Here is a 69533-nt window from a genome sequence, read left to right on the forward strand (position 1 = left end):
TTCTTAAAATTAAGCACATTAATCCGCTTTACAAGGGGTGTAGAGCCTAACTGGCATACATAAGTAGCGCATGAGTTTCAAGTTTGGGGAAGATCATTTTCACCATAAAAATGCACCTTTATAATAAAAGCATTACATGCATAATTACATTTGCGGTCAGTTTTCATAATGGTGTTTTCCGCTAATTGATCATTCGCGCTTATAGCCTACTGCCATGTGCGTATAATGTGAAGAAATAGCCTAATAGTTTATCAAAATTTTAAGCTAAATGTTCTGATCTGTTGCGTCGTACACATTGCGTAAAAAATGTTTTTTGATGCTAGTGGTTGTATTAATTTCGGATCTATCGCATCCCACAACTGTCCCAGACTATATTTGGAATATTTATTTCTGTGAGGGTCGTGCGGCCCAGACTTCTCAGAGAACACCGCCGTGTTCCGATCGACGAGCTCCCTGAGCTCTTGCTTCTGGGCCGGGTCGAGGTCCTCATTACTCGGGACCACCACTGGTACCGTTGGCGTCCTGGGTCCCAACCATAACACGGCCAAGGCTGTCCTCTCGTGCCATTTCTTCAACAGGTTCACCTGGTAAATCTGTTGGTGTTTCCGTCTTCCGGGCTGCCGTACGCGGTAATTGACAGGTCCCAGCTTCTCGATCATCTCGTAGGGCCCGTGCCATGTTGCCAGGAACTTACTTTTGGCTGTGGGGATCAAGACCAACACCCTGTCTCCCACCTGGAATTCTCAGGGCTGGGTTCCCCGATTGTAGACCTGGGCTTGGGCGCATTGGGCCTTCTCCATATGTTCCCTCACGACTGGCCATATGGCAGTCATCTGCTCCCTCAGGAAACCGGGTGGCATAGTCTACGATTACCAGGATGTACCGGTGTCCTCGTGCTGTTTTTACCAGGGATCTCACTATGTCCATGGCGATGCGTTCAAAGGGCACCCCGATGATCGGTAGGGGGACCAGTGGGTTTCGGAAGTGTGCCTTTGGGGCAGTCATTTGACACTCCGGGCAGCTGCGACAGTAGTCTTCCACGGCCCTCCTCATCCCGGACCAGTGGAACCGGGCGACGATCCATTCCCGGGTCTTCTCCATTCCCAGGTGTGCCCCCAACAGGTGGGTGTGGGCCAGCTGAAGAACAGTTCCCATGTCCTGTCTGGGCAGTAACAACACCTCTCGAAGTTCCCCCTGTTTGCGCAACACCTGATACAAAAAGTTATTCTTGATTTGGAAATGGGGGTATCGCCAGTCACTGACCCCCGGAAGTAGCTGTCCATCCACCGCTATCACTTGGGCTGCGGCAGCTTTCAAGTTAGGGTCCTCCCACTGGGCCGTCCAGAATTGTCTCCTCTGTTGGCCCCCAGGGGGTGTCTCGACTGGCCCCTCGAAATCGAGGAGGGGGAGGCTGGGCTCTTCCTCCCATGGGAGTCGGGTTTCCCGGCACCCCCTCTGACTCTGGACCCGTAGATGCAGGTTGGTCAACCGATTGCTTCTGGGCCGCACAGGCGACAGGTCGTCCTCACTCTTGTCTTCGGACGGCTCGTACCTTCTTCCTCAGCTCATGCCCCCACAGGGCCGCGAACAGTGGACAATCTCGTCCCACTAGGAGAGATACCGGCAACTCTGGTACTGCACCCACCATCATCTGGCAGTTCCCTTGTGGCGTCACAATGTTGGCCCATACGGTTGGATACCACTTTGTGGCCCCGTGAACACAGGAAATTGACATCTCCCTACCCCGTTCGGTCTCCTGGTTCAGCAGGCTCGTGGTTACGAGAGTAACCATACTTCCGGAGTCTAATAGTGCTTCCGTGTCGTGTCCGTCAACCTTCACCGGGACCATGGGTGCAGTTGATTTGTGGTGTGCCCAACAGGAGTTGACGTAGTTCACTGCATGACCCACCTCGCTTCCGGAGCTTGCTGATGGCATAGACTCCTCTCGAGCCGGGCAATTCCAGGCCATGTGCCCCCGGGCGCCACACTCAAAACACCTCCTTTGATCTCCATCAACCTGGGGTTGTCAGTGGTGGGTCGTCCCTACCCCAGCCGTCTCTCCACGGGTTTGCGGTCCTTTGGCCCTGCCTATTGTTGGTTTGGGTTACCCAGCAGTGGGGCTGTCCTTTCCGACTCCTCGAATGGGTCGTCGACTCGGCCCGGTTCCCACTCAGCAGGGCCTGAGTGTTCTGATGCATCTCCACTGCTTCCAGGAGGCCCTCCAAGGTCTGGGGCGCGCATAGACTCGCTGCCCTCTTCATGTCGTGGGGTAGTGCCAGTAGGAAGCGATCCAGGACCACTTTGTCTAGGATGGAGAGGGTGGGTATGTCGGTTAGGAGCTATCCCCTGGTGACGCGTAGTAGGTCGCTCATCTGGGCTCGGGGGGGATGCGTTGGCTACGAACCTCCAGTTGTGGATTAGTGAGCCCGATGGGCCAGGTTGTACCCGTGGCGGCTGAGTATATCCCGTTTGAGTCCGTTGTAGTTAGCCGCCTGTTCATCGTTCAGGTCCCAATACGCCTTTTGGGCATTCCCAGAGAGGAGTGGGGCCAGCAGACTGGCCCACTTCTGCCTTGGCCATCCTTCCCGTAGTGCTGTCCGTTCAAACGTACAGAGGTAGGTTTCGATGTCGTCATCTTCTGTTAGCTTGATTAAAAACTGGTTTGGATGTGATTCAGTAGACACTCCTCCTTGTAGCTTCCTGATTTCCTCAATGAGGTGGACGTTTTGTAGCCGCTGTTCCTCCAGCGTTCATTCCTGAACCGCCTGTTAGGCTTGTTGGGCCCGGATGAACTGAGCTATCAACTCGTCCATGCTGATGCTGCGTAAACGTCAACCCTGATCTGACCAAGTTGTCAGGATGCCTGCATTCTCCACCACTTGTGGCAGACCAGGAGGTTGGGTCAAAAAGTTTACACAGATCAGACATGGACAGAGTAATATTAGCTCAGTTTCAAAGGTGTTTATTAAAATAATAGTCCAAAAGAAAAGAATAGGTCTCCCCCAAGAGACCCTGTCCAGGATACCGTCGTCTGGGCTCCAGGTCTTGCTGTATCCTGTGGGGATCAAAACTGAACTCCCTCCTGTTACCTCTGGTACCGTCCCCAACTATACGGGAGTCCTTTCCTCCCCCAGTCTCTCCTGTGTGCTGCCCTTCTGGCAGCTTTATGGGACTTGTACAGCTGGTGAGCAATCAGCCCTTGATTGCTCACCAATCCCCAATCAGCCCCAATTATTCCTGGCCGGAGATCTCGTCGAGACCTGGCACATCCAGCAGCTGGAGCCTCGTGATGTATAGTCCGTCTGTCACCAGGCTTCGACGAGTCTCCCCCTGGTGGCTGACCTGCTGTACACCACAAGAGATACACAGGAACAGACACACGCATACGCACTCTACACACACGTTCACTGCAATATTGTTGTATGATGGTATTATACGTTTTGTATTGTAGATATGTAGTGGTGTAATAATGTTATATGATGTACTGTTTTGGATCCCTAAGAAACAGCTATGCAAGATTGTTTCACTTCTCAAACCCCAAACCCCAGCTTGGTCTGTTTCACAAGGATCCTGGAAGTCTCAAGATGTTGCGCCTCTGGGTTTTACGCCTCGATCGCACCAACACTGGTTTGGCATGTTGGTACACCAGAACTACATTCATTTGCAATGGAACACTGCGTTTGCCTTGCAGCATTGCAGTTGCAGTGCGTTCTGTGTGGTGCATAAGTTGGATTTATCGAACATATGCATCAAATTGTATGTGTAGATGGCTTGAAGGAAATGGTAGCAGAAGGACAAGCAAGTGTAGTGTAGAGAGTCACTGTACCATCTCAACTTCTGAAATATATTTTCTATAACCAAAAACATTGTAATTTCAGCTATTTGAAGCTGGTGTACAAAACTGAAAGTAAAATATTTGCTTTCAATGAGAATGACAGATCTATAACTAACATTTCTAAGTGAATTTGGTCGTGTCGCCCAAAAAGTTACATATCAAATCAAATGATATTTGTCACATGCGCCGAATACAAAAGCTGTAGACCTTACCATGAAATGCTTACTTACAAAATATTTACTAAATAAACTGAAGTTAAAAAAATCTATTAAAAAATAACAGGGGGTACTGGATTCTTTGACCATTTTTTGGGCATTCCTCTGACAAAAAGTTACATATTGCAGCTTTTTATTTTACCTTTATTTAACTAGGTAAGTCAGTTAAGAACAAATTCTTATTTACAATGAGGGCCTACCCTGGCCAACACTGGGCCAATTGTGCACTGCCAAATAGGACTCCCAATCACGGCTGGTTGTGATACAGCCTGGAATCGAACCAGGGTCTGTAGCGATGCCTCTAGTACTGAGATGCAGTGCCTTAGACCACTGTGCCACTCGGGAGCCCGGGTGCTTTAATTAGAAGGTACTAAAAGACAAGGCAAAGGCATGAAAAAAAAGTGGTGTTTTGTCTGGTTGGGACCCTTATTGAAACTGAGGGCAAAACCTGGTCCAGGTAATATGGTTCAAAGATCTCGTACCTTAACATAAAATATTTTGGAATATACTGATTGACAACAATGGTTTTCCATGAAATGCTCCACTACGGCAGGTGGCGCTATTGTAATGCAGTCTTTTTTCACCGATCAACTTTAGTGAAACGACAACAAGGTCGCTATCAGCCGGTACGCAGAATCAGAGAAAGGTTTCAACCAACATTTCTTTAATAAAACGAACAGCTTGACTTCCATAACCATCGCCAATATGTCGAAACTACAGTTTCTGAATGTGTTTGTCACCGAGCGTTTATCCGCGGCTGCTGTGGAGATATTCGGTGTCGTGGAGAAGACTATAGCAGAGTATCAGGAAGAAATCTGCCTTTCAGCGGAGGAGAACGAGCGTCTACGGAGGCTGTTGGACATGGCTACCAAACCAGAAATAACGTTACACAGAGCAGGTTTGTAGCGAAATGCAGTTGTTGTAACGAGATTTGACATGTAGACTAGATGTATGTGGCACGTTGTGTTATGCCAAGGGGATAAGCTATACGGACATGCCTTGTGCCCAAATTGATGACTTATGGATGCGGTTCAGTCAGTCGTCCTGGTGAGACTAGTTTATGCTGGCTAGCTGTCAACGACCGCATTTATTTCGATGGGCAAGGGAGAAATAACTTGTATTATTGGTCACCATTCTAGATATCACCGTGTCCTGCCAATTAGCCAACATAACGAATTAAAAACTCGATCCGTTGGAATACTGCGTTACAAAAATGTCAAAGAGCGCTCCGTAAGCCACGTACCAGTGGTTGAAAACGAGGTATTGTTGGGTCGCGTCAATTCAATCTGGTACTGGAATAAAACAGTTAACACAGAGTAACTTCTGATTTCTTTGTACTTTAATTCATGCAAACACATTTATGGTAAATATGATGTTCGTATATACGGGCTCACTGTGTCACCACGCAGGGCAGACAGAGAACTGAAATGACATAAGTTCTTCCTTAAATACTTCTTGACAGACGTAGTTCCCTCTCCCTGAGGGCCTGTCATAGTAGAGGCTTGGGTGTGGTTTAGACTTACTCCAGCCTATCGTTGGCGTGCAGCCTGTAGACGCATCTTTGTTGCCAAGCATAGTTGTTTTCTAGCTTATCTTCGTGTGTACCCGAGAGTCAGACACCCAAGGACAGTGCCTGTTCTTATGCCACAGCCATTCTCCCTCTCTATCAGTTCCTCACATACACCTGTCCTTGAGCGGCCCCACAACCAGGCATTGTGTGTGTGTCACGAGTCTACTCAGCCTACACTCCTACTAGCCAGCAACCCTCCAGTTAGTCATGTCTATTATATGTCGCTCAATCTATGTTAATACAATATAAACCTCTTATGTTTAGCATTAGTATTCATAAGTTATGCACCACAACTCATTTTATTATATAGGTTTAAATAGTTGTATTATATTGGTTATGCAAACAAATAGTTGGTTAAACCCTAACAGTATGTGGCACTGGGACACATAATATGAAAAAAAGCCATACATTGGGTCCGCCATTGTTCAGTGTAGCCTAGTAATGCTAATATATTTGAGACCAGTGTGTTGCAGTTAATTTCGTATTTGACTTAAGTTAAATATCTTTGACTAGTAAATGGAATATACAGTGCATTCTGAAAGTATTCAAACCCCTTCCACATTTTGTTACGTTACAGCCTTATTCTAAAATGGATCCAATTTAATTTTACCCTCAATCTACACACAATACCCCATAATGACACAGCGAAAACAGGTTATACATTTTACATTACCTTATTTACATAAGCATTCAGACCCTTTGGTATTAGACTCGAAATTGAGCTCAGGTGCATCCTGTTTCCATTGATCATCCTTGAGATGTTTCAACAACTTGATTGGAGTCTATCTGTGGTAAATTCAATTGATTGGACATGATTTGGAAAGGCACACACCTGTCTACATAAGGTCCCACAGTTGACAGTGGATATCCGAGTAAAAACCAAGCCAGGTCGAAGGAATTGTCCGTAGAGCTCCGAGACAGGATTGTGTCGAGGCACAGATCTAGGGAAGGGTACCAAAACATTTCTGCAGCATTGAAGGTCCCCTAGAACACAGTGGCCTCCATCATTCTTAAATGGAAGAAGTTTGGAACCACCAAGACTCTTCCTAGAGCTGGCCACCTGGCTGAACTGAGCAATCAGGGGAGAAGAGCCTTGGTCAGGGAGGTGCCCAAGAACCCGATGGTCACTCTGACAGAGCTCCAGAGTTCCTCTGTGGAGATGGGAGAACCTTCCAGAAGGACAACTATTCTCTGCAGCACTCCACCAATCAGGGCTTTATGGTAGAGTGGCCAGACGGAAGCCACTCCTCAGTAAAAGGCACATAACAGCCCACTTGGAGTTTGCCAAAAGGCACCTAAAGGATTCTCTCTGGCCTGAATGCCAAGCGTCACATCTGGAGGAAACCTGGCACCATCCCTATGGTGAAGCATGGTGGTGGCAGCATCATGCTGTGGGGATGTTTTTCAGCAGCAGGGACTGGGACACTAGTCAGGATCAAGGGAAATATGTATGGAGCAAAGTACAAAGAGATCCTTGATGAAAACCTGCTCCAGAGCACTCAGGACCTTAGACTGGGGCAAAGGTTCACCTTCCAACAGGACAATGACCCTAAGCAGACAGCCAAGACAATGCAGGAGTGGCTTCGGGACAATTCTCTGAATGTCCTTGAGTGGTCTGGCCAGAGCCTGGACTTGAACCCGATTTGAACATCTCTGGAGAGACCTGAGAATAGCTGTGCAGCAACGCTCCCCATCCAACCTGACAGATCTTGAGAGGATCTGCAGAGAAGAATGGGAGAAACTCCACAAATACAGGTGTGCCAAGCTTCTAGCTTCATACCCAACAAGACTCAAGGCTGTATTCGCTGCCAAAAGCGCCTCAACAAAGTACTGAGTAAAGGGTCTGAATACTTATGTAAATGTGATATTTCCTTTTTTTTTGTCATTATGGGGTATTTTGTGTAGATTGAGGGGAAAAAAACAATTGAATCCATCTTAGAATAAGGATGTAACGTGACAATGTGGAAAAAGTCAAGGGGTCTGAATACTTTCCGAATGCACTGTACTGTACCAACGTTTACTACCTGAATTATTAGGATCATCTGGTTAACACCAGTGTTTGGAATACATTGAGCTCGTTGACAAAAACAGACCATGGGACACCTTTTCACACAGAGATGTATTTGTCAAAGGCCAGAGGTGGGTTTGTGTAAACTATGCGGTTATATTGGAGAAAGGTTTATAGCAGTGAATGTCATCAAATTATTTATTGTTATAGTATTTCTAAGTAGCAGCCATATCAGCCAGGGAAACTAAGAGCACTCAGATCTTTCTGCCTGACTGTGGCACTCTACCTGAGTTAAGATTTTCTTGTGACCACAACAAAACTACTTATTTTACTAAACTAGAGATTTAAATAAATTGTGATTGTTTAAAAAGATGGGCCTGACTGAGGTGGACTGTTTCCTCACCTTATTCTCCTTGTGGTTATCCGTGGTTGTTGGTTACTCAGAAAAAAACGGAGTGAATCTGAACAATCTCACAAGTTCCAACTTTGGCAGACAAGTTTCACATTCATCACATTAAAACATCTCAGTCAGATCACGTGAAGGGGAAGGAGTTCCCATAGGTCGTTTACGAAAACAAAAGAGAGCTAGTTACGATGATTGACTGAACAGAATCCGTTTGTCTCCACTCAACTCTCGCTGCGGGACATACATCATCAATTTTGTGCACCAGGCGTGTCCGTATAGCCTCTCCCATGTCAAAGAGCTTTCTCTTCCTCGGTCGTTACTAGTTACCACAGCCACAAAGACATAAATCCCGCCTATTTCAAAAATGTATCTTAAAATGTTAAACCTAACTGTAACCACACCTTAAATTAAGATCAAGAAGCAAAACGTTTGTTTTCACAATTTAGCCAATTTCGACTTTGTGGCTGTGGTAACTAGTGGAAACCCTCTAACTCTGGCTATGCGCGCCCTTGAACGCAACTCCTGGTTCGCCAACATTGCTTTGTTAAGTCATGTGCTGAGGTACCGGCTATAAGGCACTCCTGTCCTGTAAACAAGTAACCAAAATCTAAAACTGACCCTTACCTTAACCCTAACGATAAACTTAACCTAATTTGAACTAATTCTGAAATTAAATATATTTTTGTAGGTGAGGAGTGTCAGTATAGCCTTTTCTGTGCTGTAGTGTAGACTAGTCAACAAACTAGTTTTATTTTTGAGCACAGAGGCCTTCCTAACACAATGACAGATATATTAAGTCTATATTGATTGAATATATTTTTTCCCCTCCAGACTTCCAGCTACTCTCTCCCTCTGTTCCCCCTGAGCAGCAGAACTGTGAGCAGGAGTGGAGCCCCAGTCTGGGGCAGGAGGACCCAGAACCCACACAGATTAAAGAACAACAGGAGTTCAGACTCAGTCAGGAGGACTCACCTCAGCCCTCACATCTTTACCTAAACCAAACTGTGGATGATGGAGAGAGGAACACTCTACCTATCATCATAACTGAAGAGATCAAAACAGAACCTGATGGAGAGGGCTACAGAGTACCACAACCAACCAGTGATCAGCCCCTCTCCGTTCATCCAGACTGCTCTGCTGCAGTGGAGAAACTATATCAATGTAGACATTGTGGCAACAGCTTCACACGTAAGGGACACTTGACCATCCATTCAAAGATACACACAGGAGAGAATCCCTATCAGTGTAAACAATGTGGCAAAAGCTTCATCCAAAAAGGTGACTTGGACAGACATACAAGGGTACACACGGGAGAGAATCCATATCAGTGCAAACAATGTGGAAAAAGGTTTAGCCAGAAGGGAAGCTTGACAGTCCATTCAAGGATACATACAGGGGTGAGACCATATCAGTGCAAAGACTGTGGCAAAGCCTTCAACCAGAAGATAGAACTGACATTGCATATGAGAGCTCATACAGGAGAGAGACCATATAGCTGTCCTGTATGCAAGAAAGGTTACATCGCATTAAGCTATTTAAGACGTCATCAGCGTGTTCACACAGGGGAGAAACCTTACCAGTGCAAAGAATGTTACAAATGCTTTGGTTATAAACATCGCCTAAAATCACATATGAGCACTCATACTAAAGGGCATAAATGATATTACTGCACTGCGTGCAATAATAGCCTGAAATGAAAACAATAAATGAATACTTTGTCATTGTGAATTTCTTAATATGTCCAACTTCTGAATAAAAATGTTCTGTTTTCTGGCAATTAACAACAGAACAAACTGAGTAATGTGTGTTGAGGGGAAATCACCAGTCAGTATCAGATTGGTCAACTGAATCTAGCGCTCAGTTTCAGGGACCTATCCTCCAGGACACTGCGGGCTTCAGGAAGTCCTCACCGCTGTATCTAGCAGAGCACACACTCCTGTTCTCCGTATACACAAATAACAACTTTATGCAAAAACAGTGACCTCACCTTCATCAAATACCTGTATGGGGATGACATGGCTCTGGTTGCTTGCCTGGATGGCAAATCCAGCTCAGGTGTCTCCCAGTTAATTGATGACCTCGTGACATGTTTTGACAGTAGCTTCATTGACGTTAATTTCACCAAGACTAGAGAACTATGCCTTGGTAAGATGCGGAATAATGCAAGCAAACACACACTGACTATGGTGTAAAGATCCCTGATTGAGAGTGTTCTCACCTTCATCTCCACCTGGTATGGGAATTGGGAACCTCTCGTTCAGGGACAGGAGTAAACTGGCAAAAGTTGTCAATCAGGTCAGCAAAATAATCAGCAGCAAAACAGCCACAACTGCAAGAACTGTACACACAGAACATTACAAGGAAAGCACCTCAGGTCTTCAACAACCAATCCCGCCCACTGCATGTATCCTTCCAAATGCTGCCGTCTGGTCGGAGATGAAAGGTGCCACTTGCACGGAAGAATGGCTGGAGAAATCCCCTTCGCAGTGACAATTCTAAAAAAGATGAACTGACATGTAAATACCTTATGTAATGTGTATGTTTTCATCCATTTAATGTAAGCCAGAGCGCCAAAGACACTTTTCCATTCTGTGCAAACTTAATGGACCAAAACGTTTTCTAATCTCATCTTTCTAAACAACAGGAGTTCTTATTCAGTTGTTTAACAATGACATACGGGACATTTGGGCCACTATCTTCTACCTGTACTGACAGCTGCATGTTAGAATATTGATGTAGCCTATCACATTTGTTTTGACATAATCCAGGAAATAAACTACCTTTCCAGTGTAACCCCCTAGAGTCCATTGACGAATCGGTGCGTCAATCTAAGTAACATAATAAAAATCTGTCAGGTTAAGCTAGAGATGTTTTTTTTTGTTACATTGGATGCTTCTCAATCTGCCTATGTTGCACTTCCGCATTTGTGGTAAACGGTGGCAGAGCTAGAGCGGTGTTTGTCAGACCATGTGACATCAGTCTTCTCACGAAAACGTCTATCAGTGTAAACAATGTGGCAACAGCTTCACATGTAAGGGACACTTGACCATCCATTCAAAGACACACATACGGGAGAGACCATGTCAGTGCAGACTGTGGGAAAGCCTTCAACCAGAAGATAGAATTGACATTGCATATGAGAGTTCATACCAGGGAGAGACCATATATAGTAGCTGTCCTGTGTGCAGGAAAAGTTACATCGCATTAAGGTACACTACATGACCAAACGTATGTGGACACATGCTTGTTGAACATCTCGTTCCAAAATCATGGGCATTCATTTGGAATTGGTCCCCCTTGCTGCTATAAAAGCCTCCACTCTTCTAGTAAGGCTTTCCACTAGATGTTGGAACATTGCTGTGGGGACTTGTTTCCATTCAGCCACGAGGATTAGTGTGGTCGGGCACTGATGTTGGGCGATTAGGCCTGACTCAAAGTCAGCGTTCCAATTCATCCCAAAGGTGTTCAATGAGGTTGATGTCAGGGCTCTGTGCAGGCCAGTCAAGTTCTTCCACACCGATCTTGACAAACCATTTATGTATGGACCTCACTTTGTGCACAGGGGCATTGTCATGCTCAAACAGGTAAGGGCCTTCCCCAAACTGTTGCCACAAATTTGGAAGCACAGAATCGTCTCGAATGTCATTGTATGCTGTAGCGTTAAGATTTCCCTTCACTGGAACTAAGGGGCCTAGCCCGAGCCATGAAAAACAGCCCCAGACCATTATTCCTCCACTAAACTTTACAGTTGGCACTATACATTGGGGCATCAGACTGCGAGATGGTGAAGTGTGATTCATCACTCCAGAGAATGCGTTTCCACTGGTCCAAACTCCAATGGCGGCAAGCTTTACACCACTCCAGCTGAAGCTTGGCGTTGCGCATGGTGATCTTAGGCTTGTGTGCGACTGCTCGGCCATGGAAACCCATTTCATGAAGCTCCAGAGGCAGTTTGGAGCTCGGTAGTGAGTGTTGCAACCGGGGACAGACCATTTGTATGCGTTCCGCGTTTCAGCCGTCCCGTTCTGTGAGCTTGTGTGGTCTACCACTTGGCCGCTGAGCCGTTGTTGCTCCTATATGTTCCCACTTCACAATAACGGCACTTACAATAGACCGGGGCAGCTCTAGCAGGGCAGACATTTGTTGGAAATGTGGTCTCCTATGAGCTCTTCAGTAAGGTCATTCTACTGCCAATGTGTCTCTGGAGATTGCATGGCTTTGTGCTCGATTTTTTTTACACCTGTCAGCAATGGGTGTGGCTGAAATAGTCAAATCCACTAATTTGAAGGGGTGTCTACATACTCATGTATATATAGTGTCTCTAAGATGTCATCAGCGTGTTCACATGGGAGATCTCTTACCAGTGCAAATAATGTGGCAAATACTTTAGTTTGAAAGGAAACTTGAAGTCTCATATGATCATTCACAAAAGGGGTTACATAAAAGCTTCAACACCTGAAGTGAATCTGAAGTTAAAACAATAAATTCATACTTTGTCATTGTGAATTTCTTGACACATTCAACTTGTGAATACGTTTTATATGATGTTTTCTGGCAATTGATAACAGAACAAATTGTGTAATTTGTGGAGAGGGAAAAGCATTAGTCTATCAGATCTGTAAACTGAATCTAGCTCTGACTCGGGGACCTACCCTCCAGGACACTGCTGGCTTCAGGAAGTCCGCACAGCTGTCTACAACAGAGCACACACGCCTGTTCTCCGTATAGACGACATGCTCCAGTTGCTTGCCTGGGGGGCAAATCCAGCTCAAACTTCTCCCAGTTCATTGACGGCCTCCGGACGTGGTTTGACGTGCTCCAAGACATCAGGTGGCGCTAATGTAATGCAGTCTTACACCGTCCGCGGTTGATGACAGAAAACACAGCACGTGACATTGTTGTTTACAAAGGCATCTACTCGGTAGCGTAAACCCGCTAGACTGAAGCAGACAGACGTTTCAACATTTATTTGATAAAACAAACAGCTAGACTTCCATAACCATCGCCAATATGTCCAAACTACAGTTGCTGAATGTATTCGTTACCGAGCGTTTATCGGCGGCTGCTGTGGAGATATTCGGTGTCGTGCAGAAGACCTTAGCAGAGTATCAGGAAGAAATCTTCCGTTCAGCGGAGGAGAACGACCGTCTACGGAGGGAGATGGACATGATTATCAAATCAGAGATACAGTTATACAGAACAGGTCTGTAGCGAGTTAACGTTCGAGTTATAACAATATTTTACTTGTATAATGTTACTAGACAATTTATGTGGCATGTTGTGCAATTCTCACCCTGACCGCAACTCTGGGGAGTAATCATTAGTGCAAACAGATGCAAAATGAGAATAATCTATTGAATAAATTCAGGTTTATCCCTCCGTTTCGTTCCGTTTGCTTCCGTCTAAGAAACGTTTTGCAACAGAATCGGCGTAATGAATACACCCTTTTTTTTGCCAACGTTGCTTTATTGAATCACGTGCTGTAGTGTAGACCAAGGTTGCGTTCAGTACGACAGAAAGGGGTGCAACGTTGAATTTATCGGTAACGGAACGACTAGTTGAAAAAGTTGTGATTATGGTGGCCCAGAGGGCAGTTACCATGTGGTGATGGACGACTTTTTGCGATTTCAGACTGAGGGGATTCGATTAACCTGCCCGGGTTGAACCGCTAGCCCGGGCTGGTGAGGGAGGCAGGCACGCCCTACTCAAATCGTATGGTAATCTGCGCTGCTCGGTCATATTGTCAAAAATGGAGCATCATTCAGAAACATTCAACATCTCTTCTCCATAAAATATAAAGTACCAGTCAAAAGTATTAAATTCCACAAATTAACTTTTAACAAGGCAAACCTGTTAATTGAAATACATTTCAGGTGACAACCTCATGAAGCTCGTTGAGAGAATGCCAAGAGTGTGCAAAGCTGTCATCAAGGCAAAGGGTGGCTACTTTGAATAATCTAAAATCTATTTTGATTTGTTTAACACTTTTTTTGGTAACTACATGATTCCATATGTGTTATTTCATAGTATTGATGTCTTCGCTATTATTCTACAATGTAGGCTTTATTCATCTGCCAGAACGGGGCACCTGGCTCACGACCAGGAGGCAGCCCGGTTCCAAAACAAATGCAGTCAACACTAACCCGGTACACCAGGAGCAGGCATCGAATCCCCTCATGTTCTCACCCATATGCATCAGGTAAAACCGCCTAGCGACCAGTTCAGTTCGCTTGAAAGTTTGCTATGTTGCGGAACGGTTTGTCTTGTACATTCTTTGAATCCACAACCCAACCTTCTCCGTTCAATTGAACATTATTTTAAGTTTGTATGTACTGAACGCAACCCAGGCAGATGAAGTGCCACAGGCGTTTTAAAACTAGCACAGACCTCAAACAGTCGTTTTTCTACAGATTTTGGAAAAACTCTAATTTGAGCTTCTCATATCGCCCCAAATTTAGTCCAGTTACTGTGTGTGGGGAGAATCAGTAATATTCAGTCAGATCCTATGGCTGTCTCATAGTCACCAATGTGATGTCAGCTGAACATACAGTTTATCTTTTGCATTGAAGTGTAAATCAAATCAAACGTTATTTGTCACATAGACCAAATACAACAAGTGTAGACCTTACCGTGAAATGCTTACAAGCCCTTAACCAACAGTGTGCAGTTCAAGAAGAGTTAAGAACATATTTCCCAAATAAACTAAAGTCAAAAAATAAATAACAATAAAAACAATAAGGAGGCTATATACAGGGGGTATATAGAGTCAATGTGCGGGGTACAGGTTAGTCGAGTTAATTTGTACATGTGTGTAGGGATGAAGTGACTGCATAAATGGCTACCACTCTGAGTAGACACAGTTTTAGAATTCGTGGGCACCATAGGTTTGAGAAAAAAGTCAACGCAAAACAGGCCCTATTCAATTCAAACCATCTGTTTACAGGTCCACAGCAATTTGCAATTGTTGTGTTTCATAACCTTTTTGTCTGTCCGATCCGATGGCTCTTTCATAGTCACCATTGCGATAGCAGCTGGATCTGGGGCCTCATTTATAAACCGCGGGTACGTGCAAAATATACCCCAAAATGTGTGCACCAGTTTCCACATAAAAGTTGGCATTTATAAAAACTGAAGTTGATGTGAAAATGTGCTCACATTCCCGCAAACTTTAGACCGTGCACACGCACAGTTTCTAGTGGTTGAAGTATTGCATTGCAAGTAGATTAGTATTTTGTGCAAAAGGGGCATATGATGGACGGCTTATTCATAACAAACAGGTTAATATCAAGATGCAATAATTTCCCATTAGTGAGGAGAGAAAGTCTCATTTGTTTATCTTTGCATTTTAAAATAATTAGAAATAGGTATATTTCCTAGACTATTATTTATTTAATTGCATAATAAATTCCTCTCCTTTTTGCAATGGTTTCATACTCACGAGGTAGCCAATAGGCCTACAACAGTGATACCATTCATTCCATCTCTAGTTGAATTGGACCCACTTCACAGCAGTCAATAGATAAGCTACAGTATTTGAAGTATTTTGCAGTATGCCATCTGATCTGGAGCTTAGGTTATTAAGGTGTAAGTTACTTCTATAGTTTACGTCTGAATACTGTAATTTCACATTTCTTCAGTAGACAATATTGGATTTATACACAACTTTTCATAACCATTGAAGAATAAATTCTTCACCTTTTCTGGGCATGCTGGGTTCATATTCCCGAAGTAGCCATAGCCTATATACAACAAATTACCATGCGCATCTCTCATTTAATTGGGCCTATTAGATAACGCTATTATTTCAAGTATTTTGCTCTATACATCAGAAAGGAAGCGGGGTTTCTAACAAAGTAGAATTTAACAGGTGAACAGGCAGTTGATATTTTGTATTGAAGTGTATGGATACCACTGTGAGTAGACACTGTTTCACAATTCGCGGGCAGTGCACCATAGGTTCGAGGAAAAAGTGAATGCAAAACAGGCCCTATTAAATTCAAACGATCTGTTTACAAGTCCACAGCCATTTGCAATTGTTGTATTTCCTAAGCTGTATGTCTGTCAGCCTAGGCCTACAGCAAGTTTAACATTGTGCCATCCCCTCCAAAGACATATGATCAAGTTCACTATTGCTATTTCCTTTAGAAACTTGCCTCGGCCTAATTCAAATACTTTAAAAGTATACAGCAAATAAGGGCGTTATTGTTACCATAAAAGGTGAACGATAGGCGTTTTTCAGGCGGAGTTTTAATGCTCGTTCACGAGTGCACAGTTTCAGGACGGGTCTGATTTTATAACTGTAAACATGTGCCAAGTTGATAAATCTCAATATTTTTGTATGTGCGCAAACTTTTCAGAAATGGCGCACGCATTTAATTGGTGTGAAATTTACGCAACGTTATAAATGAGGCTGGTCTACTTATGCGCCAACCAGATAATGAGCCTATGAGGTGTCTCGGTTTCTATACCTTCTCTGGTGTAGATGCTGCGTTCATAACCAAGTGGGAAAGTGTTAATTACCAGTTGTGACTACGAGTTGGATGCATTCACATGCTTTGAACTCGTTGAGAAATGCAGATTGGCCAATGGCAAACAAGCTGCTTCAACTATAAACTAAAAGTACAGTTATCCTGCTCACAAACAAATTGTGTTCAAAAACCATATTCATAGATAGTTTTTTATAAATAATGTTTTGTTGCATTTACCGGCCAAAATTGCCATTCTCGAGATAATTTTCTTAATGTGTGACGTCAGGTTTCAGCATGTGGGATAAGTCGGAGCTTGGTATGATAGATTAGTTTCCCACTAGTATTTACCAGTTGAAGGGACGTTTTTCCCTGTCGTATGTGGGAAATACCGTCTTCCCATTTGGTTATGAACAAAGCAAGACCAGTCTTCTTCTAAAGTGGGATTTTAGGGTAGACGGCTCAGTCATTCAAAATGCACTCAGAACCCTACTGGGGACCTGACAGGCCGGATCTGCTCCAGCCAGTACTCTGTGTAGCCCCTCATCCACGACATCCTTCAATCCCAAGAGGTGTTCAGCTGCAGATATGATATCAATCAATCTTGAGTTCTTATCCACTCCGGCAGTGCAGTTTATAACCATAGCGATAAATGCCAAAGTCCACCTTTTTCACGACGAGGGTATCTGGACCCTGCACCTGGCGAACGGCACCCACAGGACTAGACTACATTCACATTTACATTTACGTCATTTAGCAGACGCTCTTATCCAGAGCGACTTACAAATTGGTGCATTCAACTTATGATATCCAGTGGAACAACCACTTTACAATAGTACATCTATATCTTTTTTGGGGGGGGGTGGGGTTAGAAGGATTACTTTATCTTATCCCAGGTATTCCTTAAAGAGGTGGGGTTTCAGGTGTCTCCGGAAGGTGGTGATTGACTCCGCTGTCCTGGCGTCGTGAGGGAGCTTGTTCCACCATTAGGGTGCCAGAGCAGCGAACAGTTTTGACTGGGCTGAGCGGGAACTGTGCTTCCGCAGAGGTAGGGAGGCGAGCAGGCCAGAGGTGGATGAACGCAGTGCCCTTGTTTGGGTGTAGGGACTGATCAGAGCCTGAAGGTACGGAGGTGCCGTTCCCCTCACAGCTCCGTAGGCAAGCACCATGGTCTTGTAGCAGATGCGAGCTTCAACTGGAAGCCAGTGGAGTGTGCGGAAGAACGGGGTGACGTGAGAGAACTTGGGAAGGTTGAACACCAGACGGGCTGCGGCGTTCTGGATGAGTTGTAGGGGTTTAATGGCGCAGGCAGGAAGCCCCGCCAACAGCAAGTTGCAGTAATCCAGACGGGAGATGACAAGTGCCTGGATTAGGACCTGCGCCGCTTCCTGTGTGAGGCAGGGTCGTACTCTGCGAATGTTGTAGAGCATGAACCTACAGGATCGGGTCACCGTCTTGATGTTAGTGGAGAACGACAGGGTGTTGTCCAGGGTCACGCCAAGGCTCTTAGCACTCTGGGAGGAGGACACAATGGAGTTGTCAACCGTGATGGCGAGATCATGGAACGGGCAGTCCTTCCCCGGGACGAAGAGCAGCTCCGTCTTGCCGAGGTTCAGCTTGAGATGGTGATCCGTCATCCACACTGATATGTCTGCCAGACATGCAGAGATGCGATTTGCCACCTGGTTATCAGAAGGGGGAAAGGAGAAGATTAGTTGTGTGTTGTCTGCGTAGCAATGATAGGAGAGACCATGTGAGGATATGACAGAGCCAAGTGACTTGGTGTATAGCGAGAATAGGAGAGGGCCTAGAACTGAGCCCTGGGGGACACCAGTGGTGAGAGCACATGGTGCGGAGACGGATTCTCGCCACGCCACCTGGTAGGAGCGACCTGTCAGGTAGGACGCAATCCAAGAGTGAGCCGCGCTGGAGATGCCCAACTCGGAGAGGGTGGAGAGGAGGATCTGATGGTTCACAGTATCAAAGGCAGCAGATAGGTCTAGAAGGATGAGAGCAGAGGAGAGAGAGTTAGCTTTAGCAGTGCGGAGAGCCTCCGTGACACAGAGAAGAGCAGTCTCAGTTGAATGACCAGTCTTGAAACCTGACTGATTTGGATCAAGAAGGTCATTCTGAGAGAGATAGCAAGAGAGCTGGCCAAGGACGGCACGTTCAAGAGTTTTGGAGAGAAAAGAAAGAAGGGATACTGGTCTGTAGTTGTTGACATCGGAGGGATCGAGTGTTGTTTTTTTGAGAAGGGGTGCAACTCTCGCTCTCTTGAAGACGGAAGGGACATAGCCAGCGGTCAAGGATGAGTTGATGAGCGAGGTGAGGTAAGGGAGAAGGTCTCCGGAAATGGTCTGGAGAAGAGAGGAGGGGATAGGGTCAAGCGGGCAGGTTGTTGGGTGGCCGGCCGTCACAAGTCGCAAGATTTCATCTGGAGAGAGAGGGGAGAAAGAGGTCAAAGCATAGGGTAGGGCAATGTGAGCAGGACCAGCGGTGTTTGACTTAACAAACGAGGATCGGATGTCGTCGACCTTCTTTTCAAAATGGTTGACAAAGTCGTCCGCAGAGAGGGAGGAGGGAGGGGAGGGGGAGGAGGATTCAGGAGGGCGGAGAAGGTGGCAAAGAGCTTCCTAGGGTTAGAGGCAGATGCTTGGAATTTAGAGTGGTAGAAAGTGGCTTTAGCAGCAGAAACAGAGGAAGAAAATGTGGAGAGGAGGGAGTGAAAAGATGCCAGGTCCACAGGGAGGCTAGTTTTCCTCCATTTCCGCTCGGCTGCCCGGAGCCCTGTTCTGTGAGCTCGCAATGAATCGTCAAGCCACGGAGCAGGAGGGGAGGACCGAGCCGGCCGGGAGGATAGGGGACATAGAGAGTCAAAGGATGCAGAAAGGAAGGAGAGGAGGGTTGAGGAGGCAGAATCAGGAGATTGGTTGGAGAAGGATTTAGCAGAGGGAAGAGATGATAGGATGGAAGAGGAGAGAGTAGCAGGAGAGAGAGAGCGAAGGTTGCGACGGCGCAATACCATCTGAGTAGGGGCAGAGTGAGTAGTGTTGGAGGAGAGCGAGAGGGAAAAGGATACAAGGTAGTGGTCGGAGACTTGGAGGGGAGTTGCAGTGAGATTAGTAGAAGAACAGCATCGAGTAAAGATGAGGTCAAGCGTATTGCCTGCCGTGTGAGTGGGGGGGACGGTGAGAGGGTGAGGCCAAAAGAGGAGAGGAGTGGTGTCTCCACCATGGCAACCGACCCACTAGCACTTTCTTTCACTCTTTTGGCTGCCTCGGCATAAGAGACACTGGACAGCTCTTACCCTGGAAATCTCTGCCTCCTTCACCCTTACAGGGAATTCAAGGAGCTCATGTTCATGTTTCCCACCAGTGTAGACTAGACAACAAATCATCTTGTTTTTTTTGCACAGACAGGCCTTCCAAGTAAAAGTACAGATTTTGTATTAAGCTAAGTCAATATTGATTGAATATGTTTTTTCCCTCCAGACTTCCAGCTGCTGACTCCTGCCGTTCCCCCTGAGCAGCAGAACTGTGAGCAGGAGTGGAGCCCCAGTCTAGAGCAGGAGGACCCAGAACCCACACAAATTAAAGAGGAACATCAGGAGTTCAGACTCAGTCAGGAGGACTCACCTCAGCCCTCACATCTTTACCTAAACCAAACTGTGGATGATGGAGAGAGGAGCACTCTACCTATCATCATAACTGAAGAGATCAAAACAGAACCTGATGGAGAGGGCTACAGAGTACCACAACCAACCAGTGATCAGCCCCTCTCCGTTCATCCAGACTGCTCTGCTACACTGGAAAAACCATATTGGTGTAAACAATGTGGCAAAAGCTTTACACGTAAGGGAAACTTGACCTTGCATTTAAAGATACACACAGGAGAGAAACCTTATCTGTGCAAACAATGTGGCAAAAGGTTTAACCAGAAGAGCAACTTGACCATCCATACAAGGGTACACACAGGAGAGAATCCCTATCAGTGCAAACAATGTGGCAAAAGGTTTAACCATAAGAGCAACTTGACCAGCCATACAAGGATACACACAGGAGAGAATCCGTATCAATGGAAAGCAATTTAAGACTTCATCAGTGTGTTCACACGGGAGAAATCTTACCAGTGCAAATAATGTGGCAAAAGCTTTGGTTATAAACAGCCATACATCACATATGAGCACTCACATTAAAGGGCATACATCATATTACTGCAGTGAGCACAGCAAAAGCTTCAGCCTAGAGTGAAAGTCAAAACTACAAATGATACTTTGCATCATTGTGGATTTCTTCTCACATCCAACTTGTAAATTAATGTTATGTTCTGTTTTCTGGCACTTGACGACAAAACAAATTGAGTTGTGAAAATCATCAGTGAGTATTAGATTTCTTAGCTGAAACTCTCTCATTTTCAGAGACCTACAGTGCATTCGGAAAGTATTCAGACCACTTGACTCTTTCCATTTTGTTACGTTACAGCCTTATTCTAAAATTGATTAAATAGTTTTTTTCCCCTCATCAATCTACTCACAATACCCCATAATGACAAAGCAAAAAAAGTTTTCAAAATTTTAGCAAATGGATCTCTCTGTACTTTTCTCCGTTCAGCTTTGCCTCGATCCTGACTACCGTAATTGCTGGACTATAAGCCGCTACTTTTTTCCCACGCTTTGAATCTCGCGGCTTAAACAATGACGCGGCTAATATATGGATTTTTCCCGCTTTCAAATAAAATAAAAAAAATAAACACATTCTGTGACGTGCTTAGTTTTTTGGCGGCATGAAGCTTTCATTAGACCAATGAAATTGCCGAACGGGTTAAGGTCAAACAACTTTTTTGTTTACTGTTTATATTAAATCGAGCGCTCTCAAACTTCCCATCATTCTGATTATGGTAGTCATTTTGTCACCATCATCATGGCAAAGACACGGAGAAATGCATATGATGCAGCTTTCAAGTTGAAGGTGATTGATCTGGCTGTTGGAAAAGGAAATAGAGCTGCTGCACGGGAGCTTGGTCTTAATGAGTTGATGATAAGACGTTGGAAACAGCAGCGTGAGGAATTGACTCAGTGCAAAAAGACAACTAAAGCTTACTGCTCATTTTTTATTTTTTGTTACAAGCCGTGTTTCGTTAAAGCTTATTTATTTTTGTTACAAGCCGTGTTTCGTTAAAGCCTGTGTAAAGTTCGTTTCTTTCAATGTACCGGTAGGCACCTGCAGCTTATAGACATGTGCTGCTTATTTATGTTCAAAATAATATATATTTTTTAATTCAGTGGATGCAGCTTATATTCAGGTGCGCTCAATAGTCCGGAAATTACGGTAGTCTCCCAGTCCCTGCCACTGAAAAACATCCCCACAGCATGATGCTGCCACCACCATGGTTTACCATAGGGATGGTGCCAGGTTTCCTCCAGATGTGACGCTTGGCATTCAGGTCAAAGATTTTAATCTTGGTTTCATCAGACCAGAGAATCTTGTTTCTCATGGTCTGAGAGTCTTTAGGTGCCTTTTGGCAAACTCCAAGCGGGCTGTCATGTGCCTTTCGCTGAGGAGTGGCTTCCGTCTGGCCACTCTACCATAAAAGCCTGATTGGTGGAATGCTGCAGAGATGGTTGTCCTTCTGGAAGGTTCTCCCATCTCCACAAAGTGACTCTGGAGCTCTGTCAGAGTAACCATCAGGTTCTTGGTCGCCTCCCTGACTAAGGTCCTCCTTGCCCGATTGTTCAGTTTGGCCGTGCGGCCAGCTCTAGGAAGAGTCTTGGTGGTTCCAAAGTTCTTCCATTTAAGAATGATGGAGGCTACTGTGTTGTTGAGGACCTTCAATAGAGCAGAATTTTTTTGGTACCCTTCCCCAGATCTTTGCATCGACACAATCTTGTCTCGCTCTACGGACAATTCCTTCAACCTCATGGCTTGGTTTTTGCTTTGACATGCACTATCAACTGTGGGACCTTATATAGACAGGTGTGTGCCTTTCCAAATCATGTTCTATCAATTGAATTGTAGAAGTTGTAGAAACATCAAGGATGATCAATGGAAACAGGATGCACCTGAGCTGAATTCCCAGTCTCATAGCAAAGGGTCTGAATACTTATGTAAATACAGTATCTGTTTTATATTTTTAATACATTTGCAAACATTTTCTAAACTGTTTTCGCTTTGTCATTATGGGGTATTGAGTGTAGATTGCTGAGAATTATTTATTTTTTAATCAATTTTAGAATAAGGCTGTTTCTGTTTTGCAATGTAACAAAATGTGGAAAAAGTGGAGGACACTGCTGGCTTTAGGAAGGCCTCACCGTTTCATTTGAGGGAAAACGTCTATGTATTTGTGTTTTTTGTTTTTAATGTGTTGGTTGTTTCGTGTAAAGAAGAGAAAAATGAAATAAATTGTCTACAAATAAAGAAAAAGGAAGTCCTCACCGCTGTATCTAGCACAAAGCATACATTTGGACTTCTAAACAACAGGAGTTCCTATTCAATTGTTTAACAATGACATACAGGATATCTTCTATCTGTACTGATGGCTGCATGTTAGAATATTGAAGTATCCTATCATATCTGTATTGACAGTTAATAATGCAGCAAATAAGTTGTTTAAATAAAGTAGTTTTTTCAATGGATGTCATAGTGAAATGCTATTTTTCTCTGTTGAACATGATTTCTGTGATGGTTCATACTAGACAAGTTTAATGCATCTTCTATCAGCTCTATTTCCTGCCTCTTACCCCCAACCCTATCCTGAACCGTTTTCATAAAGTGTCTGAGATGAGGGCCGATCTAGGATCAGTTCGCCCCTGCCCATTCATTATAATTGACATAAAGGATCTCAAATGAGTGCTGATCTGGGATCAGATTGCCCCTGTCCATTCATTATAATTGACATAAAGGATCTCAAATGAGTGCTGATCTGGGATCAGATTGCCCCTGTCCATTCATTATAATTGAAAAAGCAAAACTAGATCAGCACTCCCACTCAGACGCTTTGGATCTGATTCCGATTTAGGAAATGATGCCTTTTTTACGCACTTCTCAGTAGTTGTTATTCAGACTTACCATATGAAGGTGTGTAATGGGTTGGTGACAAACATGTTCCCTACTTTCTCCCCCTTCCACTTGCCTCCTCCATTTTTGCAGTAATGCTGCAATCAGTTGATTGTAACTTTGGCTTAAGCAAACATTCCCATTTTTTTAAAATATTTGCATGTGTGATGTAACTCCACCATTCCTATTCATAATATCATTAATAAATATAAAACAAACAAAAAAAGTTCCATAAAGAATGTTTTTTAATTTTTTATCAATCAGTATATTTGAGTTGAACCATAATATTTGTTGTAATATTTGTTCTATCTTTTCTGGAGGATAAAACTGAAATTGTAACCAGCTGTGTATAACTTGTTTAAAACCTCAAGAGATGTAAAGACCCCTGTTTATGGGACCTGCGTGGTTCTGGTACTGGTTCCGACCAACATTTTCACTTAAAAATCAATCTGTGGACACTAGATCGAAATGGCTTGCATTGAGCGATAGCCCTGGTTCCCACGGACACAGTAATATATTGTCTGAGCCTGTGTGACGTAGGATGTGAACATAGAAACCCCTTGAAGCTGGGATGTCCCTCCTACCATTTCATTCACTCTTCCGACTGTCCATCAACTCCTGGCTGAACCCTACGTCACATCCACTGACAAAGCACATGCCTGCAATCATTACAGCATAACCCAACAGTGGTGGCTCATCACTGTAGCACATTCAGAGATCGATTTATAGCCATTGATCTAAAATGATTCATATATTTTAAACATAAAAATGTTTGTTAGTCATAGACGGACAAAATTCGTATGAAATGATAGGCGAGCTCCTAACAAGTTCAGGAAGCCAAGCTATAGCTCTGAGACGTTCACAGCGATGAGGGCAAACGTTTTGATCAAGAGAAACCTTTAGAAAATATACACATTTTCTCTAACACTAGACACACAAATATGTATTTTACAGTTATAACAAAGGTGACATCTTATAGTTTGATTATACTATATTTAGAAAGCACACTGTAAGTCATTTCAAGCCTTATTCATAAGGTTTTGTTGAATAGGAAATGCATCACATAAAATGTCATATTTGTACTGTGTACTTGATCTTGTGTCCTTAAAAGTGACTACACCTCAGAAATATATAACTATTTTTACCAGAATGGGGAGATTTACTTTCTTGGAGTATGCAGGATTACTATTTATAGTCTGTGGCCCTCTCATGATAAATAATTACTTTTGGGGATTATATAGATTACATTTTCGATTACATTTATTTGCATTTAACTGAAAGGGTGATACTTTGAACAAAGTTTAATTTTCAATTAATCGAAAATGAGAAGTTGTAATCTGTATAAACGCAAAAAGGTCATTTTTGAACAAAGGTTGAGCCTTTCTTAATAATCTACTGTAGAACCAGTTTGGGTTTAAGTATAATTTACGTATGAGTGAAGCTTTTAGTGAGAGGTTTAATGCTTTAATATTTAAAGGCATAGCCACGGGAAGTAGGGGTGCTGTAGGTGCTGCAGCACCCTCTGAAAATCACAATTTAAAAAAGTATTAATATAGAAAATATAAAAAAATGTATGCAGCATTTGTTTTGTTTCACCAAATTAGTGCACTAGGCCTTTATTACTCCTGTATGAGCGGAGAGGAGCAAAATATTGGTCAGCAGAGCGGGGAGAAATGCAGAATCTTCCCGCGGCCATGTTTAATCATTTCAGTTGCCCACTCATATTCATTATATGAATAGGCACCTTTAATTAGCAATATTTTTGGCTCATATGATTTAAAAAAACATATAGTCTGGAGTAGACCTGCGCCATAAGTTAGTCAGTAAAATGGAGATTGGACTAGAGTTAATCAATGTAATTTGTCCATAAATATACAGGTATACCTCTCCATGGTTGCAGAATCTTCTCTATTTTTGCTAACCTTCTATTGAAATTTCTTGTGGTAAATTAATTGATATCTTTAGGGATATGAATATCAAGTATGTCTACTTCACCATCAGGCCATTTTGTAGGTAAAGTACAAGATAATGTAAAAATGTTGTCTATTAACGATCCAATACATAAGGTACACTTAATTGGGTTTAAGTCCAAAGAGGATAGAAAAGGGATCAAGATCTTCAATGAGACTGTGCAGGGATCCAGATTTGCAGATTTAAGAGCAATTTTAGTCATTGGCATATACTGACACTTTTGTTTTCAAGCCCTGGATTTCTAACCCCCAGAATTGGGGCCTTTGTGAATACAACCCCTGGTCAACTTTGACCTCCTCCCAACTGGTGTCTCCTGGGACATGATGGTTTAAATAGAAGGCACTAAGAGACAATGCAAAGAATGAAAAAAACGGCTCGTTGTTACAGAATATACTGACTGACAACAGTTAGAAATCTAAACCAGCAATTCAGCGTATAGTCTGCTAGAAACGAAGAAGACATTTTAGCTCAATTTGGTGTTGGGTTATGATCCAGCAACTGGTTTTCCATTAAATGCTCCAAGACAGCAGGTGGCGCTATTGTAATGCAGTCTGTTTTTCACTGATCGCGTTGTGTAAGAGCACATTCCTCGTTGTTTACATATGTTCTAGTTTAGATCTGCTAGGCCAAAGCTGACAGAGAAGTTTCAACATTTCTTTGATCGCCAATATGTCAAAACTACAGTTGTTGAATGTATTCGTCACCGAGCGTTTATCCGCGGCTGCTGTAGAGATCTTCGGGGCCGTAGAGAAGACCATTGCAGAGTTTCAGGAACTAATCTTATGTTCAGCAGAGGAGAACGAGCGTCTACGGAGGCTGTTGGCCATGGTTATCAAACCAGAGATGAAGTTACACAGAGTTGGTGTGTATAGCGAGCTACAGTTGTGATACGAGATTTGTATATTTAACGTCACTAGACTAGATAATTCAGGTGGCACGTGTAGCTCAGTTGGTAGAGCATGGTGTTTGCAACGCCAGGGTTGTGGGTTCGATTTCCACGGGGGACCAGTACGATAAAAAAGTTATGAAATGTATGCATTCACTACTGTAAGTCGCTCTGGATAAGAGCGTCTGCTAAATGACGTAAATGTAAAAATGTGATATACGCACTCGTAGCCCAATGTTATACATTTGATTAAATATTTATTTAATTAACTAATAAGATGAGGTTTAATTAGCCAGCAGATGCGACCTGTTTGCTTACAGCTGCACTAGGGTCGGACAGTCTTCCCGCATAGATTAAAACCCCGTGGAGGGATGACAATTCGGAGTACAACGCATTTCTCATCTCTGGATTGAGATACATTTTCCGAGCCATATCTCGCGCCGGCTCTGTAGGAAGCCTGTCCAACCCTACTGCAGCTGTAAACAAGCGGGTTGGATATGCTGGTTGATGTCTGAAGGGCATTTCATAACGACTGCATTAGAGAACTCATGGTCCTGTACCTGTAGTAGACCCACGTCTGAAGCTATCTACATCCTAGTCTGGATTATACCCATTTGTCCCTCGTCTGAAGCTATCTACACTCTAGTCCCGATTAGCTAAACACATTTACAGTGCATTCGGAAAGTATTCAGACCCCTTGACGATTTACACATGTTGTTATGTTTCTGCCTTATTCTAAAATGGATTAAAAAAATAATAATTAAATCCTCATCGAGCTACACACAATACCCCATAATGACAAAGCGAAAAACATTGGCGTCCATATTAGATTTTGATTTTGGGGAGGGGAGTAGCATATAAAAACTGGATTTAATAGTTTGTTGTTCACTGGTCAGCGACGCAAACGGCGATTCAGTTTCTGCAATTTCTGTTATTCAATACGTTTCAATGGGCTTTAGTAGTAAATGCCAAAATCAATATTTTATCAAATAATTGTATATATTTTTTTGATACCTAAAGGGGTCCTACAATTAAAAATCAAATAGCTAAATGATCCATATAGTATGACCATCTTAAAACAATTCCATATGACAGCTTAGCACATTTTTATTCTTGAACTTATTTAGGCTTGCCATAACAAAGAGGTTGAATACTAATTGACTCAAGACATTTCAGCTTTTCATTTTTAGTTAATTTGTAAACTTTTCACAAAACATAATTCCACTTTGACATTATGGGGTATTGTGTGTAGACCAATGACACAATCTCAATTTAATCTATTTTAAATTCAGGCTGTAACGCAACAAAATCTGTCAAGGGGAGTGAATACTTTCTAAAGGCACCGTAGCTTTGGACTTGGGACACAGGCTGCTAGTGGTCATTCGACCATGAGTTATCTCCAATGCAGTCACTATGAAATGCCCAAAGACCTCGTCATTCATTATTTCATGAATTAGTAAGACATGTCAAATATTGGGATAGCACACCCTGAACATCACTTTAGTTGGCCACCATTGCTCTGTTGAACCATGCTGTAGCTAGAAATATACACACCCTGAACATCACTTTAGTTGGCCAACATTGCTCTGTTGAACCATGCTGTAGCTAGAAATATACACACCCTGAACATCACTTTAGTTGGCCACCATTGCTCTGTTGAACCATGCTGTAACTAGAAATATACACACCCTGAACATCACTTTAGTTGGCCAACATTGCTCTCTTGAACCATGCTGTAGCTAGAAATATATACACCCTGAACATCACTTTAGTTGGCCAACATTGCTCTGTTGAACCATGCTGTAGCTAGAAATATACACACCCTGAACATCACTTTAGTTGGCCAACATTGCTCTGTTGAACCATGCTGTAGCTAGAAATATACACACCCTGAACATCACTTTAGTTGGCCAACATTGCTCTGTTGAACCATGCTGTAACTAGAAATATACACACCCTGAACATCACTTTAGTTGGCCAACATTGCTCTGTTGAACCATGCTGTAGCTAGAAATATACACACCCTGAACATAACTTTAGTTGGCCAACATTGCTCTGTTGAACCATGCTGTAGCTAGTGTAGTAGACCATTCAACAAATCCTCTTGTTTTTAAGCACAAAGAGGCCTTCCAAACAAAATCACTATATTTAGTCATTCAAAATATTGATTGAATATATTTGTTTCCCTCCAGACTTCCAGGAACTCTCTCCAGACGTTCCCCCTGAGCAGCAGAACTGTGAGCAGGAGTGGAGCCCCAGTCTAGAGCAGGAGGACCCAGAACCCACACAGATTAAAGAACAACAGGAGTTCAGACTCAGTCAGGAGGACCCACCTCAGCCCTCACATCTTTACCTAAACCAAACTGTGGATGATGGAGAGAGGAACACTCTACCTATCATCATAACTGAAGAGATCAAAACAGAACCTGATGGAGAGGGCTACAGAGTAGCACAACCAACCAGTGATCAGTCCCTCTCCGTTCATCCAGACTGCTCTGCTGCAGTGGAGAAACTATATCAGTGTAAACAATGTGGCAACAGCTTCACACGTAAGGGACACTTGACCATCCATTCAAGGATACACACTGGGGAGAAACCTTATCAGTGCAAACAATGTGGTAGATGTTTCAATGTTATGAGTAACCTGAAACAGCATATGAGAATACACACAGGACAGAAATCTTATCAGTGCAAAGACTGTGGCAAATGTTTCAGTCGGAAGTGTGACTTGGACAGACATACAAGGATACACACAGGGGAGAGATCTTTTCAGTGTGAAGACTGTGGAAAAGCTTTCAACCAGAAAATAGAATTGACATTGCATATGAGAGTTCATACAGGAGAGAGACCATACAGCTGTCCTGTATGCAGGAAAAGTTACATGACATTAAGCCATTTAAGACGTCATCAGCATGTTCACACAGGGGAGAAACTTCATCAGTGCAAAGAATGTGACAAATGCTTTGGTTATAAAGGAAGCTTGAAGTTGCATATGAGCACTCACACGAAAGGGATACATAATATCACTGCAATGAGTGCAGCAAAAGCTTCAGCCTGCAGTGAATCTGAAGTGAAAACAACAAATTATACTTTATCATTGTAGATTTCTTGTTACATCCAACTTTAAATGAATGTTCTATTTTCCGGCACTAGACAAAAAAACGAATTGAGTTGTGTGTGTGTGGAGGGGGAAGCATCACTCAGTGTCAGCTTTTTAAGATGAATCTAGCTCTCACTTTCAGGGACCTACCCTCCAGGACACTGCGGGCTTCAGGAAGTCCTCACCGCTGTAGCATAGAGCACACACTTGGATTTGTAAACAACAGGAGTTCTTATTCAATTGTTTAACAATGACATACAGGATATTTGGGCCACTATCTTCTATCTGTACTGACAACTGCATGTTAGAATATTGAAGTAGCTCATCACATCTGTATTGACTCAATACAGCAAATAAACTTTGTTTTAATAAAGTTGTTTTTTTCAATGGATGTCATAGTGAAACCCTATTTTTCTCTGTTGAACATGATTTCTGTGATGGTTCATACTAGGCAGGTTTAATACATCCTTTATCAGCTCTATTTCCTGCTTTTTACCCCCACCCTGTCCTTGAACAGCATTACTAAACTCTCAGACGCTTTGTCCATACAGGCCCTGTGTCAATTTTACCTCCTGACTGGTGTCTCCTGGGACATGGCTGAAAGTAAACAGGTGCCTTTGTTTTAATTATTGGGTCACAAAGACCTTTGTTGGGTAAAGGTCAGGCTGTAAAGGACTTTGGGAACCATTACCTTATACTGACAGTGGCTTCCTGTGAATACTGTGAGTGTTTAAATGTAGGTCAGTGTGATATTTGACAGGGCACATTCCTAAGGAACACCAGCGTCATGGAGGATCCTCAACATTCCAACTGACCTGACCGCGCCCTCCACAACCGTGTCTCCTTCCCCCATCCGCGAGCCTGACCCCAGAGGGCCCTGAAGTACAGTGTTGCGAGAATCAGGACCAGCTTTAACTGAGTGTTTGGGTACATCTCAGTCGTCATAAGTCTGACCCCTCCCCTTTCCACTCCTTTGCAATTCTTCTGCAGGTCGTTGTTTTGTGAGAGAAGAGTTCTCCGTTAACTAAAGTAACTGGAGTAAAAAATCAGGTAGATGATAGCAGGATACCTATAATGATACTTTTTGCCTGTGCATACTGCTCTCTATTTGCAGTGCTCTCAACACATTTTTGGGTGGTGGTTATTCCTCCTATGGTAGTGACTGTCAGAAATTCCACTATAACGGCAAACTTGAACTGCTGCTGACCTGCCACCAAGACGACTGTCTCATCGTCTCTAATAAAATGTGGCAAAAGAATGTTGTAGGGATTTATTTGGATAGACATGACTAGATCCACAAAAATCGATAATTTACGTCTAGCATGTTTACTTTTACCCCAATTTTTGCCTGTAGGATTAGGGGGATTGCCGCTGGCGCCCGTCTTACAAAAACAATAAAGAATCAACCACAAAATTGACGAATCATGAAATATAATAAAACTATTTATGAAGATAATAAACGGGTGGTCCCACTTCTAAACTAATCCTCGGCCAGCTGTGGGGTGGTTTGATGGTTTGTGGTTGGTTTGGGGTGGTTTGCTGTGGGGTGGTTTGATGGTTTGTGGTTGGTTTGGGGTGGTTTGCTGTGGGGTGGTTTGATGGTTGTTGTTGGTTTGGGGTGGTTTGCTGTGGGGTGGTTTGATGGTTTGTGGTTGGTTTGGGGTGGTTTGCTGTGGGGTGGTTTGATGGTTTGTGGTTGGTTCGGTGTGGTTTGCTGTGGGGTGGTTTGATGGTTTGTGGTTGGTTTGGGGTGGTTTGCTGTGGGGTGGTTTGATGGTTTGTGGTTGGTTTGGGGTGGTTTGCTGTGGGGTGGTTTGATGGTTTGTGGTTGGTTTGGGGTGGTTTGCTGTGGGGTGGTTTGATGGTTTGTGGTTGGTTTGATGGTTTGTGGTTGGTTTGGGGTGGTTTGCTGTGGGGTGGTTTGATGGTTTGTGGTTGGTTTGGGGTGGTTTGATGTGGGGTGGTTTGATGGTTTGTGGTTGGTTTGGGGTGGTTTGATGGTTTGTGGTGGTTTGGGGTGGTTTGCTGTGGGGTGGTTTGATGGTTTGTGGTTGGTTTGGGGTGGTTTGCTGTGGGGTGGTTTGATGGTTTGTGGTTGGTTTGGGGTGGCTTGCTGTGGGGTGGTTTGCTGTGGGGTGGTTTGATGGTTTGTGGTTGGTTTGGGGTGGTTTGATGTGGGGTGGTTTGATGGTTTGTGGTTGGTTTGGGGTGGTTTGCTGTGGGGTGGTTTGATTTGGCCCTATTTGGTCAATGCCTCCTAATAATCTCCAGTCATTTATCAATCAATAAGAACTGAATTTGAACTAGTACTGGCCACTTAACATTTATCTGGGCGACTTTTGTCAGAACTGGTAATTTCCTCTGTTTTCAGGGCAGATCTGGGTCTGTGTTTGTTATCATAGGCTGTGATAATCGCTCCTCAGGCTCCCACCAGTACAAACTAAATGAAGGCCTCTGAAAATAAGGCCAACCGAAATGAAGTCCAAGCTGAAAGGAAGGCCTCTGAAAGTTGTGGCCAGAAACATTGTTTTAAATTAGATTCATGTAAGCCGGCATTGTTCGTGTGCCAATGGTGGAAATGCCAGATTAATTTCAGAGAGAAATGGGTCAAGAAAACAGAGAGAGGAGCTGGAGGGTATAGGACTCTTTTAGTGGTAGTTTTCAGAGTGAAAATATGTAGGATAAAAATTCCCTTATGTCTATCATCTAGTTTTCAGAGGGGCCAGAGACCGTAATAGATGACATAGGCCTGCTAGCAGAAAACAATAGACCCTAGATACGATCACTAGGAGAGTAAATACAAATATAGCTAGCAGAAAACAAAAGACCCTAGATACTATCACTAGGAGAGTAAATACAAATATAGCTAGCAGAAAACAAAAGACCCTAGATACTATCACTAGGAGAGTAAATACAAATATAGCTAGCAGAAAACAAAAGACCCTAGATACTATCAATAGGCGGGTACATACAAATATGGCTAGCAGACGTGATACCCATTACAAAGGAATAACATGTAGGCCTATCTGAAACACTACAGAAAAAAGTACTACAATTGTTGCATACAACAAACATAATCAAAAGTTGCCATAAAAAGACTTAGTACTGATGAGAATGAACCTTTGTGGATGCATTGAAAAATGATCTTGATGACAATCCAATGTTCCAGTTTTATCTGACAGTCTTTCAGCGTCAGTGGCAATTGAGGCATACTGTCAGTAGAACAATGGTCAATTGGTCGATTCAGTGTACTCCGACTATGATGGAGGGTATCCACAGATTTTTCAGGCCATTCTTGGGCAGCTATAAAGAGAGACGTGAGCCACTAGATTATTGCTATCAGGATGACGATCGCTGCCACGGGACAAACAGAGTGGATACCAAAGGACAGACTGTATGTGATCATATCTGATCACATCTGTATGAACCCACTCTAAACCAGAACCAGAACAGAGCTCGAACCGAAGTCATTCAGCTCACATCTCGGGCCCGGTCTCCAAGTCCAAAAACTTCACTCTGTATATTATCTGTACAGATGACGTATTGCCTTTACAGCACTGACACAGCAGAGGAATCTTTCCATAAACAGATGTGAGAGAGAGAGAGAGAGAGAGAGAGAGAGAGTTTGTCTACTGTTGGATTGAAGGGAGGGAATCTACACACTTCATAAATATTTATCTCACACATCAGTCTCTCATTTATTGGCAATAAACATCTCCTGCCTCTGACGTCTGCAGCTCATACAGGCTACGGAGGGCAGGAAGGAACATCCAGTGATAGGAGTAACTGTAGATGTATTCTAACCATGTCTGTGACATTGGTTTGGAAGAGCGAATATGACAATGACAATGACAATATAGTACTTCATGTAATTGGATGGCGCCAACTTTTTGCATTTGTAATATTTAGTCAATTGTAGTTGTCAGTTTTCAGTCATGGTCTACGTGACCCTGTGTTGCTAGTTGCTGTGGGTAAAGAGGAGAGGTGATGTCCTCAGGACCTTGCATAGCGAACAGACACACTCCTCTCCTCTGCCTTTTTCTGTCTGGAACATTGGCTCATTAGGGAAGCTGATTAAATCGATGGGACGAGGGTCAGGGCAGCCACTGGAGGGAGAAATGCTGTGCTGTGATGAACATGGAGATGAAGGAAGACAAAGACAGAAAGAGGTAGCGGGACGGACGGGGAAGTATAGGGTTGTTTGCAGAAGTGAGCGGGAAAGAGGCAGGGATAGAAAGAGTGGGGGGAGTTGAGGGAGAGAGGGATAGGCAGAGCGAGAGAGAAAGATAGGAATGTAGTGTTAGTGATTGTAGTTGGCGGCTCTGAGGGCTCTTCGCCACATGTTTTGGCTGTGCAGGGAGACTAGACGTTCCTTTCTGATGGAACCCTACAGAGCACAGGCGGAAAGCCACTCAAATCCTCTATCTAATGAAATAACATAACGTGTCTGTGTGTGTCTGAAAAAGAGGGGATGTCAAGAGAAGTTAGGAGGGATGTTACTTTTTCTCTTCTAAATTTCAACCAGATTTTTAATTGAGGACTAATTAGGTTCCAGGAAACCGGCCCTCAAGATTAAAGGAGAAAGTTGAAGTTTCAGAGAGACAATAATGAGGGTATGCAGTACTTTCTCTGTGTTCTGTCTGCCCAACAGCCCAAGGCATTTCATTACCAACCTCATTTATCTAATCGTCTGATTTTCTGAACCACTTTAAATGGGGCTATGATTGTGATTGGTTTGGGGAGCACACACTGTCCTGGTTCTTCTCACTTTAGCCCAGTTTGTGCTCCACTTCTGTCTGATGCTGCAGTAAAATGGATTTATTACATTCTTTCTTTTTTGAAACAGAGTTCCAAGTTCTACAAAGTTTTGGGTCCCACTTCTTATCTCCTACTCTTATTATGACTGTGGTAACACAGTGCCCTCTTGTCTATTACAGTGACCACCTGTTAATGAATGTCTATCATGTCTAATTCCTGCTGACCATGATAATAAGAATAGTGGTTTTCACTAACAAGTCTAAACTTCAAAGCTCACCTCAAGTCTTGGAGGAATACAACAAGCACATTAGATTTTTTTTAATCAAGCTTGTAATATAGTCCCGCTCTCATTTAAATGTTACCTGGTTCATTTTCCCTCAGATATTTCCCTTAAAAATAACTAACTCTTCTCTACCAGACGTGGTCTGCAGTAGGACCCAGGGGCCACCGAGGCGCCGACTCCACAGGGCTCACGAGCTCGTGTGTAAGGAATTGGCACAGCCAATTTGTTTCAGTGTGTGGAGAGCCTGAGTGAGGTGCGTGCATAGCGGACCTATAACTTGTGAAGATGTGCATGGCTTAGACAGTTCGTTTTCAACACCAGACAACTGAACTCTCATTATCAACCACGACGGGCATAATACCGTATACAGATCCTGTGCGTACTTTATATGACTTTGGTTGGACTGCAAGGTGTCGACAGGAGAATATTCCTTCCTTTCGCACATGCACAGCGACGCATTGGTGGAATGCTTCTAACGAATAAGGACTTTTATGGAGTTTCCTTCTTTACTTCGTCTTTGGATAGCTTTGGGACAGTAGAGCGCGGTTGCAGCTCCCCTTTTCCCGCGGAACTCTACCTGGATGGAAACCATGTCACCACAGCAACAGAACGAGCTGAGCCGCAGGACGTCAATCACCGGCGAGTCCAAGACCAGCACGCAACATGAACACAAGAGGGTAAATGAACGTCATAGGGAAAATCATGTGTTTTTACGGACTCATTCCCGATTAATGTGTGTGATTGTTATGCGTTTTAAAACAGAAAATACTTTTTGGGTCAAGTAGCTTATTGCAATTGTGTTGTGTTGCGCGCTCTGTGCCGCGTAGCGCACGGGCTCACACGGGGATTGCAGGTGCGATGTTCGGACTCAGCGTGTTCGCAGGAGGGAGTAAATCGCCGTTAAACCGACCCCTCCGGTTGTAGATACTAATCAGAATATCCATAGACAGATCCAGGAATTAGGCCTATGCAACTCAGTTATTTGCTGAAAACAGCACTACTTGTTGCATATCCATGCGTATATGTGAATTGGTGACATTTCAAAAGCGTTTCAATGCTCTGAAACCATAGATCTTATGCAGTATATAAAATGTGACACATTTACATAATTTAGCAGACGCTCTTATCCAGAGCGACTTACAGTAGTGAATGCATCCATTTCATAATTTTTTCCCCGTACTGATCCCCCGTGGGAATCGAACCCACAACCCTGGCGTTGCAAACACCATGCTCTACCAACTGAGCCACACACCTTCGTTTGAAACCTTAGGCTTTTATCATATAGCCAACTGTAGGTTATTATAGGACAATGATCAACAGTTGGAATGTATAGATTCCCCCTCTGCAGTCTTCTGAATCAGTAGTTGTGTTGTTTGTGTGTTTCTCTCTCTCAGCTATGGTGTTCTGTAGCCGGGTATTTCAGTCACTGGCACCACTATAGTGTCTGGCTGCGTGGGGACTGGCAGCCTTTGGAAATAGGCTTTACCCACTGCTCTGCTTTGTGTGGAAATAGCAGTATTCAGACCCTTGACTCAGTACTTTGAAGCACCTTTGGCAGCGATTACAGCCTCAAGTCTTCTTGGGTATAACGCTGCAAGCTTGGCACACCTGTATTTGGGGAGTTTCTCCCATTCTTCTCTGGGATCCTCTCAAGATCTGTCAGGTTGGATGGGGAGCGTCGCTGCACAGATATTTTCAGGTCTCTCCAGAGATGTTAGATTGGGTTCAAGTCTGGACTCTGGCTGGGCCACTCAAGGACATTCAGAGACTTGTCCCGAAGCCACCCCTGCGTTGTCTTGGCTGTGTGCTTAGGGTCGTTGTCCTGTTGGAATGTGAACCTTCACCCCAGTCTGAGGTCCTGAGCGCTCTGGAGCCGGTTTTCATCAAAGATCTCTCTGTACTTTGCTCCGTTCATCTTTCCCTCGGTCCTAACTAGTCTCCTAGTCCCTGCCGCTGAAACACATCCCCACAGCATGATGCTGCCACCCTTACGGTAGGGATGGTGCCAGGTTTCCTCCAGACGTGACGCTTGGCATTCAGGCCAAAGAGTTAAATATTGTTTTCATCAGACCAGAGAATCTTGTTTCTCATGGTCTGAGAGCCTTTAGGTGCCTTTTGGCAAACTCCAAGCGGGCTGTCATGTGCCTTTTACTGAGGAGTGGCATCCGTCTGGCCACTACCATAAAGGCCTGATTGGCTGAGTGCTGCAGAGATAGTTGTCCTTCTGGAAAGTTCTCCCATCTCCACAGAGGAGCTCTGTCAGAGTGACCATCAGGTTTTTGGTCACCTCCCTGACCAAGGCCCTTCTCCCCCGATTGCTCAGTTTGGCCGGGCGGCCATATCTAGGAAGAGTCTTGGTGGTTCCCAACTCCTTCCATTTAAGAATGATGGTGGCCACTGTGTTCTTGGGGACCTTCAAAGCTACAGAAATGTTTTGGTACCCTTCCCCAGATCTGAGCCTCGACACTATCCTGTCTCGGAGCTCTACGGACAATTCCTTCGACCTCATGGCTTGGTTTTTGCTCTGACATTCTCTGTCAACTGTGGGACCTTATATAAACAGGTGTGTGCCTTTCCAAATCATGTCCAATCAATTTAATTCACCACAGTTGGACTCTAATCAACTTGTAGAAACATCTTAAGGATGATCAATGGAAACAGAATGCATCTGAGCTCAATTTCGAGTCTCATATAAAAGGGTCTGAATACTTATGTAAATTAGGTATTTCTGTTTTTGCAAAAATTTCTAAAACCTTTTTTCGCTTTGTCATTATGGGGTATTGTGTGTAGATGAGGGGGAAAAATAATTTCATCAATTTTAGAATAAGGCTGTAACGTAACATCATGTGGAAAAGGTCAAGGGTTCTGAATACTTTCCGAATGCACTGTATATTACTGTGTCATAATAACTGTCATTACTGATGTAGTATAGATGCCTTTCTTATAACCAGTAGTGACAGCTGATGTCATCACAGGATAGGTCCTAACTGTTTAGGTCAGCAGATGTGGCTGCTGACCAGCAGGCTAGATAACCCTGATAGGCTTAACATAAATAATTGGTCCGTTGAGGAAACATAACTATGCCTAAAGTCATGACACAAACCATTATCTGTACCGTTCAGAATAACATGTTATTTAGCTGTTTACTTTGAGATGGAACAGGCAATGCTTTACATTGTTGCCCATGTGCCATGTATTAACTTAATAACCAACTACTCTGGTAACCAGGGTTGGGGAGTGACAGATTACATGTAATCTGTTACATGTAAGGGATTACAAAAAACGGTAACTGTAATCCGTTAACAGTAAAAAATATTGTAATCAGATTACAGATACTTTTGAAAAACTAGATTACTTTGAGGATTACTTTTAAATTCAGAAAGGATGTTTGCAAAACAAATCTTTGACTCTTCTCTGTTTTCTCAATGACAATCAAATCGGTATTGAAAAAAGGAGCAAATTTAAATTTGTTCCACCTGAGCGAGACTGACCACAAGTCAGAGACCACTATGATGACACACCACATGTGTTTGATGAATCACGGGACAAGAGCAGGAATAGGCTTTGGTAGGCCACAGTCCAATCTGTCTTCCAATGTTGCGACTTCTGTCGGCATTCAAAGATTATCCAACTTGAATAAACGCTTGGAGGGAAGGATGACAGCAGTGGTGTAGTCTACAGCGATACGGATATCACTTATTATTGATATTATCACGACAGTGTGTAGGAACGGACCAAGGCGCAGCGTGAATATCGTTCCACATCTTTTATTTTATTGTGAAACTTAGCCAAACAAACAATAAACTATAAACAAAACACAAACCGTGACGAAAGAGGTGCAACATGCACTAACTCAAAATAATCTCCCACAAACACAGGTGGGAAAAACAACTACTTAAATATGATCCAACGAGACAACGATGACCAGCTGCCTCTAATTGGGAATCATACAAAACCCCCAACATAGAAAAAAGAAACTAGAACACAACATAGAAAAAATAAACTAGATAAACCCCCCCAGTCACGCCCTGACCTACTCTACCATAGAAAATAAGAGCACTCAATGGTCAGGACGTGACAGAACCCCCCCCCCCCAAAGGTGCGGACTCCGGCCGCAAAACCTGAAACCAAGAGGGAGGGTCAGGGGGGGTGTCTAGTGTTGGTGGCGGCTCTGGTGCAGAACGAAGAACCTTCTCATCCTGCGGATCCACCAGCATTGGAGGCGGCTCTGGTGCAGGACGAAGAACCCTCTCATCCTGCGGATCCGCCAACATTGGAGGCGGCTCTGGTGCGGGATGCAGACCCCCCCTCCGCTTGGAGCTCCCCCCACTTTCGTGGAACCGGACCGTAGATCGTCGCCGGAGGCTCCGGACTGGGAACCCCCTCTGGAGGCTCCGAACTGCCGACCGTCGCTGGAGGCTCCGGGCCGGGGACCGTCGCTGGAGGCTCCGGGCCGGGGACCGTCGCTGGAGGCTCCGGGCCGGGGACCGTCGCTGGAGGCTCCGGGCCGGGGACCGTCGCTGGAGGCTCCGGGCCGGGGACCGTCGCTGGAGGCTTCAAATGTGGAGCCGGAACAGGTCTCGCCGGACTGAGGAGACGTACTGGCAGCCTGATGCGGGGAGCTGCCACAGGGCTTACCAGGCTGGGGAGACACACTGGAGGCCTGGTACGTGGAGCCGGAACAGGTCTCACCGGACTGGGGAGACGCACTGGAGGCCGAGTATGTGGAACAGGCACAGGGCGTACCAGGCTGGAGAGACGCACTGGAGACCGGATGCGTGGAGCAGGCACAGGATATACTGGGCCGTGGAGGTGCACTGGAGGTCTGGAGCGTAGGGCTGGCACAACCCGTCCTGGCTGGATGCTCACTTTAGCCCGGCAAGTGCGGGGCGCTGGCACAGGACGCACTGGGCTGTGAAGGCGCACTGGCGACACAGTGCGTAGAGGTGGCGCAGGATATCCTGGACCGAGGAGGCATACTGGAGACCAGGAGCGCTGAGCTGGCACAACCCGCCCTGACTGAATGCTCACTTTAGCCCGGCAAATGCGGGGAGCCGGCAACGAGCGCGCTGGGCTGTGAATGCGCACTGGAGACACAGTGCGCATCACCTCATAACACGGTGCCTGACCGGTCACACGCTCCCCACGGTAAGCACACGGAGTTGGCTCAGGTCTAAACCCTGACTCTGCCAATCTCCCTGTGTGCCCCCCCCCCCAATTTATTTTAGAGCTGCCTCTTGGGCTTCCATCGTTGCCGTGCTAATTCATCGTATCGTCGCCGTTTCTCTCTCGCTGTCTCCGCCTGCTTCCATGGCAGGGTCTTGTCCCCTGCCATTACCTCCTCCCAGGTCCAGGATGTCCTCCATTCTCTTCTCTCCCGGGCCCAGGATCCCTGCTCCTCCTGGGCACGCTGCTTGGTCCTTTGGTGGTGGGAGATTCTGTCACGACAGTGTGTAGGAACGGACCAAGGCGCAGCGTGAATATCGTTCCACATCTTTTATTTGATTGTGAAACTTAGCCAAACAAACAATAAACTATAAACAAAACACAAACCGTGACGAAAGAGGTGCAACATGCACTAACTCAAAATAATCTCCCACAAACACAGGTGGGAAAAACAACTACTTAAATATGATCCCCAATTAGAGACAACGATGACCATCTAATTGGGAATCATACAAAACCCCCAACATAGAAAAAAGAAACTAGAACACAACATAGAAAAAATAAACTAGATAAACCCCCCAAGTCACGCCCTGACCTATTCTACCAGTGAAAATAAGAGCACTCTATGGTCAGGACGTGACAGATATCGACATAGCTCATTGATGTGAATCACACTGCTGCTCTCTCATTTAGCTATTTGCACCTTACGTGTTGTGGATGGCTGTTCACAAATCTAAATGTGCATTTGAACCCAATAATGGTTGAATTCAAAAAGTTTAAGATGCCTATAAATCATTGCGTTTGAAACCAGTGGACAGCCAGTGAAAAATTTGCTGTTGCAACAGCTGCATAGTGCGGATCCAAGCCTATGGAATAAAAGTGGGGCTTTTATTGCTCAGTCTAATGCTGATAAAAAAAATCCATAGGCCTACTGGATACATGCTCAAACTTGCACACTTTTGATAGACTTAAAGGGGCAATCTGTAGTTGCTACGTACATTTTTGGACTTATTTTTCCATTAATATATATATATATAATTTAATCGTATTATTATATGTAGTAGAAAGCGATGGGTTAGAAGAAGCCTACATAACCAACCCATAAAGTAAAATGTAACATCCATATAGGGCCAGCTATGTAAACTTTAACATTGATTTATCCTGCAATAGATGTCGTTCAACTGGTAACATACATTTTTGTCTTCTTCTAATGCCTCTTAAGGGGAAGGTAATCTAAAAGTAACAATGTAATCAGATTGCGTTACTGAGTTTGGGTAATCCAAAAGTTAGGTTACTGATTACAATTTTGGACAGGTAACTAGAAACTGTAACGGATTACATTTAGAAAGTAACCTACCCAACCCTGCTGGTAGGTAACATGTTGTAATGCAATTAATCAGCTGTACATCGGTGACCTCAGATGAGGTATGACTGACCCCACAGTTGTACACAGGGTTACCTGTAGATTTCAGAGAGGGATAACCTCTGATTTTCCTATTTACGTATTCACTATATTTTTTTACCTTAAAATAAGATCATCCACCCTCCAATCCAATTTGGACTCCCAATCCAATTAATTAATGACTTTTATTGTCCCTCAAAAGGAAAGTCTCTCCAGAGCTCCCTACAGTCTACAGTACATTACAGGAGACATCCCTCACTGAGAAAAGACCACAGTCCTCTCCTGTCAGAGGGGACACCTCTGCCCTGTTATATAATTGAATCCTCCATTGTTAAATTCACTTCCCTCAAACTGTCTGCTTGGAGGCCATGCTAGCGGTGACTGCTGACACCAAAGTCGATGGCGAGTTATCGCATACATCTAGTGTAAACGTTATCTCTTTACCTCAGACCACAGTACGCTTTGTAACCATTGTTTAATCAGGATATGCTGTATGTGTCTGTCCAGCCAGCCAGCTGCTGCTGTGTACTGTAAACAAGGTAAAACCCATTAGAGAACATTAGTCAGAGTTGAAGACATATTTGGGCTGTTGGATCAGAGTCTCTGCTGTGTCTGGTGTGTCTGTACAGCTCTCTCTCTCTGTTTCCCTCCATCTCCACCCCTATCATACCTCTCTCTCTCTCTGTTTCCCTCCATCTCCTTTCCTCTTTCTCCATCTCCACCCCTATCATACCTCTCTCTCTCTCTCTCTCTCTCTCTCTCTCTCTCTCTCTCTCTCTCTCTCTCTCTGTGTGTTTCCCTCCATCTCCTCTCCTCTATCTCCACCCCTATCATACCTCTCTCTCTCTGTTTCCCTCCATCTCCTCTCCTCTTTCTCCATCTCCACCCCTATCATACCTCTCTCTCTCTGTTTCCCTCCATCTCCTCTCCTCTTTCTCCATCTCCACCCCTATCATACCTCTCTCTCTCTCTGTTTCCCTCCATCTCCTCTCCTCTTTCTCCATCTCCACCGCTATCATACCTCTCTCTCTCTCTGTTTCCCTCCATCTCCACCGCTATCATACCTCTCTCTCTCTCTGTTTCCCTCCATCTCCTCTCCTCTTTCTCCATCTCCACCCCTATCATACCTCTCTCTCTCTCTTTTTACCTCCATCTCCACCCATATCATACCCCTCTCTCTCTCTGTTTCCCTCCATCTCCACCCATATCATACCTCTCTCTCTCTCTTTTTACCTCCATCTCCACCCATATCATACCCCTCTCTCTCTCTGTTTCCCTCCATCTCCACCCATATCATACCTCTCTCTCTCTCTTTTTACCTCCATCTCCACCCATATCATACCCCTCTCTCTCTCTGTTTCCCTCCATCTCCACCCATATCATACCTCTCTCTCTCTTTTTACCTCCATCTCCACCCTATCATACCCCTCTCTCTCTCTCTCTCCCTCCATCTCCACCCTATCATACCCCTCTCTCTCTCCTCCACAGAGGATGAAGTCTCTGAGCCATCGTCGACAGTCCGCTCCCTCTTTGGTCATCAACAAAGCCCTGACCAGATCCAGAACTTTCTCCAGGTACGTTGGGGGACCAGGGACATTTCACATAAACTAGGTGTAAAGGTCAAATCCTAGCTCAACAAAAATTACACAACTCAACGTTTCCTGTAAATCTCCCATCAATATCACACTCGGAGCTTGAGTTAAGTGGGTTTTCCAGTTCGGATTCATCTCTCAAGGTAGAGCGCTAAGTCAACAGTTTCCATTCTATTTCTATGGTTCTCTCTTGGCTAGGGAAGTGGCCATGGGTTGTGATGATCATAGATCAGAGAGGTCAAGGGTCACACTGGCTGAACATGAGGAGACAGTCTGTGTGAGTTTGTGTGTGCGTGCGAGTGAGTGTCTGTGTGTGCATGTGTGTTTTTGTAAGTGTGTGTGTGTGTACGTGCATACCCTGGTCAAACAGGAGACAGCAGTGCACGCTTTACATTTTTTTTAGGGTTCTCCCCATAGGAGAACCCTTAGAACCCTCTGTGGAAAGGGTTCTACATGGAACACAAAAGGGTTCTACAAAGGGTTCTCCTATGGGGACAGCCTTTTAGGCTCTAGATAGCAGCCTTTTCTCTAAGAGTGTGTTATCAGTCTGAGTTAGCTGACTGACCCAAACAGGGAGACAGACCAGACATCCCCGTCCCATCCTGGATGTGTGTCAGGGTCATTACTGCTTAGACGACCCCTGGGACTCTGAGCTGTGATTGAGAGGAGTGGAAGGAGCTGAACCAAGTTTTTAATTGAGTGAGAGTTGCGCCTACGTCTTCCAAATACTCAGAGGGGTGATCTCATAATCTGCACCGTACTACAGATGCTTAACAGGAAGGAATGGAACGACTTCATTACTAAGAGAGGAACAGAGTTTTTCCATCTGTTTGTGTGTGTGTTCACATGCTATATGTCAAGGCAGTTGTGAAATGAATGGTTCACATTGATCTCCAGTTGTTGTTATACACACACACACACACACACACACACACACACACACACACACACACACACACACACACACACACACACACCAAGCTCCTAGTCCTAGAGTGGTTCTCCTCTCAGGCATCGCTAATCCTCTCAGATAGCTAATCCATCCCAATCAGGATCTGGGATCTATTAATATCCCTGGCTTTAACCCTCTGTCCAGGGCAGTGAATAACCATATTAAAGAGATACTGGAGGTGTGTTCATCCGCCCTGGTGACTACTAGCCTAACTGACCCCTTTCACAGCGGGGACACATTCCATTTAATTCAACACTTCAATCACAACCACATACCCCATAATGTTGATTCCCTGAACTGAAGTTCCTGCATACACTTTTTACCTTTTGTTAAGATTGTTTCGGTTGTATAACTTGGTTAGGAAAGAATATATTTATTTATTCTGGAAAACTGTGTTTAGATTCGATGTATACCTGATATTCTCTCCCCAGAGAGAGCTTCCTGGTTCCTGTGTGTCCAGAGACGTGCCCATTGGTCCAGTCGTTCCTGTGTCCTGATAGGGCGTTCCTCCTGCACGGCCACGTCACGCTGAAGACAGGGCTGCAGACGCAGGACAGAGACCTCTTCCTCTTCACCGACATCCTCATCATCGCCAAGTCCAAGTAAGAGCGAGAGAGGGAGGAGGAAGGTGGGAGATAGAGGGGGGAGGATGACAGAAGGGCAGTGAATGAACATGAAAATGAGTGTGTGAGTGAGTCTCTGACATCTGTTGTTTGTCATCCTCAGGTCTCCCACACACTTCAAGCTGAAGGCCCAGGTGTGTGTGGGTGAGATGTGGACAGCCCAGTGTATGGAGGACGTATGTGAGGGCAGCACCAACCCAGAGAGGAGCTTCGTCATGGGCTGGCCCACCTGCAACTGTGTGGTCACCTTCAGGTACACAACAGACATTCTGGGTCTGCACTCTGCACTGCATATTTCTGAGCAGTGAAGCACTGCTTATATATACACAGCAGAGGAGGCTGGTGGGAGGAGCTATTGGAGGACGGGCTCATTGTGATGGCTGGAATGGAATTAATGGAACTGAGTCAAGCCTGTGGTTTCCATGTGCTTGACGTGTTTGATACCGTTCCATTTATTCCATTCCAGCCATTACAATGAGTCTGTCCTCCTGTAGCTCCTCCGATATATATTATGACCTTTATAGGTTGTATATATTTCAACCTGGTACATTTTTACAGGTGGTTCTATAAGTTGCTGTAGAAAGTATTTAGGTTCTTATTTGACATGTTTAGGTTGCTCGTGCTGTTCTGATGTTTATGGTTTATCTTTACCAGCTCTGAGGTCCAGAAAGAGAGATGGCTCTCCATGCTCAAAAGGTGAGCAACGGATAAGCCATTATGGTTTATCTTTACCAGCTCTGAGGTCCAGAAGGAGAGATGGCTCTCCATGCTCAAAAGGTGAGCAACGGATAAGCCATTATGGTTTATCTTTACCAGCTCTGAGGTCCAGAAGGAGAGATGGCTCTCCCTGCTCAAAAGGTGAGCAACGGATAAGCCATCATGGTTTATCTTTACCAGCTCTGAGGTCCAGAAGGAGAGATGGCTCTCCATGTTCAAAAGGTGAGCAACAGATAAGCCATCATGGTTTATCTTTACCAGCTCTGAGGTCCAGAAGGAGAGATGGCTCTCCCTGCTCAAAAGGTGAGCAACAGATAAGCCATCATGGTTTATCTTTACCAGCTCTGAGGTCCAGAAGGAGAGATGGCTCTCCCTGCTCAAAAGGTGAGCAACAGATAAGCCATCATGGTTTGTCTTTACCAGCTCTGAGGTCCAGAAGGAGAGATGGCTCTCCCTGCTCAAAAGGTGAGCAACGGAGAAGCCATCATGGTTTATCTTTACCAGCTCTGAGGTCCAGAAGGAGAGATGGCTCTCCATGCTCAAAAGGTGAGCAACGGAGAAGCCATCATGGTTTATCTTTACCAGCTCTGAGGTCCAGAAGGAGAGATGGCTCTCCCTGCTCAAAAGGTGAGCAACAGATAAGCCATCATGGTTTCTTCTACTGTAAACGTATGTTGATGTGTGTCCAGTATGTGTTCTCCCTGTGGGCTGAATCCTTACTTTCCTGTTTTTCCAGTCGAATAAAAGAGGAGAAGGAAAAGGATGATCCTAAAACCATTCCACTGAAGGTGTTTGGGAAAGGCATCGGGAGTTGTGCTCAGGCCGTCAGTAAGACCTTGGGTGTCAGTAACTCTGATTCAACGAATGAGGTTGTCCGACTCGCTCTGCAACAGTTTGGTGTCACGGTGTGTATAGAATCGAGCAATACTGTTTTTTTGTGTCTTGTGTTGTTATAATCTTGACTAATGTAGTTTTTGAGTGTTTTTGTTTATCTTGGTTCTTAGAATATCTTTGTGTTCCATAGAGCTGTGTGAAGGACTACCAGCTGTGGGTAAGCTCCAAGAGGGACAACGCCCCTTACCCTCTAATTGGTGAGATTCTAACTAAGGTCTTGCATGGAACTAGCCTGGAACTAAATCCTACTGGAACCCCTGAGCTCTGACCTTTACGCCCTAACCCTCTCCCAGGTCATGAGTTCCCTTTCAGTATCCAGATGAGTCATATGCGGGAGCCCCTGTCGCAGCCGGGCCGCAGGGACACAGTTCCACCTCCAGACAGACAGAGGGCGATGCACCGCGACCAGGTACAGGTGGACAAACAGTGCCAGTTCATCCTAAAGACCCGATGCAGCTTCACAACAACATCTGTGATTGGTGAGGACTGAGGAGGCGCTTAATGTACTAATACTAGTCTATAAAAGGTTTATTAATGGTCTATTACTGGTTGTTACTGATGGTCCAGGATTGGCTTGTTTTTGCTGTCACGCCGACTCATTATTTGATTGCTTCCCTTTCTCTCCTCTCTCCTATGTTGCACTGGAAATGATTTGATCTCTCTGTTGTGACCACGTCCTGTCTGACCTGACATCTCTCTCCAGTAGACCCCGCTCAGAAGCCCTTCAAGCGAAGGCGTTCTCTCATCAACTGGGCTTTCTGGAAAGGCTCCAATCCTAACCTCCACAGTTCCTCTACAAACCTCTCCTCTCCTGCCCCCGGCTACCTGTTCGGCCAATCGCTGAGCACCATCTGTTGGGACAACTCCCTGCCCAAGCCCGTCATGGTGAGTGAGGTGATGATATCGTAGTGACATCATCACAGTGATTTGAGGAAGTCGGTTGAAAATGTATCCATCTCATCTGTGTCTCTCTCTCTCTCTCTCTAGGCCATGCTGGTGTTTCTGTACAACGAGGGTCCGTTCACGCGGGGGATATTCCGACGGTCAGCGGGGGCGAGGGCGTGTCGTGAACTCAGGGACAGACTGGACTCTGGGGCTCAGGATGTCCCGCTGACACGGGAGCACGTCTTCATCATCGCTGCTGTGTTTAAGGTGCACTCTCTAAAACACGCTAGACAACTCTGAAGACTGTGGCGGCAGAATTACATCAACTATACCAATGTTATGATGTGTTATGTAGGCCTTATGGCAGACGGAGGGTTCAAGTGAAGTGGAACCAAATGTACTTTCATCAGGAAAAACAGGTTTAACATTTGTGCTTAGTAAATCTGGTCACCTTGTAGGACCATGGCAGATGAAGCTGTAAAGAAACATGCTGCTGTCACATTGATGCTGTAGTGTTGAGGTTGGGCAACAACAAATAACTGCCTTAAACTATATAACTGATCAATGCACCATCATACCAGGTCATTTAATGCTTTAAAATGGCTGCAGAAGTGCAATTTCTTACCGATCTCTAGAGCTTCCGTCCAGTAAAATGACATCAACACATACAGGGGGAGTTACTGGCTAGCTACAGCGGCTACATTTAGCTAACAAACTGGCTACGTCAGTCGCAGCGAGCATGACCAGAAGGACACGTCGATGAACCACCAAAGGCACACTCCATTTTCTGTTTGAAAATTGAGAACGAGGCGGAGTTGGACCGTTTTTCGTGCCCAAAGTCGACCTTTAAGCCTTGTGAATGACTCATTTCAGGGAAGGACATTGTCCTTGCTTGCCAAGTGTTACATTACACCTGTGCCCTTGTGGTGTGTTGTTGTCGTCAATCCAACTATCGTCTCGTATCTCTATGGGTGACACATACGAGCATGTAGTAATGCAGCACAGGCTGTGCCAAAAACAATAGCTAAATAGAGATAAGGTTGTCAAATGTAATCTGTAGCTCATAATCTGGTAATCTGGTAGGGATCCACTGAATGAGTCTGAAGACATTAACAGTTACATCTAAAAGTCTATGACAACAAATGAAGGTGTCCACCTAAAACTTCACCTCAAAATGAACTTCAATGACATTTTACTGTTGTATATTTTTTCCACTATAAATTGTGTCAGTCTAGTGACTCTGGTCTCTGTCTCGACATTCAGGACTTCCTGCGGAACATTCCGGGCAGTCTGCTGTGTTCAGACCTCTATGAACAGTGGATGGATGTGATGGAGGAAGCAGAATCGGAGGAGGCAGAGGAGGAGGAGGAGGAGAAGGCACAGGATATAACGAGGTAGACAGACACTTTCCATCCTCGCCTGTGTCAGCAGTAGCCTACTTGGATAAGTGGCGTAATTGCCCAGTAACAGGCTGAGTAATGAACCAGGTGACTTAGTTATGAAAGGGAAACTCCTCTATAGGGTTTTAAGAGTGCCAGGATCCACTGCTTCCCTCAGCTCAGTGTTCTAATCATAGAGTTTTATCTCAATGGTTCACAGAGCTTTTCAGCTAGCTCCTCTAAACAGGCCCAGGGTTAGGGAACTGAAGAGAAGGACTGGACAGCGTCAGCACGACTGTAGGCCGCTTTAAAGTAGGAAAATATCGGGCAAACTGAGTATTCCTCCTGGGCATTCAACTATTTGTTATCGATTCGTTCCACCCAGTCACAAGGGAGCCGCGTGAGTGAGGGAGTGTGTGAACTGTTATGTTATCATTCATTTCTGTGCCGGAAAGCAAGAGTCCATGTTCAGATGGAGGTAGAGGTAGCCCTTTAAGACAGATCTAGGATCAGATTACCACTTTACTTGAATCCTAATCAAACCATCAGGCTGATGAGAAACATCTGACCACGTATCAGTCATTAGGGGCAGCTTGTACCTACACAAATCAAATCAGGTTGTATCATTTGTATTTTTGTTGTATTTTAAATGTGTGTGACTGTCCTTGTCTATCAGTGTTTTATTACTAGTCATGTTTTGTGGTTTTTGTAGTCCCAGGAAGAGTAGCTGCTGCTTCTACAAAAGCTAATAGGGATACAAATAAATAAACAAACCAGGGTCTGGAGTTTTTCCTGTCAGGGAAAACTGTAAATAATAGACATTTTGATAACCAATAATAACCTTTGACCCATCAGTGACCCTCCTTCTCTGCAGGCTGATTGGTCTACTGCCCAAAGAGAACGCCCTGTTGCTACGCCATGTGGTTGCCGTGCTGCACGGTATCCAGGAAAACGCCCATGACAACCAGATGAACGCCTTCAACCTGTCTGTGTGCATTGCTCCCAGCATGCTCTGGGCTCCGGGCCCCAGCAGCCCCGAGGTGGAGGGGGAGGGCGCCAAGAAGGTGAGGGTAGGACTGGAGGGGTAATGCACATAAGCACTTTCCCTTGACCCCTAACCTTTATCTAGGCTAGGCTCCACTTAAGCCTTTATCCTGTAACCTAGTGAATGGTCACTCAAACACTGGAAAACCACAGTAGAGTAACAGTTAACATGTAGCTGGGAACTTAACAGTAATGAGACGGTAGCTGGAAACACAACGGGCTCGCTAGGAGATATGCAACGCATTTCCTTCAGCCTGCAGGGTCAGCACTGTTCTCACACTCGTCTTGCGATGCACACACACACACATTCTACCCCTTCCCTCACAATGGGTGTTGTTTTTTCTCTGAAAGTGTAGCAGTTAATTCTAATTCTATGGCTAACAGATTTGTCAGACGGCTCTGCTAACATTGCAAAAATGTATTATGCAACAAAGTCTTAGGTTACAAGTAAGTTCATGTGTTCCATAGCCAGTTCAATAGTCCCTAGAAGCTTATCTCGCGTGCTGAGACTGAAAATACAGACAGGGCAACATCAATGTAACCATCAGAGCTATTTTGGTGATGCATTTGTGTCAGTTCATCACCATATCAACAGAATGTCCAACCCACTCGGAATAGATTGTTCTTTCTCTGAGAAGGTTATCTGGTAAATTCCCATCACTCACGTCACTCCTGCGTTCCTGTTTCATACAGTTAGAAAGCTGTGAAGCCCTTTGTCCTAAGAATAGACTCACTTCTCCATCTTGGAGACTGATTTCTCATGAGAAAAACACAATGTGTTTTAAACGCTAGTTGTTTGTTTAACTCAAGGCCTAATAAAAAGATGCATAGAGCTCAGTGTCTGTAGGAGTCCCTCCAGGTTAAAACCTGTCCCCTGTCCTGTCCCTAGGTGTGTGACCTGGTCAGGTATATGATAGAACACTGCCAGGAGGTCCTGGGAGAGGATGTCACCTCTGTGTTTGGAGGTCTACCCCGGAAACGTGCCGAATCGGGTATCACACACACTAACATCTCTGTTTATGCAAAGATTCCCCTGCTCAAAAGCACACACCATCTAATTTTCTCCTCTTTCTCTCTGTCCACCTCTCTCTCTTTCTCATTCTCTCCACAGACGTGTCTTCCTTCCACCTGACCGACTCGTCTTATGACAGCCTGGAGAACATGCTGAATGATGACAGCAGTGAGTCTCCATGCCTCCACACCTCACGGCGACACTGGAGAGCCAAGCCCCTGCAGGGCAGCCTGGACTCGGTCCTCACCCTGAGTGACTGTGACCTGGAGCAGCCCGACCTGGACACAGACCCCGACACCACAGACCCCCAATCTGGCAACCACCACCACCGTGATACGATCACACAACCTGGATCTGGCAACCTCCTCCAGCCCTCAACCCCAGCCCGAGGCAGGACCAGGAAACTCAGCCCAGCTGCGCCCCCCTCCTCCTGTCCCAGCCCCCCAGCTCCTCGGAGGGGGGGGAGGAGGTGCTCAGAGCCGGCCATAGGGTACTCTGTGGCCAGCTTTGTGGCGCGACTGGCAGGGAACGCAGACAGGCTGGGCAGCATCGATGACCTGGCTGGAGGTGGGGAGATGTTTCACAGCTTACGGAAGGATGGACAGACACACGGACCCACACACACAGGGGAGTGGAATGGCAGTAAGGGTGTGTGTGAGGGTTTGGGGTCACAAGGTGCACAGACGCGACGCCGGGACGCAAGCTACTCCAGTCTCTCTTCGCCGCCCACCTCCCCCACCCGCTCCTCAGTGGACTCCCTGGACAGCCTCCTCTCCCACTCCAGCATCCAGTCCGCTGCATTCTGGCAACCCAGGGCCGTGACCAGCGCTGCAAGATTGCCTCCCTCCCCTGCCCCTCCTGCCCCTCCTGTCCCTCCTGGTCCTCCTGCCCCTCCTGGTCCTCCTGTCCCTCTAACCCCCATATCTTCCTCTACTTCCACCCATAGTCTACCCATCCCCACCCCAGCTCCAGGCCAGGGGCTCAGTCCCAATATCTTCCCGCCGAAGGAGATCCCTTCCTGGGGTACTCTGAAGGGCTGCAGGGGGCTCCATCCCAACACCTGGTTGAAGAGAGGCCGCAGACTGTCGCTGTCGCAGCAGGAGGATGGGGGGGGTGTGGTGAGTTCCATTACATGTGGTTGTTTATTAGTACTGTTCATTCATGGAATGTCTCTCTCTCACAGACTCATCATTTATCTTTCTCTCTCACTGTAGGTGGGTTCCACTAACAAGACTCTCCCCACTAGCAAGTCATGTCAGGATAAAGGAGGGCTGAAACAGTCGTTTGAGGACCCCCCCAAGTCCAGCCTGGCCAGCTGCCCCCCAAAGGCAGGAGGGGTGCAGGATCGCGGCAGGGTGACCAAGGACCGAAGATCCAGTCAAGGCTCGGTGAGCCCACCATTGCGCCAGAGGTCCCAGGAGCATTTCCACTCTTGCCCCTCTCCCTGCTACCAACCGACAGACAGACCCTTCACTGTCAAAGAGCTGAGAGAGATACACAGCCGGGCCTGTGCAGCGAACAACACAGGATATGACCTCACAAACCAGGGAAGCCGTACCCCTCCCCAACATGTGTTCTTTGGGCAGGGTGGACCCAGCTTGTCCCTAGCCAGGCAGAAGACCCACTCGCTAGCCCAAGGCATGGAGGGTCTCTCTGAGGGCAGGGGTTCCCAGCGCCGGAGCTCCGAGCCTGGGGCAGCACATCTAGGCGAAGCCCTGGTTCTGGATAAGGCCTCACATCCGGAGAGGCTTCATAGGGAGGCCAAACTGGGTCAGAGGTCAAAGTCAGTGGACGGGTCCCAAGACCTGGGGTTGAAGGTGTCCGACACGGACCAAAGCGGGGCTCCGAAGTTTTGCCTGTCTCCCTCTGCCACCAAGGCTGTGAGGGACTATTTCTCGTCTCACACGCGCAGCAATCCCCATAGTGGTCAGCAGGTGGCGCTAGCCCTGATTCAGGGGCAGAAGGAGCGCCTCAGGAGGTGTAGTGATCCCATGCTGGAGCCTGACTTTGACCAACTGCTCTTTGCTGAAGAGTCCTACGTGTGAGACCATCACTGGTTGTGAACAGTCACACTAATGCTTCTACATTCTACATACAGCTGTGAATGTACAGGTAGAGTCATTTAGGACCATAACAGAACCAAAACATGGCGCTTATGAGATTCACATATATAACAACCTTCTGCTTATTGTGGACAAACATTCCTATACTTACAATGCACTTTGCTTTTCAGAATCAATTGGTAATAAGACTTATATATTATTATAGATTCTACTAAAAGAGCTCACTGAAGTGAATGTATCATGTACGTATTAGAACTAGCAAGGGAAGAGTAGTTTCAGATTATGTAATGTGTCGTTTTAGATCGCAGAAGTCAACAAATGTACTTTAGGGATCATGCTATTTGGTTGGATTACATGTGAGATTATTCACAGGGACCCTTGCAGTGGACTGCCTATGATAAGTATACGATTACTAAAACGTTTACCTCTAAACAAAAATTCCTTACTAAACCGTGTCATATTTAGACAGTGTATGCGAGGCTGTGATTTTGCATTGACAGTATTTTGTAAATAACAAAGACGATCTTGACTGCCAATGAATCAATGTTGACAATGACAAAGCAAAGTGCTTTAAGCTTACAGCTGTAGTGTTTCCTCAAAAGATTTCTAAAACTTTGTATTTCAATCTGTACATGTGGCAGGATGTCTGTGTCTGAGAGATGTGCTCCATTCACTCTGTATCGCTGAAGTGTTACTGATTCTGCGATAGAAATCTAAAGGTCATTTCCCAATTGAGCTGACAGAGTATGCAGCCTTTACCGTGAATGCAGTCATCGCTAAAGCGAGAACGTTGCCTTTAAATTTCAATCACGCTGTAAAGTTGAACTTCCACGATGCGGATTGAATAGAGCCCTATGTTTGTATCGATCCGTTTGTGTCTGAGAAGTATACATGAATTATACAATCTGTACGGTAAAGTTACAGCATATGCAGTATGATTGCTTGCTTATTTTCTACATTTGCAGGTATTCATTTCATACTAATTGCTGCCAATTGTGTTATGTGCATTTTCACATAGCTTTCTACACCATAAATTGTGCTTTGTATTTGTGCCCATAGGATGCTTTATAATGTTTAAAGGGTACACACTGTGCTGTATTGAGATTGTACAAGCTGGCAGATACCGCCGCTGCTTTATTAAACAGGCTACTACACTCATTTGATGTGTAATGCATAAGATAATCAGATCCAAAAATAAACCACCTTGGCAAGTAAGACTAATGGTGCCGTTGTTTCGTTTTCTCTGAAATGTTCTCTGTCCAGTAGCACCTGGGAAAATGTCTTTTGAAGTTTGTATTAAATTCAATTACACCCAAACCCCACTGAACTCAAGTTCAGCCAATCACCCACTGTCACCTCAATCAGCAGGGCTGGTGCACCCTGGGGACTCCAGAATGCCAGTTTGATGCCAAGCTGTTCTGAATGACTGATGTAAGAACTTATCTAATTAATTTTGCCATGTTGCCAACCAATTAGCCTAGCGCAGTAACTTCCAACATAGATCCAGCTAATAATATCTACAAAATGTAGATCAGGGTGACTGACAGTGACTGACATAACAAGAGGAAATATAGAATGTAGATCAGGGTGACTGTCAGTGACTGACATAACAAGAGGAAATATAGAATGTAGATCAGGGTGACTGTCAGTGACTGACATAAGAGGAAATATAAAATGTAGATCAGGGTGACTGACAGTGACTGACATAAGAGGAAATATAAAATGTAGATCAGGGTGACTGTCAGTGACTGACATAAGAGGAAATATAAAATGTAGATCAGGGTGACTGTCAGTGACTGACATAACAAGAGGAAAACTACTGATGCACAACCACATTTCTAAATTGCACCTTGTGTTTTCTACTATTCTAACTCTCAACAGTAAATTGAGCCCCTGACTTGATTCCCCACCCAAAGTGAAATAATATATATTTGTCTACAAAAGGGGGGCCACAGGCCGCCAGTTTCCCAACCCGGATGTAGATTGTATGTGGTTCCTGTTTGGAAAGAGATTAGCAGGCATACTAAATCAACAGATTCTGGTTCTATTGTTTGAAAACTGACTCTTCCCAAAGTAAAGTAAAAAAAAATAGATATAAATTCAACATGTAAAGTGTTGGTCCCATGTTTCATGAGCTGAAATAAAAGTTCCCAGACATTTTCAAATACGTACAAAAAGATTATTTCTCAAATGTGTTTACATCGCTGTTAGTGAGCATTTCTCTTTTGCCAAGATAATCCATCCACCTTCCAGGTGTGGCATATCAAGAAGCTGATTAAACAGCATGATCATTACACAGCTGCACCTTGTGTTGGGGACAATAAAAGGCCACTCTAAAAAGTGGTTTTGTCACACAAGTCTCAAGTTTGAGGGAGCTTGAAATTGGCATGCTGACTGCAGAAAGGTCCACCAGAGCTGTTGCCAGAGAATAGAATGTTAATTTCTCTACCATAAGCTGCCTCCAACATCGTTTAAGAGAATTTGGCAGAACATCCAACCCGCCTCACAACCGTAGGCCATGTGTATGGCATCATGTGGGCAAGCAGTTTGCTGATGTCAACGTTGTGAACAGAGTGCCACATGGTGGCAGTGGGGTTATGGTATGGGCAGGCATAAGCTACAGACAACAAACACAATTGCATTTTAATCGACAGCCATTTGAATGCACAGAAATACCGTAATGAGATCCCGAGGCCCATTTCTTTTAAAGTATCTGACCAACAGATGCATATCTGTATTCCCAGTCATGTGAAATCCATAGATTAGGGCCTAATTTATTTAAATTGACTGATTTCCTCATATGAACTAACTCAGTAAAATCTTTGAAATTGTTGCGTTTATATTTATACATTAAGAGGAGTGAAGCATATGAAGGACTGAAGTAATACCCCTTCCTGCTGTGTGTCATTTTCTCATTAAAGAACATGTTGGAGGATCCATTTTCTATGGTTGTGCAATACATAATGTTAGTATAATAGTATATTCCCTTGAGGGTGGTTTCTCTTCAGAGCCAACAACAGGACATGGGACAGACTAATTACAAATAGTCTATTTTTACACAGCATTTCTCTGACTATACACAGATGAGTGCTTTTTACAATCACGTGAAATATGAAATGAATATTTGGCTACACGAGTGGTAGGACAACACTAAAGACAGTAAGGGTACACAACTTGATAAAACAAAGGCTAGGGTGGCCATAGAAATGACAAGATAAGGCATCCTAACCAGTCTTGCCTCTGGCCATATTAATGGGTGTCATTCTGAAGTCTGGGTGGGTGACTTTACAATCCCGTTTCAGCTGGTATTTACTCAGAAACGACTTGGTGACAAGCTGCACTTCTTGTTGCTTATTTTAAAGAATTCAATACAATTGGTAACGTGTATTGGTAATTGGTAATAGCACAAAAAAACAACTATTTGAATGTGTTATTTCTAAGTACTCACCAGGGAGGTAATGGACTATGAAAGTGATCATCATAACCCCTTACATTCACTGGAGAACATCTACACAGAACAAAAATATAAATGCAACATGTAAAATATTGGTCCCATGATTCATAAGCTGAAAGAAAAGATCCCAGAAATGTTCCATATGCACAAAAAGGTTATTTCTCTCAAATTGTGTGCATACATTTGTTTACATCCCTGTTGGTGAGCATTTCTCCTTTGCCAAGATAATCTATCCACCTGACAGGTGTGGCATATCAAGAAACTGATTAAACAACATGATCATTACACAGGTGCACCTTGTGCTGGGGACAATAAAAGGTCACTCTACAATGTGCAGTTTCGTCACACAACACAATGTCACAGATGTCTCCAAGTTTGAAGGAGCTTGCAATTGGCAGGTTGACTGCAGGAAGGTCCATCAGAGCTGTTGCCAGATAATAGAATGTTCATCTCTCTAACATAAGCTGCCTCCAACATTGTTTTAGAGAATTTGGCAGAATGTCCAACCGGCCTCACAACCGCAGGCCATGTGTATGGCATCGTGTGGTCGAGCGGCTTGCTGATGTCAACTTTGTGAACAGAGTGCTCCATGGTGGCGGTGGGGTTATGGTATGGGCGGGCATAAGCTACAGACAACAAAAACAATTGCATTTTATCGATGGCAATTTGAAGGCACAGAAACACCGTGATGAGATCCCGAGGCCCATTTCTATTAAAATGTCTATAACTAACAGATGCGTATCTGTATTCCCAGTCATGTGAAATCCATAGATTAGGACCTAATTTATTTATTTCAATTGACAGATTTCCTCATATCAACTGTAACTCAGTAAAATCTTTGAGATTGTTGCATTAATATTTCTGTTCAGTATATACTACTTCACAACCGTTAAGGACTGGGGGGCTGACTGGAGACTTCCACCTAAACTTTCTTCTATTCTCCAGAACCTGCTTGGCACAGAGGAATTATTTCCATTATTTCCATTTCAACATTTATACCAGCATACCACTTAGAATTGGGTTTTATTTGGTCATGCTAGTGTTGAAATAAAGCATTGATTTGGGCAAATTTCAGTACATCTATTACTCTGGTCTGGGGTTGCCATTATGAGGACCCGTCTCCACTCTGTCGGATGTCTGCCACACTCTCAGGCACCCTCGCTGTCATGCCTTCCAGGGATCTGGTCAGGCAGATCTGGCAACCCAGGCGGGACCTGGCAGAAAGAGAGAGGGAAAAAAATAAAATAAAAAGAAGATTATGACAAACATATTTTAAAACGTCACAATGCTATGACCTAACCAAAATGGATCCACTTGAAACAATTGGATAATTGAAGTTGGAGAGTGAGGAGGTAAACTTATTCAAGATCTGTGTTTAGGGGGTAACGTTTTGGGACAAGAGAAGTGATGTGGGCCAGTGTCACAAGGGGTTCAGTCAACACTCAGCTAATATGATTAGTGAGGTCATGACCGTCACCCTTCTCATCTTGCTCTGTCTAAACCAGCAACACAGAACTCAAATCCCCTTCCGATTGGTTGGAAAGCAGGCTAACAACAGTACAAGGCAAGCGTGTGCCATTGTGTGTTTATCCCTCTGTTCTTGTTCCTCACAATGATTACCTCCTAATCTCATTATAAATCAACGCTGAACAGCATAACACTCTGGTTACACTGGTGGCAGTGTGTGTGTGTGTGTGTGTGTGTGTGTGTCATTTCACTTGTGCGTCCAATCAATGGGCCTCCAATTCGTGTGTGTGTCTCACGTGTCTGTGAGTCCGTAGGCCAGGTCCAGCATATCCATCTCCTCGTCAGTAATGGGGCCCAGGTTATTATACACGTCTTCCTCAAAGATCAGGTGACAGGTAGAACAGGCCAGTGTCCCCTCACATGCGCCTGACAGACAGAGAGACAAACACACAGTGAGAGAGACAGAGAGATCAAAACATCCCACAGAGTGAGAGAGCAGGCGAAACCTACAATAAAACAACCGTATTAATTCACTTAACCACATTAACATAACCCAACTCACCGAACCCATCAAAATCGAGGTCCTGGTCGATAATGACATCGAGGAGAGAGTCTCCAGGAGAGCCTTTGACAGAGATCTTCTCTCCATCTCGATTGATGAAGTGGACCGTCACCTTATTGTCAGCTCTGCACAGGAACAGACACAAGGGTGCAATTACAGACAGTAGCTGTGGTCATGCTGGGGATTGGGAATACATTGGATTAACATAACACTTTCCAGATGCTCAAAGACTTTGCATTGTATGTGGGAAATGGGTAACTCCCATAGACTAGGTAACTCCCTCTCAGGACTTGGTTGCGAATGTACAGGCTGTTTTTGAAGGTGTATTGGTTTCGGGTTTCTGCACACAGATCCAATGGCTTTAGCATCCATTCCAGGTTGTGTTGAACAATATTTCTACAGTCGTTCCATACTCTACAGTGAGTAACTAGTCCCACAAGCAATCCAGCAATGTCCTAGTCTAACAACAGTTCAGAGATCCTGAACAGAGCCCTGGTTTGATGGCGCTTATCTGCCAGAATGATCAGTCAGTTGTACCTAGCTGTACAATGGTGACAGTTTGCAAATTAATTGATTTGCACATGATTTTCAAATTATGAGATTACAGGTTACAGGCAGCGTGTCATGGTTAATAAATTGATTAAATAGATCGGTGTGTTACTGAGGAAGTAGGTGGCAAGACAGATGGTTAACCGTTGCTCATCATTTTCAACCAGAAGGGGTTATTGAGTGACTGACTTTTTCGTCACACTGCTGCAAGTTTGGAAGTTATGGTTAAACACACAGTTCTAAGAAATGATAGCTACCTAGTTGGTTCGATCAAACACATCGAGTACTGACACAATGATTACGCAACAAGCCTTTCTGCTGAAGTTAGCCTTCAGTTATTGGCTTATTTGATGCGATACTAACAAGTTTGTTAACGTTAGCATTCTTCCTAACATGAACTAGTTAAGGTAGCCAATATGACTAGCTAGCAAGTAGCCTAACTAAGCGTGGATACCTTTATAGCTAGCAAGTTAAGTACGTTTGGGGACATGATCGATGACACGACTCCTTACCTAAGAGGTTGTGTGTTGGTGCTAAAATCCCTTACACGAATACTGGCCATTCTCTGACCGGCCAATGATAAGTTCCCCGACGTTGTGTTTGTCGCTGAAATGAGTACTTCTGTTCGTCGTAGAGAATTTTCTCGGAACGAAACATGAAATAGTCTTCTTACCGATGCCATCAGAGCCATTGCTTGGCGATGACGTTTAAAATCTAGCTTAAACGGCGGGGAAGAGAGTCCGATTTCGCCTTGTATGAGACTGCTATACAGTACTGACAAAACAAGCTAACTTCATGCTAAATGCAGCTAAAATGGCTATATCTTGCCCTTTGCGTAACCAGCAGACACCGCTGCTCGGTCGGTGTCACGTTTATTGCATAACATCTTAGCTACTGCTTGCTATATGGAGGCCATACTGCTACACGATCACTTTGGAAAAGAAACCTGAAATATATCTAATTTGATTCAATGAAATAAGCTTAGCCTCTGGACTATTTCAAAGGCAAAGCGCAAGGTTTTACTTTTTATTTAAAGATCTCAAAATAACTTCCTGGAGCAAATTCTGACATGTTCTCTCACGTGACCTTACGTGACCAATCACAAGAGTTTTCTTGGGGTCTTTTTCGGGGCAGTGAATAGTTTTAATGTATTCAAATGTATTATATCATGTATTCCATAATGTATCCAAATGTTAGCGCATGGTGCATGATGATTTTGAAAACTAGTTTTAAAGTTGTCTGCTGTGGTCTTGAAAAGTACTGTTATCCTCAAAATCTGTATATGAGCTGAAAGGGAAATTATTACTCAAAACTCATTATGGGAAGAATTAAATACCACAAGTCTCCATTTCCATTCATACATAAGATTCTACATGGCGTAGCATACCAGATATGTGTTATCATTTTAGTGGCTTACTCAGGGCAGTTTAAATGGAATAAAGTGATTTGATCAATTGTTATTGATATTTAAAAAATATATATATATATATATTCAATCAATACTGTTCGTGCTAGTGTGGAGTGTGTAACAGGTGCGCTATCTCGCTTTATTAGCTGGATGCCTTGCCAATACCTGACAATGCCTTCCAATGAAATCCCAAGTTAAAAAACATTGGGATACGGCGGCACTCCAAAAGGTTTATAAGAAGTAATGGGAATGTTCTTGAACTTGGGATTTCATTTGAACTGTTTGTGTTAATATCAGCGAGTATACGCCCCTTATCATCTTTATTGCTGCAGCTGAATACTTATTGACCAGTGAGTCTTTTCTTTCCTCAAATCACTTTCTGAGTCTCCAGACCTCCACCTGTTCACCATACAGGTAAGTGAAATACAACTACGCACACTCAATGCACACAAACAAAGATACACAGACTGAGCGTCTACTAAATGGCATATAGACAGTATATATATTATTTATTAAAGGAAACCGTATTTGACACAGACACACAGTCAATGTAGGCTAGCTACTCACGTACTTAGAACTCAATGTTAAATAGACACAGGTTGAAACATTATCTAAGTGAAGGGAGAGGTTTAGGCGCTGGTAAACTAGTCAGGAACTGAGCAGAGGTACTTGCAGACGTTGTGAGACGTTTAGATTGAGAACAGTCACAGAGCACTAGCACAGCTGGATTCACCCTACAACCAACAGGTGAGATTACCTGTCTGAATTAGGTAGATACAGTGTATACATTTAGACACCGTGTACATTTAGACACCATCAGTGTACCTATTCTCTCTCATCCATTTTTTCTCTCCTTTGCTACTTGTCTTGTTCACAGGATGTTGACGTTTACGTTGTTGCTCCTGGCTTTGTCAAGCAAGAATCTGAAAGTTTTGAATGTTTATTATTTTAGAAAATTTTGATAGACGAGATTCCTCAAATTGAGAATAACTGAAATACTACAGTATAGGCTGTTTGTGCAAAATTCCTACATTTCACTATATCAATGTACTGTAATGTTGGACTTATTCCTTGCTCTTTTGGACTTTGTTACAATAAATTCTTATCATGCTAGTGTAACCGATGTGAAATGGCTAGTTAGTTAGCGGTGGTGCGCGCTAATAGCGTTTCAATCGGGTGCCGTCACTCGCTCTGAGACCTGAAGTAGTTGTTCCCCTTGGTCTGCAAGGGCCGCGGCTTTTGTGGCGCAATGGGTAACGATGCTTTGTGGGTGTCAGTTGTTGATGTGTGCAGAAGGTCCCTGATTCAAGCCTCAAGCCCAGGTTGGAGCAAGGAGAAAGGAGAGGGACGGAAGCTATACTGTTACACTAGACCATTTTTCTGGCACCGTGGTTAATAATTGTACCAATAGGGCTGCGGTTCCTTCTCTATGTATGTTCTTATCTGATCAAAATAAGCGCACAAGGTCAAAGTTCAAGGGCAGTGTGTTTGTGGGCTGGCATGCATGTAGGGTGTGTGTGCCCGTGTGCATGTGTGTGCGTGCATGAGTATGTTCATTTTTGCAAGTGTGTGTATGTATGAATCTGACCTTGCCTCCCCCCACTTTTGCTCTAGATTATAATGTTTACTGATTGTATGTTGTGTCCCCCCAGGTCTCCATGCTGCCCCACTGAGGGATGATGTAGTGGCACCCCCTAGAGGTAGCCTACAGGATCGCAAGGTCCTGGTTCTGCCCCGGAGCGTCCCAGTGGAGGAGCGCAGACAGGGAACAGAGCCCTCAGACGCTTCATCATGGACCTGAACACCGGCCTCGTCAAGGAACACGTCAGTGAGATGGACAGGAGAGTGGGACCAGGTACAGGGCTTTGAAATGTTACATTATCCAGAAATTGTATTTTTTTTTTTACATTTTGGGTTTTATATATTGTCTTTCTCCCCTGGACACAGTAAGCACAGGTTTTATAGCAGTCCTACAGACATTAGCTTTGGAAGCTAAGGCTCGTTGAAAACAGTGTAACTGATATGGGTGAAGTGAATCTGATATTGCTGAAAACAGTGTAACAGATATTGTGTCTGTATATTTCTCTCTCTCTCCAGTGTACGTTCCTCCCTCTGTGGATGAGTACAGACAGGGAACCGAGAACTCCCAGAAGACTCTGGTGGACATCAGGAGCGGACGCATCATCAAACCTGTTGGAGAGATGAAGAGAAGCATGATAATGACTCCTCGGGGTGAGAGAATGTGTGTATTTGTAATAGAGAGAGAATATACTAAAACGTTCTTGAGCACTTAACCCATGTATTTCCTATCCAGAGCCTATGGAGGTCCCAGTCCCAGTCCAGAGGAGAGTGGGAGTATGGGTGAGGGCTGATGTTCTGCCCGGGAGTCTCCCAGTGGAGGAGCGCAGACAGGGAACAGAGCCCTCCAGACGATTCATTATGAACCTGAACACCGGCCTCGTCAAGGAACACGTCAGTGAGATGGACAGGAGAGTGGGACCAGGTACAGGGCTTTGAAATGTTAAATTTTTCTGAAATTGTAATCTTTAAAAAAGGAAATAACTATTGGAAGAAATATTTAGGGTTATATACACTGTGTGTACAAAACATTAAGAACACTTTCCTAATATTGAGTTGCACCCCCCCTTTTGCCCTCAGAACAGCCTCCATTCGTTGGGACATGGTCTCTACAAGGTGTTAAAAGCATCCCACAGGGATCCTGGCCAATGTTGACTCCAATGCTTCCCACAGTTGTGTCAAGTTGGCTGGATTTCCTTTGGGTGGTGGACCATTGTTGATACACACAGGAAACTGTTGAGTGTGAAAAACCCAGCAGCGTTGCAGTTCTTGACGCAAACTGGTGTGTGCCTGGCACATACTACTATACCCCGTTCAAAGGCACTTAAATATTTTGCCGTGCCCATTCACACTCTGAATGGCACACATACACAATCCATGTCTTAATTGTCTCAAGGCTTAAAAATCCTTCTTTAACCTGTCTCCTCCTCTTCATCTAAGCTGATTGAAGTGGATTTAACAAAGGACATCAATAAGGGATCATAGCTTTCACCTGGATTCATCTGGTCAGTCTATGTCATGGTAAGGTGTTCATAATGTTTTGTACACTCAGTGTATATTCTCTTTCTCTCCTCTCCAGTGTACACTCCTTCCTCTGTGGATGAGTTCAGACAGGGAACCGAGAACTCCCAGAAAACTCTGGTGGACATCAGGAGCGGATGGATCATCAGGCCTGTTGGAGAGATGGAGAGAAGCATGAAACTGACACCTCAGGGTGAGAGTGTTTGTGTGTACAGTATGTGTACTGATGGAGTATGCTTGCTCTCCTTCTCCCTGTAGATGACAGGCTGGTGAGTGCTAAGGCTGAGACTCACTCAGAGACAGAGTGTGTTGGGGAGGTCATCGATGGCCACTGCTATCAGTTCAACCCCACACTAATGACCTTCAGTGAGGCAGAGGTGAAATATACACCCAGGCAGTCATATTCGCTTTTCTCTTAAACAGCTGTCCTAATATTTGTGTGTATGTGTGTGCGTCCAGTCCTCCTGCAGCATTCTCTCCCCTCACGGACACCTGGCCTCCGTAACCAACGGCGACCTGCACTCCTGCCTGGTCTCCATGGTGACCAGAGCCACCAAGAGTCCCGTCCTCACCTGGCTGGGTGGAGTCGTGAAGGTCAGTATTTCATCACCCCCCCCTCACTCTTGTTCAATCAGAATGTCTAATAGTAACCAAGCCATTTTCCAAGAGTTTTAATGGTGTGTGTGTGTGTGTGTGTGTGTGTGTGTGTGTGTGTGTGTGTGTGTGTGTGTGTGTGTGTGTGTGTGTGTGTGTTGTGACCCCTGCGGGATAAGCAGTCAGAGTGGACCGACGGGTCCGCCTGGGGCTACAGTGACTGGATGCCCGGTCACACAGACAGACAAGCAGGTTTGTCTGTAGATGTTCAGAATTGGTGAGACTCATACCTTTAAAAAGTATTTGATATCTATATTGACAACCTTTTAAGTATTAACAATATAATCTTTTCTAAGTCACAGTGCTATCAATAACAGGTTATATTGTGAAATGCTACCTTTGAGACTGTTGATAAATAAGGCTATAAATCATAAAAAGTCTGGGGAGGACCCAGATGAACTTGGTATTGGCTATGAGAGCATGTTGTATTATAATATTTCTGTTCTTTAATGACCATAACATTCTGATACTGTTTTAATCAACAGGTCTATTAGACACAATCAAAGTTAGAGCCTTAAAATTGGACGATATGGTATATGAGTGGTCCATTTAACAACATTGTCCTTTGTTCCCTCTCCCAGATGAGAGCTGGTGGACAGCAGCGGACTGTGAACTGAAGAGAGCTTCCATCTGCTCCTTCCCCATGGCAGCATAAGAGGCCTGCACTAACTGTAGAATTAGAATAAGTAGAATGGACATTACAATTCACTATGAAAGGGACTTGTCACTCGATGGCAAGTTGCAACATACATAGAAGACAACAAAACCCGATGGAGACAAACACAATAGAAAAGTTAAATTACCCACGCCCCCTCCAATGGTAGTGATATCAGGTCTCACCAGTAACCAAATGATGTCAACACATTAAGTGTTCTATTCTGTCACCATCTTGAGTGACATTAAAAAACACATGGATTTAAAAAAAAAAATCCATTCTACACATTTTGTTTCCATGCAGTAATCCTGTGAACCATAAAACATCTGCATCCTGTTTCTATTAAGTTGTATGTCCTCCCTTCTTAAAATAAAAACGGAGCATTTTACATGGTGTGTCTCTTGTGTTCATTGTGAAATGAAAACAGCTGGAGATGTGTTCTGCCTGAAGCTGTTTCAATGATGCTTCAGCAACAGGCCCAAAGTCTTCCCCTACTTCAACTGTCTGAACACTGTTTGAATCGTACATACTGTATAATGAAATCAAAAAGAAATTAACTGGAACCAACTGATCCAAGCTGTATAGTCTTTGTCCATGCTTATGAATGAGACACTCCTGTATGGCAGGTAGTCCTAAATAATCAAATAGGCTAGACTACTATCTACTGCCTGCCTATATCAACAAAAAGACTTCGGGAAAACAATTGGCTTGAGGAAAACTACAAAAGTGAGATCAGTAGATACATGTAGTGCTTCACTACACCGACAGCTTCTAACAGACAGAGGCAAAGACAGTACGCACCCAAACATGAACAAATTTTTCAGTTTGTCGACGTGAGGTGGGTTGCAACCAACGTCCGGTGTCGGTCTGTGCTGCCACACATGCGCTGAACGGACGCCGCGGAAAACACATTGGTGGATGTCGGCATTGAGGGATTACTAAAGACATGGCGGCCAACATCGAGCAAATTTTTCGCGATTTCGTAGTAAATAAGATAAAAGAAATTGAAGATGAGAGTCAAGATATCATGTAAATATGTTTTTATACAGCCTACTTTACTGGCATGAATGGTTTGTTCGGGCAATTTGAGAAATGTATAATGTTCTGTGCTGGCCTACTAGGTTAGCTAGCTTGCGTGTCCGGCAGTACAAAGTGTGCAAGGCAGGCAGTTGCTGTGGCTATAACGTATTAAAGTTAGCTAACTATTTGACTAATAACACGGTAGACTCATGGGTTGGTTCTTGCAAAGATTATTATACTGTGGTTATTGGGTTCAAACAAACCAGGGAGCTAACGTAGCACCAGGTACAGGGTTTATTCGCACTACGCACCTTCCTAGCTAGCTAATCATGCTAAATGTGGATTGCTAACAAGCCAACGTTAGCAGTTTACCAGGACGCGATCTCTTTGCTAGAACTCCCCCAAAACGTTGGTTTGACAGAGTCACAGTGTGCAAAGGCAATACACATAATTTACACAAACGCATTTTGGATTATCAGGATTTTTTTATTTAGCTAGCTATGTCAAAAGCAATGGCGGGGACTTAGTTATGCCTTTGAGTTTTCATGTTACACAGTCACGTTCTAATTTGAGGTTAACGCGGAATAACTAACAGTAGCTAGCTACTCGCAGGGTGGGTATAATTTGTGGAACGTTCCAACAGGAATCTGTTCCAAAAACCTCGTAAAGTACAAGGTTGCCAACAAACAACGCACACAAAGTAGCAGGACCAATTCACCGAATAGGCATCAACCCACCACGTAGCTTATTCTTACTGTTTGTCAATAGGCTATCAAAGTGAAGACTGACATTTTTCGGAATAAACGTGGTGAGTGACACATTTTAATGAAATAGCCCACTCCCTAACTGGTACCTTATTCTGCCGCTATACAACTTTGTATGCGTTGTTGTTGGCAACCTTGTTATTTAGTTTCTACAACAGATTCCTGTTGGAACGTAACACAAATTATACCCAACCCTACCTCGCATGTCGAATCACATTTTTTTTTGTATTTGTCACATGTGCCGAATACAACAGGTGTAGACCTTACAGTGAAATGCTTACTTTACAAGCCCTGTCAGTTATTATGTAGACTACGTTAATCATTCAATCTCATGCATACTTATAGATATTGTCCATTCGTTGTGTCCAGTGTTATATTGTTAAAAACCAAGACCCCTGCTGATAAGAAAGTTGAGTGAACCTACTGTAAGTTCAAGTACAGGTGTCATCTCATACCTGCATTCTCTCTATTAAGTCTGACAGATGAAGGCCATCCCAATGGTAAAACTGCAGAAGGAGCAGATGGGATCAACAACACACAAGGTCAGTAACACAAGGGCTGTATCTCAATAGTCCAAAGTGATATTCTCTTTTCTCCTTTCCTTTATTTGCACTGATACTCCAGTTTTGATCAGGTGACAGCATCTATTTCAAATGAAATTGTAATGTACGGTATTATTTATACAGATAAAGATGGTGTAGCCAATAAGGAAGAGGGTGATGTCCCACAAAAGAAACACAAGAAGCACAAGAAGCACAAGAAGCACAAAAGCAAAAAGAAGAAACGTAAGGAAGAGAAAGAGAGTGGCTCAGAGTCAGCAGCAGAATCTGATGGAGACAAGGCAAAGACTGGTAAGTCGCCTCAAGCTACTACTAAGCATATGCATAACAGCAGTGGTGGACCTTTTCAGTTTGATGTTAATAATCAACAGATTACTTAAAGGTCCATTATGTAGCTTTGTGCACGACGCAATACACATTGAAATGTGAGTTCTAGATCTGTCATTCTCATTGAACGCAAGTTTGATTGTAGATCTGTTAACGTCATTTTACGTTTTTGGTTATTGAAAATATATTTCAGCAGTTTAGCTAGATGGTACAGTGATTCTCTACACAAAACTTAGCTTTTTGTCACAACCCGAATTTTTAGCAACTAGGTAATGTCAATTTCTACATATTGAATCAAATGTCATGATGATTAATTTAAAAAATATTGACATTAATTCCACAGGGGAAGAGGATGATGGGAGATCCAAGCGGCATAAACGACATTCTGGGAAGAAGAAGAAAAAAAAGCAGAAGAAAGATGGTGACAAGTCCAACAGCTCATCTGGGTCGGAGTCCGAGTCGAAGCCTCAGCCTGGGAACAAGGAGAGCAAAACTCAGGATCTACCTGATATCATCCCTAAACTAGAGGAGAAGTCTCCGGAAAAGTCCTCCTCCAGACGTTCACGGTCTCGTTCAGGCAAGCGCAGATCCAGGGACAGGAGAGGGAGATCCAGATCGAGGTCCGGTAGAAGACGTGGCGGACACACACGTTCCAGATCACGGCACCGGAAGTCCGGGTCACATTCTAGAAGGTCTGGGTCTGCCAGGAGAGGCAGGAGAACCCGGTCAAGGTCCCTCGTGATCTTGAAGAAAGACAGACGGTCTAGATCGAGATCCAGAAGGCGATCGAAATCTAAGACGAGATCTCAGTCGAGACACCGAGAGATGAGTTCAGGATCTCCCTCTCCGTCTAGAAACGACAAATCCAGGTCTGCCTCAAAAGACAGCCAATCAGTCGAGAAGGATCCCTCTGCGGCCCTGGCTAAAGATGAGTCTGCTGTGAAAGACGAAAACGTAATGGTTCCAATCGATCCGCCAGCCCTAGTTTCCCAAAGCAGCATTGATGGTGTCGTCAATATGGCCGCCGCCACTGGAGGAGGGTGGAAGCCGATACCCTTCTTAGGGGACAGCAGTAAGGGAGAGCCAGCCGTTTCCTCCCAGCCCTCAGAATGTCTGACGTCTCCACAGAAGTGCCCTATTTCTCCCGAGGTGCCTTCAGGTGAGCAGCATGAGACCTCCACTGACCACCAGTCAACGTCAGCCTCTGATCCTAACCTCAGCGGCCAGCCAACTGGTGAGCCAGGGGAATCGGATGGACCTGTTACTTCAGAAACTTTGGATGGCTCTGTAGATTCCTTACCCCCCAAAACAGATGCTGGTGGAGGGGACAAGGTGACACCTCAGGGTGAAGAGCTCCCTGCCTCACCTCAACCTAAACCACAGCCAACATCTGGAGAAGCAGAGACGACAGAGAAGGAAGGAGAATCTTCAAAGTCCAGGTCTCCTTCAAAGAGGAAAAAGTCAAGGTCAAAGTCTCCTGGTCAGAAGAAACGCTCTGATGCAAAGTCCTCCAAGAAGAGGAGGTCCAGATCCAAGTCTCCAGGGAGGAAAAGGAAATCGAGGTCCTCGTCGCCAAGCCGCAAGAGGAAGTCCAGGACGCCGTCTCGGAGGAAGAGGTCTCGCTCAAAGTCCGGGACGAGAAAGAAGAAATCACGGTCCAAATCCAGAACGCGGAACAAGCGCTCAAAGTCTAGGTCGCCGAAAAGAAAACGGTCCAAGTCACGGTCTCCTGCTCGGAGGTCAAAGAGATCGAGGTCACGCTCCGGTTCGCGGCGGAGGGGGAGGGGTGCATTCGGCAGCCACCAGCTGAGCCAGAGGGACCGCTGGAAGCGTGAGCCAAGCCACTCCCCAGTCCTCATCCTCCGCAAGAAGAGGTCTCCGGCACGCACCAACCGCGACACCAGCAAAAGCCCGCCACGACTCACAGAGCTGGGTAAGCATGTCATCATTTTTTGAATGCTCAATGTATTTGAATTTAATAACTTTATTTTCCCCAATGGTAACTTGACAAAAACACCGGTGTACAGTAAGTCTCAATGCAAGTTTGTGATGTGTTCCTCATCCCTCCTCACAGATAAAGACCAGTTACTGGAGATTGCTAAGGCTAATGCAGCCGCCATGTGTGCCAAGGCCGGGATACCCATCCCAGAGAGCCTGCGACCCAAAGCGGTCCTCCAGCTGCCTTTACCCAACCCCATGTCCTTCTCCATGCCCATGAATATGAATATGCCCATGAACATGCCCATGAACATGTCTATGAACATGCCTATGAGCATGACCATGAATGCAGCTATGGCTAGCATGACAGCTGCCACAATGACTGCTGCCCTGGCCAGTATGGGATCTATGGCCTCCATGCACCAGATGGCCCCGCTCCCCAGCATCACCAACAAGCCCCCGCCAGGTCCCCCCCAGCCCAACATGGCCACCATCGAGGATGTGAAGAGGAAGGTGGCCAAGCAGGCAAACAGCATCAGCATCAAGGAGTTCACTGACGTAAGTGCTCTTCAATGTCATGATGATGACAATCATGTAATAATATGCCTTGGAGAAGATTTACTAAGCATTTGTCCTGGTGCAAAATGTAGTCCTGCACCTTTTTCATAACAAAACACCAATCTTAGACATTCAATTGTATGTGGTAATGGAAACACTGACCCTCAAGCTGTGTCCTGTGTGTTTCTGTAGAAGTGTAAGAAGATTGTGGAGAAGGGAGGGGAGCTGGCCCTCGCTGAA

General features: G+C 44.6%; 7 protein-coding genes across 16 annotated transcripts in view; 6 read left to right on the forward strand and 1 right to left on the reverse strand.

The window, feature by feature from the left end:
- The first annotated feature begins 4350 nt into the window (after window positions 1-4350).
- Window positions 4351-10827, forward strand: LOC115179751 (zinc finger protein 239). The gene is made up of 2 exons (XM_029741470.1): window positions 4351-4948; window positions 8866-10827. The coding sequence occupies exons 1-2, from the start codon at window positions 4756-4758 to the stop codon at window positions 9693-9695; spliced, it is 1023 nt and encodes a 340-aa protein (XP_029597330.1). The 5' UTR covers window positions 4351-4755; the 3' UTR covers window positions 9696-10827.
- A 1927-nt stretch (window positions 10828-12754) lies between these two features.
- LOC115179753 (zinc finger protein 45) lies at window positions 12755-20988 on the forward strand. Of its 2 annotated transcripts, XM_029741474.1 has the most exons (3): window positions 12755-13237; window positions 14095-14233; window positions 19991-20503. In XM_029741474.1, exons 1-3 carry the CDS (start codon window positions 13045-13047, stop codon window positions 20022-20024), a joined length of 366 nt encoding a protein of 121 aa, XP_029597334.1. In that variant the 5' UTR covers window positions 12755-13044; the 3' UTR covers window positions 20025-20503. The 2 variants fall into 2 exon arrangements, with proteins under 2 accessions (XP_029597334.1, XP_029597333.1); XM_029741473.1 differs by lacking the exon at window positions 14095-14233 and having other exon boundaries at window positions 12767-13237; window positions 19991-20988.
- Window positions 20989-26026: 5038 nt separating this feature from the next.
- LOC115179749 (zinc finger protein 239-like) lies at window positions 26027-29899 on the forward strand. Its single transcript, XM_029741468.1, has 2 exons — window positions 26027-26384; window positions 28601-29899. Exons 1-2 carry the CDS (start codon window positions 26192-26194, stop codon window positions 29509-29511), a joined length of 1104 nt encoding a protein of 367 aa, XP_029597328.1. The 5' UTR covers window positions 26027-26191; the 3' UTR covers window positions 29512-29899.
- A 4887-nt stretch (window positions 29900-34786) lies between these two features.
- LOC115179198 (rho GTPase-activating protein 20) lies at window positions 34787-53499 on the forward strand. 4 transcript variants are annotated; one of them, XM_029740573.1, is made up of 15 exons: window positions 34787-35226; window positions 42606-42691; window positions 44093-44263; window positions 44388-44537; window positions 44939-44980; window positions 45738-45906; window positions 46026-46092; window positions 46189-46374; window positions 46599-46780; window positions 46883-47047; window positions 48044-48174; window positions 49034-49223; window positions 50093-50195; window positions 50315-51333; window positions 51430-53499. In XM_029740573.1, the coding sequence occupies exons 1-15, from the start codon at window positions 35131-35133 to the stop codon at window positions 52258-52260; spliced, it is 3588 nt and encodes a 1195-aa protein (XP_029596433.1). In that variant the 5' UTR covers window positions 34787-35130; the 3' UTR covers window positions 52261-53499. The 4 variants fall into 4 exon arrangements, with proteins under 4 accessions (XP_029596433.1, XP_029596436.1, XP_029596435.1 ...); XM_029740576.1 differs by having other exon boundaries at window positions 46602-46780; XM_029740575.1 differs by lacking the exon at window positions 44939-44980 and adding an exon at window positions 45020-45061.
- Window positions 53500-56736: 3237 nt separating this feature from the next.
- LOC115179453 (adrenodoxin-like) lies at window positions 56737-59352 on the reverse strand. Its single transcript, XM_029741002.1, has 4 exons — window positions 58823-59352; window positions 57762-57886; window positions 57496-57625; window positions 56737-56946 (listed from the first exon to the last, which is right to left on the reverse strand). The coding sequence occupies exons 1-4, from the start codon at window positions 58999-59001 to the stop codon at window positions 56838-56840; spliced, it is 543 nt and encodes a 180-aa protein (XP_029596862.1). The 5' UTR covers window positions 59002-59352; the 3' UTR covers window positions 56737-56837.
- A 691-nt stretch (window positions 59353-60043) lies between these two features.
- On the forward strand, window positions 60044-64514 carry LOC115179624 (snaclec coagulation factor IX-binding protein subunit A). Of its 5 annotated transcripts, none has more exons than XM_029741257.1 (9): window positions 60044-60132; window positions 61371-61573; window positions 61816-61950; window positions 62033-62221; window positions 62876-63010; window positions 63076-63194; window positions 63277-63411; window positions 63585-63688; window positions 64053-64514. In XM_029741257.1, coding segments are annotated over exons 2-9 (882 nt in total). In that variant the 5' UTR covers window positions 60044-60132; window positions 61371-61509; the 3' UTR covers window positions 64054-64514. The 5 variants fall into 5 exon arrangements, with proteins under 5 accessions (XP_029597117.1, XP_029597119.1, XP_029597120.1 ...); XM_029741259.1 differs by having other exon boundaries at window positions 63591-63688; XM_029741260.1 differs by having other exon boundaries at window positions 63594-63688.
- A 457-nt stretch (window positions 64515-64971) lies between these two features.
- LOC115179704 (protein SON) overlaps window positions 64972-69533 on the forward strand; it is a 12033-nt gene continuing 7471 nt past the window's right edge. Inside the window, exons 1-6 of one of the 2 annotated variants that reach the window (XM_029741386.1) lie at window positions 64972-65155; window positions 66385-66452; window positions 66597-66761; window positions 67141-68730; window positions 68872-69293; window positions 69486-69533. The exon at window positions 69486-69533 is cut by the window's right edge and continues 87 nt beyond it. In XM_029741386.1, the coding sequence (XP_029597246.1) occupies window positions 65073-65155; window positions 66385-66452; window positions 66597-66761; window positions 67141-68730; window positions 68872-69293; window positions 69486-69533 (2376 nt within the window). In that variant the 5' untranslated portion in view covers window positions 64972-65072. The remainder of the gene's footprint in view (window positions 65156-66384; window positions 66453-66596; window positions 66762-67140; window positions 68731-68871; window positions 69294-69485) is intronic. The other variant, XR_003872986.1, reaches the window with a different exon arrangement.

This window comes from Salmo trutta, chromosome 39 (assembly GCF_901001165.1).
Source record: "Salmo trutta chromosome 39, fSalTru1.1, whole genome shotgun sequence".
Taxonomy (NCBI): domain Eukaryota; kingdom Metazoa; phylum Chordata; class Actinopteri; order Salmoniformes; family Salmonidae; genus Salmo; species Salmo trutta.

Bases quoted from the DNA above. Each gene is read 5' to 3' on its own strand.
- LOC115179751 (XM_029741470.1), top strand. From the start codon at position 4,756: ATGTCGAAACTACAGTTTCTGAATGTGTTTGTCACCGAGCGTTTATCC. The intron at 4,949-8,865 runs GTTTGTAGCGAA...TTTCCCCTCCAG, and splicing joins AATAACGTTACACAGAGCAG to ACTTCCAGCTACTCTCTCCC.
- LOC115179753 (XM_029741473.1), top strand. From the start codon at position 13,045: ATGTCCAAACTACAGTTGCTGAATGTATTCGTTACCGAGCGTTTATCG. The intron at 13,238-19,990 runs GTCTGTAGCGAG...TTTTCCCTCCAG, and splicing joins GATACAGTTATACAGAACAG to ACTTCCAGCTGCTGACTCCT.
- LOC115179749 (XM_029741468.1), top strand. From the start codon at position 26,192: ATGTCAAAACTACAGTTGTTGAATGTATTCGTCACCGAGCGTTTATCC. The intron at 26,385-28,600 runs GTGTGTATAGCG...GTTTCCCTCCAG, and splicing joins GATGAAGTTACACAGAGTTG to ACTTCCAGGAACTCTCTCCA.
- LOC115179198 (XM_029740573.1), top strand. From the start codon at position 35,131: ATGGAAACCATGTCACCACAGCAACAGAACGAGCTGAGCCGCAGGACG. The intron at 35,227-42,605 runs GTAAATGAACGT...TCTCCTCCACAG, and splicing joins CGCAACATGAACACAAGAGG to AGGATGAAGTCTCTGAGCCA. The intron at 49,224-50,092 runs GTGAGGGTAGGA...TCCTGTCCCTAG, and splicing joins AGGGGGAGGGCGCCAAGAAG to GTGTGTGACCTGGTCAGGTA.
- LOC115179453 (XM_029741002.1), bottom strand. From the start codon at position 59,001: ATGGCTCTGATGGCATCGGTAAGAAGACTATTTCATGTTTCGTTCCGA. The intron at 57,887-58,822 runs GTAAGGAGTCGT...GTTCCTGTGCAG, and splicing joins ACCAACACACAACCTCTTAG to AGCTGACAATAAGGTGACGG. The intron at 57,626-57,761 runs GTGAGTTGGGTT...TCTGTCTGTCAG, and splicing joins CCTCGATTTTGATGGGTTCG to GCGCATGTGAGGGGACACTG.
- LOC115179624 (XM_029741257.1), top strand. From the start codon at position 61,510: ATGGACCTGAACACCGGCCTCGTCAAGGAACACGTCAGTGAGATGGAC. The intron at 62,222-62,875 runs GTACAGGGCTTT...TCTCCTCTCCAG, and splicing joins GGACAGGAGAGTGGGACCAG to TGTACACTCCTTCCTCTGTG. The intron at 63,011-63,075 runs GTGAGAGTGTTT...TTCTCCCTGTAG, and splicing joins CATGAAACTGACACCTCAGG to ATGACAGGCTGGTGAGTGCT.